Raw genomic sequence first — 72,089 nt, 5'->3', positions numbered from 1 at the left:
TTTAAATCCTCCCGTGTGATACTAGCAAACCTCCCGGCCAGAATATTTGTGCCCCTCCAGTTTAGATGCAACCCGTCCTTCTTGTACAGGTCCCACGTGCCCCGGAAGAGACCCCAATGGTCCAGATATCCAAAACCCTCCCTCCTACACCAGCTGTTTAGCCACGTGTTGAGCTGCACTATCTGCCTATTCCTAGCCTCACTAGCACGTGGCACAGGGAGTAATCCTGAAATTACAACCCTAGAAATTACAACCCTAGGCGGTACGGTAGCACAGTGGTTAGCACTGCTGCTTCACAGCTCCAGGGTCCTGGGTTCGATTCCTGGCTCGGGTCACTGTCTGTGTGGAGTTTGCACATTCTCCTCGTGTCTGTGTGGGTTTCCTCCGGGTGCTCCGGTTTCCTCCCACAGTCCAAAAATGTGTAGGTTAGGTTGATTGGCCAGGTTAAAAATTGCCCCTTAGAGTCCTGAGATGCATAGGTTAGAGGGATTAGTGGGTAAATATGTGGGGTAGGGCCTGGGTGGGATTGTGGTCGGTGCAGACTCGATGGGCCGAATGGCCTCCTTCTGCACTGTAGGGTTTCTATGATTCTATGAAGTCCTGCTTTTTAACTTTCTACCTAACTCCCTAAACTATTGCTGCAGGACCTCATCACTCTTCCTGCCTATGGCGTTAGTACCAATATGCGCTACGACCTCTGGCTGTTCACCCTCTCCCTTCAGAATGCTTTCTGTCCGTTCAGAGACATCCTGGACCCTGGCACCAGGGAGGCAACAGACTATCCTGGAGTCTCTTTCACGTCCACAGAAACGCCTATTTGTACCCCTAACTATAGAGAACCCTATATGTAACCCCTTGCTGACAACTATATGCTCTGACCAGCTGAGTTATGTAAAGCTGTACCTGGGATGTGCTTGATGTTATAAGGGGCTACTATGTAAATGTTCAATTAACAGGACCCTGAGTTCTTAGCGGTTGGTGTTGAGCTCGGCTAAATTTCCTATTTACCAATAAATGTCAGTACAGGCATGAATGAAAAGGATTAGTGTATGCAGTTCCAATCTGGAGTAATAACCTATTAATAATAGCGCAGTGCCTCCTAAAATGGTAAGTATGTAAACCTTATAATAAGAAAAGGTTCAGGACAACCCTGCAAAAGGAATAACAAAAATATTTTTTTTCCATTGTTGCGTCTCATAAAACAGGTAAAGAGTCCCAAACTAAAGATTTTTCAATTAAACAGTTTCAACCCTGAGAAATGTTCAAAATATTACCAGCGCTTGGATTTATAAACGTTGGGGCCCATACGTTGGTGCACATATGGAGAAAACACGCCCTCAACAACACACTGCTGATACCGCTCAGTGTCTGATAGTACCGTCTCCAGTTACTCACGCAACCACGACACACACAGTCCAGAAGGGTCTGCGAGCGGGAAGATGATGCAGCAGGAAAACAAAATGCAGCAAGCTGTCTGTGTAGTGACACAGGTCCAGTGCGCTGAAGTCTGTCCTCCTCGGCAGTGCTACTTAGCAAGTTAGCTTCAGCTAATCCTCGTTCTCTCCGTCTTCTCAGTGAAAACTACGCCCGGCGTTTATAGTTGACTGTCCCTCACCGGCAGTTTCTAGCAGAAACGTCCACGCTTGAGAGTACAAGACGATGCGCTTTACACTTTTTCTCGACAGTAATGAAAATAACAAACAGGACTAAACCTTGCTGCCTTTCACTTCAAACTGGAAAAAATGAATTACTAAACTGCGACAAACACGAGCTTTAACTGCACAGTAATATTTGTGCCCATACTGTGAAGTATGTTAGTCTACAAATATTATTTGCCTCGAGGCTAAAACTGTGTTTTTACCGCATGGAAACAGCTCCTCTTCCCCACGTGTCTCCCCACTGCAGCTTCCTCTGCCTCCCGCCGTTTTTTTTTCCCTCCCCTAAGTAATCTGATTGGCTTAAAGTGCAGCTCTCCAGAAAACGGATTGGCTGAGCTTACATCACTCAAACAAACAGTATCTGTTCACGGTATTGGGCCCAGTAAACAGGATATTGAAACTCACAAGAAAACAAAGAACAATAGGAAATGTCTTTTTCATTAAATTTACCCATATTTCAAGAAAACACACTCTTTTTTCATTTTTCTTTCATTTATCCTTTTTTTTTCAGGCCCCTACATATAACTATTGCTCTAGTCCTCTTTGTCCCTCTCTGCTTAACAACAGAGCTAGCCGTGATACCACTGCTTTGGCTGCTGCTGCTGGTATCCCCTGATAGCCCATCTCCCCCAACAGTATCCAAAATGGTATAATTGTTAGAGAGAGGGAGGACCACAGGGGATTCCTGCACTGACTGCCTCCCCCTTCTAGCAGTCACCCATCTATCTGCCTGCACTTTCGGTGCACTCATGAACTCATAGACACATGAACCCAAGATCCTAGTTGAGGATGTCTCAAGATCTTACTGTGCTTACCCCAGTCCAATGCCTGCATCTCTACATTGTCTGCCACAGGGGACAGTGGACCACCTCTGCCACATACTGCATGAGTTGGCACCCCAGGGGACTAGAGAACACCCAATGCCTGTGGCCTTTCAAGTCTAAACCACACTTAACTATTTTGTCTGTGCCTCAACTGGGATCTTAGGTTCATGTCACAGTATCTGTAACCCCCAGGACTTGCCTGGGCTTGCAAAATCTCACTAACTGTCCTGGCTGGAGACAATACACATATCTCTTTCACCTGTGCTTAACCCTCTCTCCACTCACATTGCCTGGACCTTTAAGACTTGATTACTTGTAAAGACTCGCATTCCAATCATTAAATTGAGTTTGTGTCTACAGATGCCCTGTTTGTGAACACAACTCCTCACTCACCTGGTGAAGGAGCCTGAGACTCCGAAAGCTTGTGCTGCCAAATAAACCTGTTGGACTTTAACCTGGTGTTGTGAGACTTCTTACTGTGCTTACTCCAGTCCAACGCTGGCATCCCCACATCATGCGTATCAGATAGACAACGTTGGCCAAGTCGCAAGAGTATGTACTGTGTACCTGGTGGATGGTGTTCTCACGTAGATGATGGCATCCGTGTCGATGATCCGGCACGTCTTGCAGAGGTTGCTGTGGCAGGGTTGTGTGGTGTCGTGGTCACTGTTCTCTGAAGGCTGGGTAGTTTGCTGTCAACCATGGTCTGTTTGAGGTTGTGCGGTTGTTTGAAGGCAAGTAGTGGGGGTGTGGGGATGGCCTTGGCGAGATGTTAGTCTTCATCAATGACATGTTGAAGGCTCCGGAGAAGATGCCGTAGCTTCTTCGCTCCGGGGAAGTACTGGACGACGAAGGGTACTCTGTCCGCTGTGTCCCCTGTTTGTCTTCTGAGGAAGTCGGTGCGGTTTTCCGCTGTGGTGCATCGGAACTGTCGATCGATGAGTTGAGCGCCATATCCTGTTCTTATGAAGTCTGATAATGAGTATGAGAACAATCACTGAAACAACTATATGATGACGTCAACAAGTTCCATCCCACCATCAGACTCACCATGGACTACTCTCCAGAATTGGTTGCATTCTTGGACACACACATCTCCAAGGACGGTCACCTCAGCACCTCACTATACCACAAGCCCACGGATAACCTCATGATGCTCCACTTCTCCAGCTTCCACCCTAAACACGTTAAAGAAACCATCCCCTACGGACAAGCCCTCCGTATACACAGGATCTGCTCGGATGAGGAGGACTGCAACAGACGCTGAAAGACACCCTCATAAGAACAGGATATGGCGCTCAAACTCATCAATCGACAGTTCCAATGCACCACAGTGAAAAACCGCACCAACCTCTTCAGAAGACAAACATGAGACACGGCGGACAGAGCACCCTTCATCGTCCAGTACTTCCCCAGAGTGCAGAGGTTACAGCATCTTCTCTGGAACCTCCAACATGTCATTGATGAAGACGAACATCTCGCCAAGGCCATCCCCACACCCCCACTTCTTGCCTTCAAACAACCTCAAACAGACCATTGTCTGCAGCAAACTACCCAGCCTTCAGGAGAACAGTGACCACGACACCACAGTATCCTCTTCAAGACGTGCCAGACCATCGACACGGATACCATCATCTTATGTGAGAACACCATCCACCAGGTACATGGTACATACTCCTGCGACTTGGCCAATATTGCCTACCTGCAGGAAAGGATGTCCCGAGGCATGGTACATTGGGGAGATCATGCAGACGCTATGACAATGGATGAATGGACACCGCTCGACAATCACCAGGCAGGAGTGTTCTCTTCCTGTTGGGGAACACTTCAGCTGTCACGGGCATTCAGCCTCTGATCTTCGGGTAAGCGTACTCCAAGGCACCCTTCACGACACACGACAACACAGAATTGCTGAGCAGAAACTGATAGCCAAGTTCCGCACAGATGAGGACGGCCTCAACTGGGATCTTGGGTTCATGTCACACCATCTGTAATCCCCATGACTTGCCTGGGCTTGCAAAATCTCACTAAGCGTCCTGGCTGGAGACAATACATACCTCCTTTAACCTGTGCTTAACCCTCTCTCCACTCACATTGTCTGTACCTTTTAAGAGTTGATTACCTATAAAGACTTGCATTCCAACCATTATCTTGTAAATTGAGTTTGTGTCTATATATGCCCTGTTTGTGAATATAACTCCTCACTCACTTGAAGAAGGTGCGACACTCCGAAAGCTTGTGCGACCAAATAAACCTGTTGGACTTTAATCTGGTGTTGTGAGACTTCTCCCTGTGACAGATGCAGCCTTCTCCAGCACTGAGGCTCGGACATCTGAGGGAATGAGCACCTTCTCCGGAAGATTCTTGGTCGGTACTGTCTCCGAGGTTGATCCTGTCCTCCTGGTCACTGGACAGTTTCAGGCCTCTGGTCCTGGGTATGTACAGCAGCATGTCTTTGTCTCTGCTGCCGGTCAATGGCGATTAGCAGAAAGGCCAACTCCACAGGCTTCAGGATTCTCCTCACCATCCCGGCAGGCAGCACCGTTCCTGATATTGTCTGGGGTATTTCTGATATCCTGCTCAACCAGCACAGTGTATATTGGCACACAATCCAATAGTAAATAACCAATTCACAGCTTTATTCCAACCAGTAAAAGACTTGAGGTTTACAGCTTTACCACTAAGCCTCCATTTTCTCATGGCAACTGACCCACCCCAGGCCCTGAGCTGTACTTTTCCGCATCGCCAGCATTCTTCCTGGTGTCCCCTGAGTGTTTTATGGGCTGAGGAGAAATGGCTGCCTGAGTGCTCACCTCCAATAGTCTCCTCGGAGGTTTATGTTGTAAATTACGTTGGCGCTGGCTGAATATTCGGTGTGGGCTCAATATCCGATGCGAGTGCTCAATGATGGACTAATACATTGAAATGAGATTCCCAACATTCATGGCATATTCCCCATCACTCCACTGGCAGCCCGGCTGCTAAGTTGCAAAACACCATTTCACCGGCAAGAATCACGCTTTCCAAAATTCTCCAATTTTGAGTGCGTGCCCACCATTCCCACACACGGAGAGTCCGGCCTCAAGATTCTGCCTAATGTGTCATGCAGACAGGATGTTCCTGGACCAGGATGTGTGGAGCTAGCCTGGAATCAGCTCCTGCCACAGCTCCACACCGAAAGGTGCCAAGAGGAGGGAATGGTCAGCTTGCCGGAAGTGTCATGTTCTGGAGAGGAGGGAGTGGGGGGGTGGTGGTTTGGATGGGATTAGGATTTGTGGTTGGAATAGGATAGGGCAGTTTGGACTGTGGTGGGATTGGGGGAGGGGCTTGGAGTGTGATTGATGGATTTCAAGAATAGTTTTGGAAAATGATTGGCTGGGAGGAGGGTGGACATTGCGGTTTCAGAGCTGTGAGTGGTGCACTGTCTGTGTCCCTGCTTGGATGACGTGGAGATGCCGGCATTGGACTGGGGTAAACACAGTAAGAAGTTTAAACTTCTTCCCTGCTTGGAAACAGAGGGTTGTTAGACAGTGTACAAGAACCCTCATCAACATGATAGCAGTGGCTCTGACTGAACAAAGGTCAACATCACACTCACTTTACAACAAAAAGGACAGCATCAGGCATAACGCTGCCCTCTTCTTTATAAAACCCTGTGTGCTTCTTTTGCTTTCTCTGTGAGACAAGGCCCTTGCTAAATCCTTACTGCTGTGTAAAGCTACTTTGGAAAGAAGTTCAGTGTTGTCTCTCCTCGCTTTGCAGAGCTGATGTTGCCTGTAGACTGCAGTCTGTCATAGGTGGAACAATACTGTTCATTGAGGTGGGGCAGCTTTGTCATCTGTGCAGCCACACTGAATAGAATAATAGCTCGTTCTTGAAGCCCGTCTTTCCTTGTTCTTTAATGTGTCCAGTAAAGAGAAGTTTGCGCTGTGTGAACTACAATCATTGATTCAGTCAGTGCCAGTTCCCCTGCTGCTTCATTGCCAGAATTTTGTGTGGGCATCATTGATGGGATGAGTGTTTGAAGTCAAGTAATTTTACACCAATCCAGTTGATTGCAGTTTAACAAGGCTTTAAAAAGAAAACAGAAATGTCTGCTGAGACTGTGCAGCATGTGCATTACCCTCGCTCACTCCAAGGAACAATTTGCTGCAGCCAGCACTGAGTAAGGAGCTGCCTACAAACAGTTCACTCAGAAAACCCAATTGCAAACGCATCTCTCTTTATCACATCACATTTATTGCTAACTCACTCGTTCTTTCTATTTGCATTTGTTATTTTTCTAATGTTGCTTCTGCCTGTCCTTGAGGATTTCTTTATTGCTTTTCCTTCTTCACCATCCAATGGGGAGGCTGATAACCTTCTCCAGAATTGAGTTCATGCGACTCTCTCAGCAGGTGTCTTTACAGTTCCATTTATTGTTACAGATGCTTGCCTCCACTGGCATTATAGTTTAATACAGAATTCATCAGGATAATGCACTGTTAACAATGGAGCTCTGAAAATTTTACATTTCCTATTATGATTTGATTTATTATTGTCACATGTATTAACATACAGTGAAAATATTGTTTCTTGTGCGTTATACAGACAAAACATACTGTTCATAGAGAAGGAAACGAGAGAGTGCAGAATGTAGTGTTACAGTCATAGCTACAGTGTAGAGAAAGATCAACTTAATGCAAGATAAGTCCATTCAAAAGTCTGACAGCAGCAGAGAAGAAGCTATTCTCGAGTCGGTTGATATGTGACCTCAGACTTTTGTATCTTTTTCCCGATGGAAAAAGATGGAAGAGAGAGTGTCCGGCGTGCGTGGAGCCCTTAATTATGCTGGCTGCTTTGCCGAGGCAGCGGGAAGTGTAGACAGAGTCAATGGATGGGAGGCTGGTTTGCATGATGGATTGGGCTATATTCACGACCTTTTGTAATTTCTTGCTTGGGCAGAGCAGGAGCCACACCAAGCTGTGATACAACCAGAAAGAATGCTTTGTATGGTGCATCTGTAAAAGTTGGTGGCTGACATGCCAAATTTTCTTAGTCTTCTGAGAAAGTAGAGGCATTGGTGGGCTTTCTTAACTGTAGTGTTGGCATGGGGGGGGACCAGGACAGCTTGTTGGTGATCTGGATGCCTAAAAACTCGAAGCTCTCGACCCTTTCTACTTTGTCCCCATTGATGTAGACAGGGGATGTTCTCAAACTTGGGTTACTTGTCACCTGCATAGGAGATATGCGTACACAACTGGGGTAATCATGAATTGGATTAATAGGATGCAACAAGTGCGAATGAATCAGTATCTCATTGTAAATTTCTTCTGAACGGATTCAATGGAAATAAAACCTGGAAAAGATGTAAAATGGATCACTAATTCACTAGCACCCCCTCTGCTAGTAAGTCAAAATTACCCCAGTCACTCTTCCCCAAGTAATAGGAAATAATGTTAAAAATATTCAGCTTAAATGTGGCTCACCCTGCTCTCTGGCTGTGGGATGACAGTTCATGCCAGGCCTGCACCAGCTATGTTGGAGGTGGGCAGCATGTAAATTTGGTGCTGCCATCTCACTTCCAGGATTCTAATGTAGGGCTGAGCATCTGCAGTGCTGCCTCGATACTCGGCGGAACGATGAGCATTATGCTAATATCAAATAGTGCAGCGAGTCTTCTACTCTCAAAGGCAGCCCTTTTGAAAGGAAGCTGCACTGAATATCTCCAATTTGAAACATGTCAAATGGAACACTGACGCAAAGTGAGCATTCCAGGGCGATGGATGTGGAATTAGAGCCATTAGTCATGGAGTTAAATGCAAGGAAAGACACCATGGTTCCATGGATGGCACAGGGACCTGGGTTCGATTCCTGGCTTGGGTCAGAGTCTGTGTGGAGTCTGCAAGTACTCTCCCTGTCTGCATGGGTTTCCTCCGTGTGCTCCGATTTCCTCCCACAGTCTGAAAGACGAGCTGGTTAGGGTGTATTGGCCGTGCTAAATTCTCCCTCCATGTGTACCCGAACAGGCGCCAGAGTGTGGCGACTAGGGGGTTTTCACAGTAACTTCATTGCAGTGTTAATGTACGCCTACTATGACAAATAAATAAAATAAACAATGAATTACATTTGGCCTTCTCTCTTTTCGGTGTTTGACAATAGAAAAGGTCACAGCAGGACGGTGGAATGTCTGCATCTCCTGAACCCAATGGAGGACAGTATAAAGGTTGAACATCGGAAACATACATGATGCTGATGTAATGATGATATAAGATCATGTGACAGAAAAGTTAGAGAGGTCGGAGATTTCACTCTTCCTGATATGTGTCAATACTCGCTGTAAATAAAGAATCATGGCTTTGAGAATCGACAGCTTTGAGCAGTATACTTTGGGACATTGGCAATCCCCAAAACCTGACTACACAACGGAGCATCAGAATATATCACGAGATGCCACAAGTCCAGGGGTTTTCCCTGTCTTTAGAGAGTAAAACGCCCAACCCTATTGGACACTGGGTTCAGTTAGAAACCACAGATCAATTTATTAAAAATAACACATTGATACTCAGAAAATTAACACCCTTGGAAATGGAATTTTAACGTACATGTTGTCATAGAATCCTGACAGTGCAGAAGGAGGCCATTTGGCCCATCGAATCTGTACCGACCACAATCCCACCCAGGCTCTATTCCCGTAACCCCATATACTTATCCTGCTAATCCCCCTGACACTAGGGTCAATTTAGCATGGCCAATCAACCTAACCCGCCCATCTTTGGACTGTGGGAGGAAACCAGCGCATCCAAAACTGACACAGACAAGAGGAGAACATGCAAGCTCCACACAGACAGTCACCCAAGGCCGGAATTGAACCCAGGTCCCTGGCACTGTGAGGCTCTGTGCCACCATGCCGCAAGTGTGTACAAGTATTTTAAAAGTTGTTAAACTTCATTAAATCCTGAGCTCATGGAGTTAAAAACAAATAATTGACCTGGTTAGGAAACTGGTGAAGCAGCAGGAGAATGGGGATAGTGGATAGGTACTCGAGGGGGAGGCAGTGGCCTAGTGGTATTGTCACTGGACTATTAATCCAGAAACTCAGCTAATGTTCTGGGAACCCAGGTTCGAATCCTGCAGATGGTGGAATTTGAATTTCATTTAAAAAAAATCTGGAATTAAGAATCTACTGATGACCATGAAACCTTTGTCGGAAAAACCCATCTGGTTCACTAATGTCCTTTAGGGAAGGAAATCTGCCGTCCTTACCTGGTCTGGCCTACATGTGACTCCAGAGCCACAGCAATGTGGTTGACTCTCAACTGCCCTCCAGGAGCAACTAGGAATGGGCAATAAATGCTGACCAGCCAGCGATACCCGTGTCCACGAAATAATTTTTTAAAATGGCAGCGTGTGATTAGTGGTATTCCACGTGATCTATGTTGGGAGCTCAATTACCTGTCACATTTCTGAATGACTTAGTTGATGGGTTAGAAAACTATATATTCCGATTTGCAGATGACGCAAAGATGGGCAGCATTGTTACATGAAGTTAGCCAACAGCTGGTCCATTATCTCATTGAAGCAGGAAGAGATTGAAGGAGGCTAAATAGTCAACCCATGTCCCTATGGTCCCAATTCTCAAAAGAATTCTGATCCTGGTCCAGTGTCAGTAAGTCAAATGGATTTCTTTCAGAGCAAAGCGATCAGACTTTCTAAAGTGGTTTCTCTTTTCCTCACAATCAACACACACTTTGTGCCTCAATACTGGTCTCTGAAGTGACATTTTGCTTTTCACACAGTGTGCATTCTCTTCATCATAAGCAATTGAGAGATCTCACCAAGCATGCAGTAACCACATTTCAAATGACCAGTTACATCTCATCAATGTAATACAATATTCAGATTTTGACATAGATTTTGAATTTTGACAATCTTTATTCATCAAAAATAATTTACAATTCATTACATATCACCCAACGGGAGATGAGTCATTCTACACATTGTTGAAATCCATGATGATTATTTTCTTCAAGATTTTTCCCAACAGTGGATGTTCATGGATTTTATGATTCTCTGCAATGTAGAAAGAGGTCTACACTCAGTGACCCGAGGCCAGAATTGAACCCAGGTCCCTGGTGCTGTGAGACAACAGTACCAACCACTGTGCCACCATGCTGCCCAGTTGAGAAAAATAATTTCCAAACTCATGCCAGCTCCTTGAATATCAGTATAATCTTTGGCATCCTTCATTCCTGGGGGATTCCTCCACTCTCCCACATTTCTACATTTGGCATCAACCTTACATTTCTATTGTTCTTTCAGCTGTGCTGAACTGAAAGTGATTCTGCCATCTGCCCATTAGTTGAGGTATTAATAGAAGACTAATTCTATCTGCTTATAGTGGAGTGGGAGGGGAAGGGAGAGGGGGTGGGGGGTGGGGTGCGGTGGTTCACCTGTCTAGGTTGCACCCACCAATGACCATAGGTTTGAATACATAGCAGTGTTACCTGTCGGTTTTTGTGTTTCTAATTCCCACTGCAGCATAGTATCTAAAGGAAAAAATGTGGATGGTACTGATCCCTGTGCAGCTATAACGCACTGTCTCTCTCCAATGGAGAGTGGTGCCTCATCCTTTGTGGAAAATGGTTAATTACTTACATTCCGTCCTTCAATTGTTGCAATATCGCAGTTCACTCATACAACATCTGGTAAAAGAGTTCCTCCATTAGTAATACAACAGTAATAAAGCATACAAAGTGGCAAGGATTAGTGAGAAGCCAGAGAGTTGGGAAGCCTTTAAAAGCGAGCAGAGGACAACTAAAAAAGCAATAAGAGGGGAGGTGAAATATGGGGATAAGCTAGCTAATGAATTAAAAGAAGATAGGAACTGTTTTTTTCAATATATAAAAGATAAGAGAGAGGCAAAAATAGCCATTGGACCACTGGAAAATGAGGCTGGAGAAGAAATAATAGGAAACAAAGCAATGGCAGAAGAACTGAATAGTTACTTTGCATCAGTCTTCACGGTGGAAGACACCAGTGGGAAGCCAGAGCTCCAGGAAAGTCAGGGGCACAGGTGAGTGTAGTGGCCATCACTAAGGAGAAGGTTCTGGAGAAACTGAAAGATCTGAAGGTGGATAAATCACCTGGACCGGATGAACTGCACCCCAGGGTTCTAAAAGAGATAGCTGAGGAAATTGTGGAGGCATTGGTGGTGATCTTTCAGGAATCACTGGAGGCAGGGAGGGTACCAGAGGACTGGAAAGTAGCAAATGTAACACCGCTGTTTATGAAGGGAGGGAGGCAGCAGACGGGAAATTATAGGCTGGTTAGCCTGACGTTGGTCATTGTTAAAGTCCAACAGGTTTATCTGGTAGCAAAATCCACTAGCTTCCGGAGTGCTGCTCCTTCATCAGGTAAGTGGGAGTTCCGTTCCGTATACACAGGATCTGCTCAGATGAAGAGGATCGCAACAGACACCTCGAGACATTGAAAGATGCCCTCATAAGAACAGGATATGGCGCTCAACTCATCAATCGACAGTTCCGATGCACCACAGCAAAAAACCGCACCAACCTCCTCAGAAGACAAACACAGGACACAGTGGACAGAGTACCCTTCGTCGTCCAGTACTTCCCTAGAGCGGAGAAGCTACGACATCTTCTCCGGAGCCTTCAACATGTCATTCATGAAGACGAACATCTCACCAAGGCCATCCCCACACCCCCACTTCTTGCCTTCAAACAACAGCACAACCTCAAACAGACCATTGTCCGCAGCAAACTACCCAGCCTTCAGGAGAACAGTGACCACGACGCCACACAACCCTGCCACAGCATCCTCTGCAAGATGTGCCGGATCATCGACATGGATGCCATCATCTCACGTGAGAACACCATCCACCAGGTACACGGTACATACTCTTGATGCTCGGTCAACGTTGTCTACCTGATACGCTGCAGGAAAGGATGTCCCGAAGCATGGTACATTGGGGAGACCATGCAGACGCTACAACAACAGATGAATGAACACCGTTCGACAATCACCAGGCAAGAGTGTTCTCTTCCTGTTGGGGAACACTTCAGAGGTCATGGGCATTCGGCCTCTGATCTTCGGGTAAGCGTTCTCCAAGGCGGCCTTCACGACACACGACAACACAGAGTCGCTGAGCAGAGACTGATAGCCAAGTTCCGCACACATGAGGACAGCCTCAACCGGGATCTTGGGTGCATGTCCCATTATCTGTAGCCCCCACGACTTGCCTGGGCTTGCAAAATCTCACGAACTGTTCTGTCTGGAGACAATACACATCACTTTAACCTGTGCTTAACGCTCTCTCCACTCACATTGTCTGTACCTTTAAGACTTGATTGTCTATAAATTTTCGCATTCCAACCATTATTTTGTAAATTGAGTTTGTGTCTTTATATGCCCTGTTTGTGAACAGAACTCCCACTTACCTGATGAAAGAGCAGCGCTCCGAAAGCTATCTGACGCAAATCTTTGTCTCTCTGATGCAAATCTTTGTCACTCTGACGCAAATCTTTGTCTCGTCACTGGACGCAGGTGACCTCTGACGCAAATTTTTGTCTCGTCACTGGACGCAGGTGAGATCCCAGAGGATTGGAGGATAGCTAATGTGGTCCCGTTATTTAAGAAGGGTAGGAAGGATAACCCGGGTAATTATAGGCCGGTGAGCTTGACGTCCGTGGTGGGGAAGTTGTTGGAGAAGATTCTTAGAGATAGGATGTATGCGCATTTAGAAAGGAATAAACTCATTAACGATAGTCAGCATGGTTTTGTGAGAGGGAGGTCATGCCTCACTAACCTGGTGGAGTTTTTTGAAGAAGTGACCAAAATGGTTGACGAGGGAAGGGCCGTGGATGTCGTCTATATGGACTTTAGTAAAGCGTTTGACAAAGTCCCTCATGGTAGGCTGGTGAAAAAGGTAGGCTGGTGAAAAAGGTTGGATCTCATGGGATAAAGGGGGAGGTGGCTAGATGGGTGGAGAACTGGCTTGGTCATAGAAGACAGAGGGTGGTAGTGGAAGGGTCTTTTTCCGGCTGGAGGCCTGTGACTAGTGGTGTTCTGCAGGGCTCTGTATTGGGACCTCTGCTGTTTGTGATTTATATAAACGATCTGGAAGAAGGTGTAACTGGGGTGATCAGTAAGTTTGCGGACGACACAAAATTGGCAGGACTTGCAGATAGTGAGGAGCATTGTCAGAAGCTACAGAAGGATATAGATAGGCAGGAAATTTGGGCAAAGAAATGGCAGATGGAGTTCAATCCTGATAAATGCGAAGTGATGCATTTTGGTAGAAATAATGTAGAGGGGAGCTATATGATAAATGGCAGAACCATAAAGGGTGTAGATACGCAGAGGGACCTGGGTGTGCAAGTCCACAGATCCTTGAAAGTGACGTCACAGGTGGAGAAGGTGGTGAAGAAGGCATATGGCATGCTTGCCTTTATAGGACGGGGCATAGAGTATAAAAGTTGGGGTCTGATGTTGCAGATGTATAGAACGTTGGTTCGGCCGCATCTGGAATACTGCGTCCAGTTCTGGTTGCCACACTAGCAGAAGGACGTGGAGGCTTTGGAGAGAGTACAGAGGAGGTTTACCAGGATGTTACCTGGTATGGAGGGGCTTAGTTATGAGGAGAGATTGGGTAAACTGGGGTTGTTCTCCCTGGAAAGACGCAGGATGAGGGGAAACTTAATAGAGGTGTATAAAATTATGAAAGGCATCGATAGGGTGAACGGTGGGAAGCTTTTCCCCAGGTCGGTGGTGACGTTCACGAGGGGTCATAGGTTCAAGGTGAAGGAGGGGAAGTTTAACACAGATATCAGAAGGACATATTTTACACAGAGGGTGGTGGGGGCCTGGAATGCGCTGCCAGGCAAGGTGGTGGAGGCGGACACACTGGGAACGTTTAAGACTTATCTAGACAGCCATATGAACGGAGTGGGAATGGAGGGATACAAAAGAATGGTCTCGTTTGGACCAGGGAGGGGCGCGGGCTTGGAGGGCCGAAGGGCCTGTTCCTGTGCTGTATTGTTCTTTGTTCTTTGTTCTTTTGTTCTAGTGGATTTTGCTACCAAATAAACCTGTTGGACTTTAACCTGGTGTAGTGAGACTTCTTACTGTGTTTACCCCAGTCCAACGCCGGCATCTCCACATCTTGGAAGGGGTCCAGAGGAGGTTCACCAGAATGATCCCTGGAACGAAGAGCTTGTTGTATTAGGAACGGTTGAGGACTCTGGGTCTGTACTCTTTGGAGTTTAGAAGGACGAGAGGGGATCTTATTGAAACTTACAGGATACTGCGACGCCTGGATAGAGTGGACGTGGAGAGGATGTTTCCACTAGTAGGAAAAACTAGAACCAGAGGGCACAACCTCGGGCTAAAGGGATGGTCCTTTAAAACAGAGATGAGGAGGAATTTCTTCAGCCAGAGAGTAGTGAATCTGTGGAACTCTTTGCTGCAGAAGGCTGTGGGGGTCAGGTCATTGAGTGTCTTTAAGACAGAGATAGATAGATAGGTTCTTGATTAATAAGGAGATCAGGGGTTATGGGGAAAAGGCAGGAGAATGGAGCTGAGAAAAATATCAGCCATGATTGAATGGTGGAGCAGACTCGATGGGCCGAATGGCTAATTCTGCTCCTAAGTCTTATGGTCTTATAGTCTCTAATTCTGTGATGTGGCAGAGCAATGTACGCCTGGGTGGGTGAGAATGACAGCCCAATTTCACCCGTGCTTCCCCCTCCCTCTGCATTCTTCTCAAAGTGGGACTGGACATTAGAGGATGCAATGGAAAGAGGCTGAGCTGCTGAGACAACCGCTTCCACCCTCACTCTTCCCAGTACAATGGAGCAGCCACCTGACCTTAGTGAGAAAGGAGGCAGCATTATTCCAATGACTGGCTCCCCATTGCGAGTAGATCACAGCCTGATAGACACCGGAGCAATAGATGACAGAAAATGTGGCTACTGTTGTGCAAGGAGAAAGTATGAAATCACTTCCTTTCAGCAATAATTTGAAGCTCATGAGCAGAAACATTAATTCAGCAGCTTGTTTTGATTTAACTGTTGGTGCAAATTGACTGAAGAATTGGGTCAGAAATTCCTGATGATCGAACATCCAGAAAAACTGTGGAGTTATGAATATACAAATTAGGAACAGACCGTTTGGACCCTCGAGCCTGCGCTGCCACCATTCAATAAGATTGCAACCGACCTTATTTTAATCACAACTCCACATTCCTGCCTACTCCTCGTAACCTTTAGCCCCTCACTTTTCAAGAATCTGTCTTCTTCTGTCTTAAAAATATTCAAAGGCTTTGGGCGCAATCTAACAAAAAAGATTCTAAGTGCCAAATGAGCAAGACATCAGGAAAGAATGGCACTGTTTTTTTTACAGTGAGCTGAGAGTCGCAACCTTACGGCACTCAGCCTAATAAGAGAGCCTGGATGCGATTCTCACCAGAGAGGAGGAAGGGGGGGGGGGGGGGGGGCAGCCTAAACTTGTTGCTGAAGCTGAAGCATGGGTGGCACAGTGGTTAGCACTGCTGCCTCACAGCGTCAGGGACCCAGGTTTGATTCCCGGCTTGTTTGTGTGGAGTTTGCACGTTCTCCCCGTGTCTGCATGGATTTCCTCCGGGTGCTCCAGTTTCCTCCCACACTCCAAAGATGGGTTGGTTAGGTGGATTGGCCATGGTCAATGCATGGGGTTACGGGGCTAGGCCGGAGGGGAGGGCCAGTGTGAGTTGCTCTTTCGGAGAATTGGTGCAGACTCGATGGGTCAAATGGCCACTTTCTGCACTGTCGGGATCCTATGATTCTATGTTGAATGAGGTTTGCTATGTTAAGGCAATTTAGGTGGAAACATAAGAAATAGGAGTGGAGTAGAAATGACCCCTTGAGCCTGTTCCAGCATTCAATATGATCATGGCTGATCCCTGGCTTCAACTCCCCGGTGATAAATGGATCCACATGGTGAAGTATGTTTATTTACTGCATTACAGATCTCTGTCTCTGCACTCAGTGTTCCAGCTGGCTCGCTTTATAGTCTTTTGAGCATAAAACTAATGAAGTAATTTACTAAATTAAACTAAATAACCACCTCTTCGAGGTTCATATATTCATGTGTGTATCTATATGAGCTCTCAGTCATTGATGAAATATGACCCATCCCCTGTGTATCTTTAACAACATAATCAATCAACTATTAACTGACTTCCCTTTCTTTCTTTTCACAAAATCTTTCAAACATGGTTTAATAATTACAAAACTATTGAAGGAAAAATGTGTTTCAATATTTCTTCTTCAAGGACACCTGACAATTTCTTGAAGCAAGCTTTCCTCTTTCTAAACAGTCTAATTTTCTTTGTTCTTTAGAGGGATACGGTCCCCGGAAGCGTAGGGGGTTTTAGTTCAGTCGGGCAGCATGGTTGGTGCAGGTTTGGAGGGCCGAAGGGCCTGTTCCTGTGCTGTAATTTTCTTTGTTCTTTTGTTCTTTGTTAATAATTGATGAGCTCACCCCCCTCCCCACCTGCCACTATGCAGGAATCAGGAATGTTGCTGGTGCCCCCATCCTGCTCCCAGACCAGAATGATTTTATCCACAATCACAGTAGTGAGCAGGAATGGACAGGTGCGGTTACAATCAGATCAGCCATGATCTTATTGAATGGCAGAGCAGGTTTGAGGGGCCGAGTGGCCTACTCCTGATTTGTATGCTTGTATGTTATCTCACTCTTTTGTCTTCATGTAGACAGACTGAAGATTGTTGCCATGTCTCTAAAATGTGAAATAAAAATGTTTCTGTCCTTGTCCTATATCTATAGCTACTACTATAGCTACTTGCACGAATGGCAGATTTATATTAGGCCTCTAATACATTTTGTATATGTCACATTTCTCACTGATCTCTTCAATAAGCTTTGCATTCTCGTTATCAACCACCTCTTTGTTCTTTAGTAAGATTTTGAATTTGTAACAAACAAAATTATCAATATGACTTTAAGACAATTTGTTTTTCTTCTCTGAGAGTACAAAGAGAAGAAGGGCATGCTTAGTGACCTGCAACACATCATACCCTGCACATGAGATTGTGGGTCCAGTTCCTGCTTTCTGGACCTGGACCATAGTTTTCCCTTTCTTCTCCTCACTGATAAAGAAGTACAGAAAGTCTATAAGCAGCTCTTGGTTGATGACAGATCTCTTGTCTCAGATTTGGAGGGAATCGGGGCTCAGACCTGAATCCTATTCATAGAAGAAATCATAGAAACCCTACAGTGCAGAAGGAAGCCATTCGGCCCATCGAGTCTGCACCGACCACAATCCCACCCAGGCCCTCCCCCCACATATTTACCCGCTAATCCCTCTAACCTACGCATCCCAGGACTCTAAGGGGCAATTTTTAACCTGGCCAATCAACCTAGCCCGCACATCTTTGGACTGTGGGAGGAAACCGGAGCACCTGGAGAAAACCCACGCAGACACGAGGAGAATGTGCAAACTCCACACAGACAGTGACCCGAGCCAGGAATCGAACCTGGGACCCTGGAGCTGTGAAGCAGCAGTGCTAACCACTGTGCTACCGTGCCGCCCTGTTATGGTGTTATGGTGTTGTTATGGTGTTATGGTATTGTTATGGTGCTCTGTTCCCTCTGGGTCCAGCCAGTGAGGATGTGTGCAGAGTGTTGTGGGAGAGCTTGCTGTCAGTCAGTCGAGAGGGCACTGAGAAGCTTGATCCTCTTCAGCCAGGCGGTGATGACCGGTACCCTTCACAGCCTTGAGGAATAAGTCCCCGAGGTGGGCAGACTGACCATGGAGGACCTGAGGCCATTCTGGCAAGTCCTGGGGAATGACTATACATGGGTCCTGGAAGAAAGTTTAGCAACAAGATGTCCCTTTCAAGATGCCATTGCCTTGCTGCCTAAGAGGGGGATCTTCGCCTCCTTAAACACGGGTTAAATCTCTGCCAAGCCCACACCATCTCACTTTGATACGGTCCTGGACTACCACAACCATCCTGTACGGACCTGTGTCCCACTATTGATCCCACCATCTACTCTGGGACCTGATCAATCAATCCCAGATGCTGATCTGCTAACTGCGTTCCACTCTGTTGATTAGCAGGAGGTGTTTGCAGGGTGGATATCTGGGACTCTGCAAGCATTCGGGTGCGGGACACCCATCTGGCCAGTTAGATTCCATCTGGGTGGGCCGGATGTGAGGGTGGTCTTTTCGGCCAACACTGATGATGTGCTCCTCACATTCATAGTCCCAGCTGACCTGTGGAGGATGTGCGAGTGACAACAAATCTACTCTGTGGTGTTCCCCACTAGCAGCACACTGCCTGTGTGCCAGGGTCAGTGCCGTGGGGCTGGGGCCTGAGTGGGGCTGATGAAGGGGTGGAGCATAATGGGGGGGCTATGACAAGGGAACTATGAAGGTTGGGGGCTATGATGGGGGGGATATGACGGAAGCGATATGAAGGGGGACCATTTGGGAGGGTTCCAATGCCCTGATGCCAATGATCCATTGGAGGGGATGGGGAAACATCTGCCAATGGAGGGGGGATCCCGATGTCTGTGGGAGGAAGGAGGGAGCCTGCCAGTGCACCCTTTCAAAATGGCGCCTATTTGCAGCCGGGCACAGTGGAATGTTCCAGAACCAGCGCAAAACTCACTGCTTTCCCAAATATGGCTGATTGCGGGACAATTGCAGTCTGCTCCGCTGCAGACACACTGGTGTGGATCACTCTGGTGTTCTTGTCATGATGACACTTGGGAAAATTCTGCCCCTTGTTTCAGAATGTGATACAGATCACGGAAAGAAAACTGAGGCTGAAATGTTGTTTCATACATTCAGGCACGTCAAAGGACTGTGGGATTTATAAAACATGACACTTTGTTAGGGTTTGTGTTACTGTATTCTGAAGAAATTACTAGCAATTCTTCAGAAACTGTGAGGGTATATTTCAGCACTTGTCAGAAGATATTAAACTGGCTGAACAGGGCTTCAATTTGAAAGAGAATTCTAGTCAGCAACATTTATACAATCTGTATCAAACTTGTGGAACGTGTTTCTGACTGCTACTGCACTGATAACCAGATTAATACAGCTGAGGAAAGCCATTTGGCCCATCTTGTGGTGAACCATCATTGGTTCCCACTAGATAGTACTGAGCCAGGGTCTGGCCAGTACTACAAGTATGTATATATGTTGCTGTTGGGGTTAGGGATGGGTTGTTCTACTTGTTGCTGTTGGGGTTAGGGTTGGGCTGTTACACCTTGTATTATAGTTATTGTGGTACATCCCAGTCGGGCTCCGCCGCCTGGGAGAGGTATAAAGGTTTCTGCTCTGTCTGGGACCCCTCAGTCTGGGATCGTGTATATAATTAGTAGCTTCGTTGTTACAGCAAATAAAAGCCTTTATTTCCTGAGCATCTCAAGCCTCGTGTGTGATAACGCGCATCAATTTTATTTGCTGTAAATAAACTCTCGTCGGAAAAAAAACGATACAGAGAGTATGGAGCAGATACTGAAGCCTGAACGCCTTACACTGGATCCACGTGCGGCGGGCGCCTCTAACACCTTCGACCATTGGTTGAAATGTTTTGAGGACTACCTGGCAGCCTCCGCAGCGGTCACCACAGATGATGACAGACTCCGGGTCCTCCATGCGAGGGTAAGCGACACTGTCTACCTCGCGATCCGTGTGGCCACCGACGACACAAAGGCCCTCGAGCTTCTTAAGAAGCGTTATATTAAACCGCCCAACGAAATACACGCTCGTTACCTCTTAGCCACTCGACAATGGCAGTCCGGCGAAATGATGGAGGAATACGCGAACGAGCTCCTACAGCTAGCCAGGGGCTGTAACTGCAAAGCAGTGTCGGCAGAGCAGAATATGAACGACCTCGCTCGAGATGCGTTTGTGGCGGGAGTCGGATCATCTTACATCCGACTCAAACTACTGGAGAAAGGTAATCTTGACCTCACCCAGGCAATAGAACTAGCGGATATGTTGGAGACGGCCTCCAAAAGCCTAGTATTGTATCCTGAAGACCACGTGGAGACAACGTGGCAGGAGCAGTCGCTGATCCCTCCTCGTCCCTCGGGTTCGAAATGCTGCATGATGGCGTGCCCACACTCGGGCCAGACGACGGCAGCAGCTCCGAGCGGCCCGCGGTGTTACAGGTCAGCTAGGACTATGAATGTGAGGAGCACATCATCAGTGTTGGCCGAAAAGACCACCCTCACATCCGGCCCACCCAGGGGAGCGAAGCATACTCGGCAACGGTGTCCCGCTAAAGCTGTGTTGTGCTTCGCCTGTGGTAAGAAGGGGCACTATTCGAAAGTGTGCCGATCTAAATCTGCTTCTCGGAACAGCAGTGCGGCCTGCGATTCCTCGGAGCCCGGTTCTTCGTCGTCGGCATCGTCGAGGGTTTCGTCCACGTGCGAGGCCAGGACGACGCCATTACGGTCGACGGAGTCGGAGAGGTGTGACCACCAGGGGTCGCTGAGTTTGGTGCCATCACCCACGTGCGACCTATGGGAGCGGCCATGTTGGTCGGCACCGACTGCGAATGACCAGCAGGGGTCATCCTTGTCAATCTCAGCCACCTGCAGTGGCGCTCATGAACCAACGGTGGCGTCGATCATCCTGGACCAGGCCAAGCCTCATAGACTTGACAAGTCTATGATGGACATTCAGGTAAATGACCACTTGATTTATGTTCTGTTTGACAGCGGGAGCACTGAGAGTTTTATCCACCCAGACGCTGTGAAGCGGTGTGGACTCCGGATTCAACCTGTCAAACAGACAATTTCTATGGCATCAAGGTCCCAGTCTGTCACCGTGCTAGGGAGTTGCGTGGTAACTTTAACGGTGCAAGGCACAGTTTACAAGCGTTTCAAGCTCCTCGTGTTGCCGTATCTTTGCGCGCCAATACTTCTCAGACTAAACTTCATGGTCCACTTGAGGAGTGTTACCCTACAGTACGGTGGGCCACTCCCTTCGCTTTCAGTGAGAGAACAGCAGCCTCCAAATTGCCCAACGCCTGTAGCCTCTCGACGCTGAAGATTACCACACCCTCCCTGTTCCAGAATCTTGTGCCAGGCTGCAAGCCCATTGCGACTAAGAGTAGGCGTTACAGCACTGAGGATCGGATCTTCATTCGATCTGAAGTTCAGCGGCTTCTCAAGGAAAGGATCATACAACCTAGCGCTAGTCCGTGGAGAGCGCAGGTCGTGGTGGTCAAGAGTGGGAACAAACCCCGGATGGTCATTGACTACAGTCAGACCATTAATAGATACACGCAGCTGGATGCGTATCCCCTCCCGTGCATATCTGACATGGTCAATAAGATTGCGCAGTACCAGGTGTTCTCCACCATAGACCTCAAGTCTGCCTACCACCAACTCCCCATTCGCCCAGAGGACCGACAATACACGGCTTTTGAGGCAGATGGTCGCTTGTATCATTTTCTCAGGGTTCCCTTTGGTGTCACCAATGGGGTCTCGGTCTTCCAGCGTGCTATGGACCAAATGGTGGACCAGAACGGGCTGCGGGCTACCTTCCCGTACCTGGATAACGTCACCATCTGCGGCCATGACCAGCAGGACCACGACACAAATCTCCTGAATTTCCTATGCACTGCATCTCGCCTGAACCTGACCTACAACAGGGAGAAGTGTGTGTTTCGTACGCGCCGTTTAGCCATCTTCGGATACGTGGTGCAAAACGGGGTCATAGGCCCTGATCCAGACCATATGCGTCCCCTCTTTGAACTTCCCCTGCCCACTAGTGCAAAAGCACTGAGAAGATGCTTAGGCTTCTCTTATTATGCACAGTGGGTTCCCAATTACGCGGACAAAGCCCGTCCGCTCATCAAGTCCACTTCTTTTCCCTTAACACCAGAGGCCCGATTGGCCTTTGATAAATTAAAAGCCAACATCGCGAAAGCTACAATGCACGCTGTTGATGAGTCCATCCCCTTTCAGGTGGAGAGCGATGCATCTGATTTCGCCCTGACCGCCACACTTAACCAGGCGGGCAGGCCCTTCGCCTTTTTTTCCCGCACCCTCCAAGGCCCCGAAATTCGGCATTCAGCGGTGGAAAAAGAGGCCCAGGCCATTGTGGAGGCCATCAGGCACTGGCGCCATTACTTGGCGGGAAAACGGTTCACCCTGATCACGGACCAGCGGTCCGTGGCGTTCATGTTTAATAACACGCTGAGGGGCAAGATCAAGAACGCCAAGATCTTGCGGTGGAGAATTGAACTCTCCACCTATAACTATGACATCATGTATCGTCCAGGAAAACTCAATGAGCCCTCGGATGCCCTCTCACATGGAACATGCGCCAGTATACAGGAGGACCGTTTGCAGGCCCTCCATAATGACCTATGTCGTCCTGGCGTCACTCGGCTCTACCACTTTATAAAAGCCCGCAATCTGCCCTACTCGGTGGAGGATGTCAGGTCCATAACAAGAAGCTGTCGGGTATGCGCGGAATGCAAACCGCACTTTTACCGACCTGACCGGGCACAATTAGTCAAGGCCACTCGTCCCTTCGAAAGACTGAGTGTCGATTTTAAGGGCCCCCTTCCCTCAACAGATCGAAATGTGTACTTCCTCAACATCATTGATGAGTACTCGAGATTCCCTTTTGTTATTCCCTGCTCTGATACATCCGCTGCCACGGTTATCAAGGCATTCCGTGATCGTTTTAGCCTGTTCGGGTACCCCAGCTACATTCACAGCGACAGGGGCTCGTCGTTCATGAGCGATGACTTGAAGCAATACCTGCTCTCATACGGGATTGCCTCTAGTAGAACCACGAGCTACAACCCTAGGGGTAACGGACAGGTGGAATGTGAGAATGCTACAGTCTGGAAGGCTGTCTTACTGGCGTTGAAGTCAAAAAGCCTTCCAGTCTCCCGTTGGCAAGAGGTGCTCCCTGATGCGCTTCATTCCATACGCTCACTCCTGTGTACGGCAACCAACGCTACTCCCCATGAGAGGCTGTTTTCATTCCCTCGGAAGTCTTCCTCTGGGACCTCATTACCGTCTTGGTTGACGTACTCAGGACCTGTACTCCTGCAGCGACATGTAAGGGCCCGCAAGTCCGACCCGTTGGTCGAACAGGTCCATCTCCTCCACGCCAACCCTCAGTATGCCTATGTGGCATACCCTGACGGGCGAGAGGACACCGTCTCGATCCGAGACCTGGCGCCAGCAGGGGACGTAGAAACCCCTGTCGCTCCCATACCCCCTGTTACAAACCCCATAACTCTTGTTTCCCCTCCGGACACGGCGCGGGCAGCATCGGGACCATTACTTAACCCTTTTACTCCCGTGCACAGCTTGCCTGAATCCAGAGGATGGTCGCCACTTCAGGGCGTGTCGGAACTCCATGGATTACCATCACCTCCGGGTCAACCGGCCCGTGAGACTGTGGAGGAACAGTTGGACATCGCCTTGGGGAGAACGCCACCGCGAGTGCCTACTCCGGTGTCATCGCCGGTATTGAGGAGGTCACAACGACGGTGCGGTCCCCCTGACCGTCTGAACTTATAGACTGATGACAAATTATTCTGTTTTTTGTACCCCGCCAGCCTTTGTCTTCAAAGGAGGGGTGAATGTGGTGAACCATCGTTGGTTCCCACGAGATAGTACTGAGCCAGGGTCTGGCCAGCACTACAAGTATGTATATATATTGCTGTTGGGGTTAGGGATGGGTTGTTCTACTTGTTGCTGTTGGGGTTAGGGTTGGGCTGTTACACCTTGTATTATAGTTATTGTGGTACATCCCAGTCGGGCTCCGCCTCCTGGGAGAGGTATAAAGGTCACTGCTCTGTCTGGGACCCCTCAGTCTGGGATCGTGTATAGAATTAGTAGCTTCGTTGTTACAGCAAATAAAAGCCTTTATTTCCTGAGCCTCTCAAGCCTCGTGTGTGATAACGCGCATCACATCTACATCCACCTGATCCCTCTTCACTCTTCCAATGCCTGCAATGAATTATTTTTAATGTGTGGGGTGGGGGTGGGGGGGGGGGGCAGGGATGGTGTGTGTGTGGGGGAGGGGTGGGGATGGTGTGTGTGTGGGGGAGGGGTGGGGATGGTGTGTGTGTGGGGGAGGGGTGGGGATGGTGTGTGTGTGGGGGGGAGGGGTGGGGATGTTGTATGTGTCGGGGAGGGGTGGGGATGGTGTGTGTGTGGGGGAAGGGTGGGGATGGTGTGGGGGTGGGGATTGTGTGTGTGTGTGTGTAGGGGGGGTGGGGATAGTGTGTGTGTGTGGGGGGGGGACAGGGATATTGTGTGTGAGGGGGGTGGGGATGGTGTGTGTGTGGGGGAGGGGTGGGGATGGTGTGTGTGTGGGGGGGAGGGGTGGGGATGTTGTATGTGTCGGGGAGGGGTGGGGATGGTGTGTGTGTGGGGGTGGGGATTGTGTGTGTGGGGGGGGTGAGGATAGTGTGTGTGTGTGTGTGGGGGGGGGACAGGGATGGTGTGTGTGAGGGGGGTGGGGATAGTGTGTGTGTGGGGGAGGGGTGGGGATGGTGTGTGTGTGGGGGTGGGGATTGTGTGTGTGTGTGTGTGTAGGGGGGGTGGGGATAGTGTATGTGTGTGTGGGGGGGGACGGTGTGTGTGAGGGGGGTGGGGATGGTGTGTGTGTTGGGGGGTGTGGATGGTGTGTGTGGGGGGGAGGGGTGGGGAATGTGGTGTGTGTTGGGGTGGGGATTGTGTGTGTGTGTGTGTGTGTAGGGGGGGTGGGGATTGTGTATGTGTGTGTGGGGGGGGGATGGTGTGTGTGAGGGGGGTGGGGATGGTGTGTGTGTTGGGGGGTGGGGATGGTGTGTGTGTGGGGGGGTGTGGGATGGTGTGTGTGTGTGTTGGGGGGTGGGGATGGTGTGTGTGGGGGGGGGTGGGGATGGTGTGTGTAGGGGGGGACGGGGCTGGTGTGTGTGTGTGTTGGTGGGTGGGGATGGTGTGTGTGTGGGGGGGGTGTGGGGATGGTGTGTGTGTGGGGGGGACGGGGATGGTGTGTGTGGGGGGGGTGGGGATGGTGTGTGTGTGGGGAGGGACGGGTATTGTGTAGGGGGGTGGGAATGGTGGGGATGGTGTGGGTGAGTGGGTGGGGTATTGTGTGTGGGGGTGGGGTATTGTGTGTGGGGTGGGGTATTGTGTGGGGGTTGGTATTGCGTAGGGGGGTGGGGTATGGTATGTGGGGGTGGGGACGATGCGTGGGGGTGGGGATGATGTGTGGGGGTGGGGATGATGTGTGGGGGTGGGGATGATGTGTGGGGGTGGGGATGATGTGTGGGGGTGGGGATGATGTGTGGGGGGGTGGGGATGATGTGTGGGGGGGTGGGGATGATGTGTGGGGGTGGGGATGGTGTGTGGGGGTGGCGATGATGTGTGGGAGTGGGGATGATGTGTGGGGGTGGGGATGATGTGTGGGGGTGGGGATGGTGTGTGGGGGTGGGGATGATGTGTGGGAGTGGGGATGGTGTGTGGGAGTGGGGATGATGTGTGGGGGTGGGGATGATGTGTGGGGGTGGGGATGATGTGTGGGGGTGGGGATGATGTGTGGGGGGGTGGGGATGATGTGTGGGGGTGGGGATGGTGTGTGGGGGTGGGGATGATGTGTGGGGGTGGGGATGATGTGTGGGGGGGTGGGGATGATGTGTGGGGGTGGGGATGATGTGTGGGGGTGGGGATGATGTGTGGGGGTGGGGATGATGTGTGGGGGGGTGGGGATGATGTGTGGGGGTGGGGATGATGTGTGGGGGTGGGGATGATGTGTGGGGGTGGGGATGGTGTGTGGGGGTGGGGATGGTGTGTGGGAGTGGGATGGTGTGTGGGAGTGGGGATGGTGTGTGGGGGTTAAGGTGTTTTGGGGAATTTTGAAAGGTGCTTTTTCACAGTAACGTCATTGCAGTGTTAATGTAAGACTACTTGTGAATAATAAATAAACTTTAACTTTAAACTTTAGAATGTTGCCTGCTCGATTAGAATGTTTTATAGAATTACCGAGTGCTGGTTGAAGTTGTTATTGCCATTATCAAAACAAGTTCAAATCACCCCATTGAAATTCAACTCGACAATCTCAGACAGTTGGCTTTTTAAATGGGCATTCTCGAAAATAGATTTTTATGGTGATTGAACAGAAACATGCAAACACTTTGTGTATAAACAGTGAGGAAGGATTTCCATCACTTTTCCTGCAGTGTTGATCACACATCTGCTTTGTGAATGCTTCAGTTAGACTAAATTCAGCAAATCCTGTGGCTATCTCTGCTCTGGTTTGAGGGAAATAAGTTAACTGATTGGCTAATCTATTTTTCTTAATTATGATTAATTAGCCCAAACTGTAATGCTCCGACCATTGGAGGACTCAGTGCTTTTGTTATGTTGCAGCAATAATGCTCAGCAAATTCTCCATATAGCTAAGCAGAATCAGGGATTGCATAGACTCTCAGATTCCCAGCCTGTGGTTCCACTATTCATCCCTGAGGAACGAGGGAAGTGAATGTATTATTGCTAGATTTGTGGATGATCCAAAATAGGTGGGAAGGCAAGTGGTGAGGATGACACAAAGGACAAAATTTTCCCGTTCCCCCTCTCCCCAGGAATCGTACTGGGCGGGGGGGTGAGGGGCGGGCGGAGGGGGGCGGGGGGGGGGGGGGGGGGGGTGGCGGGGGCGCGGGTGCGGACCATGCAAAGGTTCATTGACCTTAGGTGGAATTTTCCAGTCTTGGGGCGAGTGTGGCTGGAAAACCCCACCCAAAGAGTCTGCAGAGGGATATAGACAGGTTAGTGAGTGGGCAAAAACTTAGCAGATGGAATATAATGTAGGAAAACGTGATGCTATGCACTTTGGTAGGAAGAATAAAGGAGCTTAGTATGATTTAAATGGAGAAACACTGCAGAAAATTGCAGCACAGAGGGATTTGGGGGTCTTCATGCAAAAATCACAAAAAGCTAGCATGCAAATTCAGCAGGTAATAGGGCGTTATATATTTAAATGGTTGCATGGTCTCTTTAAGAGCTGATCACATCATTTGAGATGATGTCATTGGAATGTTTCACAAGCCCCTGCTTTTCGTTTCAGTTTGTACTCTGTGCAGTGCAGAGAATATCTCTTTCAATAAACCTGGTGTACGTTAGTTTGAGTTTATAGTTAAGGCATTACTGAAAGAATATTGTTGGGATTTTGTTTCATTGAGAAAAGATCCTATGTAGAAGAAAAAAAATGTGGGCCCTCACACTTTGAATATTAGTAGGCTGGGGAGAAGGAACAACAGGACTATAGTGCCAGAGCCTGGAAGACCAAGTAAGAAAAACACTGTGGTTTTCAAAGAGGGTTTTTATTCCGATCAGAGAAGGGTGAGATTCTAGGCAGCATCTGGCATAATAGAGGTTTATAAAATGATGAAGGGGATAGATAGAGTGAACGTTCAAAGAATATTCCCTCGGGTGGATGGAGCTATTACAAGGGGGCATAACTATAGGGTTCATGGTGGGAGATATAGGAAGGATATCAGAGGTAGGTTCTTTACGCAGAGAGTGGTTGGGGTGTGGAATGGACTGCCTGCAGTGATAGTGGAGTCAGACACTTTAGGAACATTTAAGCGGTTATTGGATAGGCACAGGAGCACACCAGGATGATAGGGAGTGGGATAGCTTGATCGTGGTTTCAGATAAAGCTCGGCACAACATCGTGGGCCGAAGGGCCTGTTCCGTGCTGTACTATGTTCTATATTTGACAAGAGCGATGTTCTTCCGAATGGTTGGGACCTTTTGAGAAAAACAATACATCAAGTCAACAGTCTCCAGGGTAAAAAGGAGAATACTGGAAGAAGGTAAAATCTATATATATATTGAGCAGTATCGAGTCATTAGTACCTGCAAAAGAAACGGTGGGTCAATTAGGATCCATGGGGCCTTTCAATAAAGAAAATGAATCATGGAGTTTCAGAAGGAGGGAGAGGCGAATCTCTCATATAGATTCCTGCAGTTTAATGTATGTCTTCATAAAACTTACCATCTACAGTTGGAAAAATAGATCAACTTCTAACAAGTGCCTGGTTGTATATATATCCTTTTGAGAATGACTGGAATTTACAAGCCTTTGTTTCATTCGTGAGTCTTGTATTATCTGGACAGCATTCTATTGCGGAGTTTATTCCGTTTGTTAATTGGTTTAATAAGGTTGTCGCCAGTTTTAAAAATAAAGACCTGTTAATTGTTCATGATAGAGAATGTCCAATCCTGCTTTAATTTACCTAAATTAATAACTTCCTACTCCCTCACACACACTTATTTAAGATTACGAGGTGAGGTATATCCCTTGAGGTGGTTCCAAAATCGCGCAGAGGGAAACATCACCTCAGCATCATAACAGTAGTCTCAGGAATTAGATACAGCAGCATCAGTATCAACCTCCATCACAATGGGTTGTCCACTTAAATTTGGAATCACCCAGAACAGTTATCGTTTACAGAACATAAATGATGATTCTTCAAATGTTTAATTTTTTTAAAACTGGAGGCTATGCTGATCGTGAATCAGTTGTGTTTCAGAAATATTTAACTCAAAGGGAATTATTACGAGAAACTGAAAAGCCCTGTTAACATGGCTGCTTGGGTATGCTTAACATAGTCAAATGATGCTGTTGCCAAAATATAACACCTCACGTCGATTGCTGATTAAGTTAATTTGCTCAGTATGTATTCTGCAATTTTGGTCATACTGTCTTGTAATTTGCTGAAGTTCCCCTCGGGGTATTGACGGGTGGGGGGGGTGGGGGGGGGTGGCTGAAGAAAGAGAGGGGAGGGGGAGAGGAAGTCAGAAGGGGAAGTGATGGAAGAGGAGGGGAACCAAGGCTGTGGTGGGAGGGAGGGAAGAGAGAGGTTGGGTGGGAGGAAAAGTGACTCTACACATTGCATACAAAAGTAACTTGGACTTTGGAAGATTTTAGCTGCATATCGTCACATTTCATAATGATCACTGCAGGATGGCAATTGATGCCAATGATACCAGTTGATGACCATCATTTGACATCATAAGTATGGTTCTGAAAACAATAGCCAAATGATGAACAGAAACAGAAAATGCTGGAAAATTTCAGCAGGTCTGACCTTTTGAAATTTTCCAGAATTCTCTGTTTTTGTTTCAGATTCCAGCATCCACAATATTTTGTTTTTCGGTTAATGGTGAGTTCTGAGTGAAAATGAAACAGAATGATTGGCAGTCAGTGCAAGTGATATCAAATGGTGATAAAATGATCGCATTTAAGAACAACTGATGTCAAATGATTGCAAAATGATTACCATTGAGTGCAGTTGATGTCAATGAAAATGGTTGAATGCAAATGACATCAAATGATATGAAAAATATTGGGTAGGGAGGTGAAGCCTTGAAGGTGCAAGAATATAGTAGAAAAAAATATGCTAGGTTTCTCTGCGTTGGGCTTCACTGGGACATTGCAGCAGGCGAAGGATGGAGGTGTGGACATGGGAATGTCTGAACTTGGAAAAAATGATCGATTTTGCTTCCAATTTGCACCCCTCTCTCAACTTCACATGGTCCATCTCCAAGCATTCCTTCCTCTTCCTTGACACCTTTTTGTTTCCATTTCTGGTGATAGACTGTCTACCAATTTTCATTACAAACCCAATGACTCCCACAACTGTTACTGAGACAAGACTTAATCACATGACATGTCTATGATTCTATTCTATGATTCTATGCAATATTTCCCTACAGGTGCGGCATTAGGGCGGCACGGTAGCACAGTGGTTAGCACTGCTGCTTCACAGCTCCAGGGACCTGGGTTCGAATCCCGGCTCAGGTAGCTGTCTGTGTGGAGTTTGCACATTCTCCCCGTGTCTGCGTGGGTTTCCTCCCGGGTGCTCCGGTTTCCTCCCACAGTCCAAAGATGTGTGGGCTAGGTTGATTGGCCATTCTAAATTGCCCCTTAGTGTCCCGGGATGCATAGGTTAGAGGGGTTAGTGGGTAAATATGTAGGGATATGTGGATAGGGCCTGGGTGGGATTGTGGTTGGTGCAGACTCGATGGGCCGAATGGCCTTTTTCTGCACTGTAGGATTCTATGATTCTAGGTGACATACTGAGATATTTATTCATGTCCATAAAATATGTCACAACATCCAGAGGCTGCATGAATGATCTAAAAGGTCACCAGCCCAAGAATCCATTGGTCGATTTGAATGGCTGTTGAGGCGTCGATATAATCTTGGAAACACTTCAACCAATGGTCGAAAGTGTTCGACGCTCCAGCTGCACGCGGATCTAAGGTAAGCCGATCGGGTTTTAACATTTGCTCCATGGTTTTTTTTTTCAACCAAAAATTGTTACTAATAAAATTGATGCACGATTAAATCACTCGGGAGGCTGGATCGTACCCGGGAAATAAAGGCTTTTATTAGTAACAAGAATGGAGCATACTGCTTAACAATACAATCCCAGACTAAAGGGTCACTAGGCAGTGCAGTGACCTTTATACTCCTACAGGTAGGCGGAGCCAACCGGAGTGTACCACAGAACAATACCAACAGGTAGAACACCCCAACCCTAACCCCAACAGTAACAACAGTAACATATGTACAAGTACCCATAGTGATAACCATCTATGGTTCAGTACCCATAGTGGTAACCATCTATGGTTCACCACAAACACCCTTAATAAATGTTCATGTAATGTATCTAATACACCTTACTCTGGCTGTGCTGCCCATGACTTTGACGTCTGGGCCCTTCGTGGGCTGCCACCATCTTCTCCTGCAGGCTGTGTGAAAGTGAAGGCCCTGCCCTGTCACCCCTCACTGGGCAGTGCTATGGTGCTGAAGGCCCAGGGTTATGGGTCTCCACCTTTTGCCATTTCTCCTTTGCACCAGGGAGCTGTGCATTCTCCAAGCTGGTGGGAGAGGGAAGAATCCAGCAACGCATTCCCTCCCAAAGGAATGTTTTGCTTTGGTGCAGGAATGCCATTGTGACGCGTCAGAGGATTAAAATCTTTCGCTGGTTTGTTTTAATGAATTAAGGAAAAAATATTTCTCTCTCTCTGAGCCCATTTCAATGAACAAATGTTTCCTTCTTGGAAATGGTGAATCCTGAACTATATTGTGCTTTGCTGAAAGATCTCAGCCAGCAGATGGTGCAGGATAATATATTTAGTTTGAAGCACTAAGAGGATTTGACGACCATTTTATCAGCCTTTGTAAGTGCCTCAGCTGCTTGGAGTTCTGAAATCCCCTGTGAATTAAAGGCCGATTGTATTAAATTCCTTTGTTTGGTTCATTTTAGCAGGATTAAGTGTTGGGAGATTCAGACTGTGTTTGCAGTTGGAAGGAAACCAGACATCAGAAAGCCCTGCCACTGTAGGGGGTCTTTAACTGGCCGTCAAACAGAAGTTTAAGGTTACAGGTCATTCAAAACTGAAAAGTTACCCGCAGCGAAGGGAACTCATTGGGTGAGTGGACATTAAGGGGTTTCTCTTGTGAAACAAACCTCGAGCCGCCACAAATGGAATGTCCGACGGAAACTGTGCTTACAGACAGATCACCTTTCAATTCCCGCCGCTGGATACCAAAGATTGAGTGCTACATTTTAATACTGACAGGAATCTTATGAAAAGCATTCATTCAATCACCTACAAATTTGTTCCACAGCACCAATAGCTCAAAATAATAGTTGATATTGGTTATTAAGTTAATGGGGCATTCATTTGTTCTGTTCCATTGAGAACATTTTCCCAGCAACTAGTTATTAACACTGTCTAAACTGGTACTGAAACATTTTGTTTAATTAGGTTGATGAGGTGAGCAAGAATTTCATTGGCACCTGAACATCCTACTTAACTGGCTGAGGATTAGTTTCAGAGAACATAGAACATAGAACATTACAGCGCAGAACAGGCCCTTCGGCCCACGATGTTGCACCGACCAGTTAAGAAAAAAAAAACTGTGACCCTCCAACCTAAACCAATTTCTTTTCGTCCATGAACCTATCTACGGATCTCTTAAACGCCCCCAAACTAGGCGCATTTACAACTGATGCTGGCAGGGCATTCCAATCCCTCACCACCCTCTGGGTAAAGAACCTACCCCTGACATCGGTTCTATAACTACCCCCCCTCAATTTAAAGCCATGTCCCCTCGTGCTGGATTTCTCCATCAGAGGAAAAAGGCTATCACTATCCACCCTATCTAAACCTCTAATCATCTTATATGTTTCAATAAGATCCCCTCTTAGCCGCCGCCTTTCCAGCGAAAACAATCCCAAATCCCTCAGCCTCTCCTCATAGGATCTCCCCTCCATACCAGGCAACATCCTGGTAAACCTCCTCTGCACCCTCTCCAAAGCCTCCACATCCTTCCTGTAATGTGGGGACCAGAACTGCACACAGTACTCCAAGTGCGGCCGCACCAGAGTTGTGTACAGTTGCAACATAACGCTACGACTCCTAAATTCAATCCCCCTACCAATAAACGCCAAGACACCATATGCCTTCTTAACAACCTTATCTACTTGATTCCCAACTTTCAGGGATCTATGCACACATACACCTAGATCCCTCTGCTCCTCCACACTATTCAAAGTCCTCCCGTTAGCCCTATACTCAACACATCTGTTATTCCTACCAAAGTGAATTACCTCACACTTCTCCGCATTAAACTCCATCCGCCACCTCTCGGCCCAACTTTGCAACCTGTCTAAGTCTTCCTGCAAACTACGACACCCTTCCTCACTGTCTACCACACCACCGACTTTGGTGTCATCAGCAAATTTGCTAATCCACCCAACTATACCCTCATCCAGATCATTAATAAATATTACAAACAGCAGTGGCCCCAAAACAGATCCCTGAGGTACACCACTTGTAACCGCACTCCATGATGAATATTTACTATCAACCACCACCCTCTGTTTCCTATCCGCTAGCCAATTCCTGATCCAATTTCCTAGATCACCCCCAATCCCATACATCTGCATTTTCTGCAGAAGCCTACCATGGTGAACCTTATCAAACGCCTTACTAAAATCCATATATACCACGTCCACTGCCTTGCCCCCATCCACCTCCTTGGTCACTTTCTCAAAAAACTCAATAAGGTTAGTAAGGCACGACCTACCTGCCACAAAACCATGCTGACTATCACCTATCAATTCATTACTCTCCAAATAACTATAAATCCTATCCCTTATAATTTTTTCCAACATCTTGCCGACAACAGAAGTGAGACTCACCGGTCTATAATTCCCGGGGAAGTCTCTGTTCCCCTTCTTAAACAATGGGACAACATTCGCTAACCTCCAATCTTCTGGTACTATACCAGAGGCCAACGACGACCTGAAGATCAGAGCCAGAGGCTCTGCAATCACTTCTCTTGCCTCCCAGAGAATCCTTGGATAAATCCCATCCGGACCAGGGGATTTATCTATTTTCAGACCCTCCAGAATATCCTGCACATCCTCCTTATCAACTGTAATACTGTCTATTCTACTCCCCTGCAACCCAGTGTCCTCCTCAGCTATATTCATGTCCAACACCGAAGAGAAATATTGGTTCAATGCTTCACCAATCTCCTCCGGTTCCACACATAACTTCCCTCTGCCATCTATAACTGGCCCTAAACTTGCCCTAACCAACCTTCTGTTCTTGACATACCTATAGAACGCCTTAGGATTCTCTTTAACCCTATCCGCCAAAGTCTTCTCATGTCCCCTTTTAGCCCTTCTAAGCTCGCTCTTCAACTCCCTCTTAGCCAATCTAAAGCTTTCTAGTGCACTACCCGAGTGCTCACGTCTCATCCGAACATAAGCCTCCTTTTTCTTTTTAACCAACAAAGAAACTTTTTTGGTGCACCACGGTTCCCTAGCCCTACCAATTCCTCCTTGCCTGACAGGGACATACCTATCACAGACTCGCAGTAGCTGCTCCTTGAAAAAACTCCACATGTCGGACGTTCCCAGTCCCTGTAATCTCCTAGTCCAACCTATGTTTCCTAATTCTCTCCTAATAGCCTCATAATTACCCTTCCCCCAGCTAAGGCTGCATGTTCAGCCTATCAAACTCACCTTTCCACAGTCGTCCCTTCATACATAGAGGCAGAAAAGACCTTTTGGCCCATTGAGTCTGCGCCAACATAACCACCCAAAATCTACACTTGCCAGCACCTGGCCCATTTTTTTCTTTGGTGATCATTTGCTAACGAGTATGATTGTCCACCTAAGAAACTCCGTGTTACTGGTCATGGGTTCTGTGGGGCCTGGTGTGGCTGATGAGCCCAAGCCTGGAGCTGCATCTTTGACCTCGCACGTGGTAGGTGTTTCCAGGAGGAGGGTTTGGTCCTGGGACTGTAGATCGCTGGGATTCCTTTTCCAGGTCTCCTCTTGCCCATAGCCTCGAATGTTGTGGCACTTCAAGGTTGTGAAGTTTCCAGCCTCGATTACTCTCCCAGGCAGCGCATTCCAAACTCCCACCACCCTCTGAGTGAAAACGATTTTCATCATATATCTCCTAAAACTTCTGCATCTCACGTTAAAATTATGCCTGCTCATTATTGGCACCTCAACAAAGGGGAACACCTGCTTCTTATTTACCCTGTCCATACCCCTCATAATCTTATATACCTCATTCGTGTCTCCCTCAGCCTTCTCTGCTCTAAAGAAAACAATCCAAGCTATCTAGTCTCTCCTTGTAGCTCAAACACTCCATCCCAGGCAACATCCTGGTGAATCTCCTCTGTAACCCCTCTAGTGTTATCACATCCTTCCTATAGCGACATGACCAGAACTGCGCGCAGTACTCCAGCTCTGGCCTAACCAATGTTCTGTACAGCTCCAACATTACTTCTTCGCTCTTATACTCTATGCCAAGACTGATGAAGGTAAATGCCCCATATGCCTTCTTAACTATTCTATTAATCCGTCCTGCCACCTTTGAGGATCTGTGGACAAGCACTTCAAGATCCCTCTGTTCCTTAGAGCTTCCTAAAGTCCTGCCATTCATTAAATACTCCTTTGTCTTGTTAATTCTTCCAAAGTGCATCACCTCGCACTTATCAGGGTTAAATTCCATCCGCCACTAATCTGTCCACCTGACCAACCCATCCATATCTTCCTGCGACCTAAAACCTCCTTCCTCACTATTAACACTGGCATCTATCCAACAATGTGGAAAATTGCCCAGGCATGTCCTGTACATAAAATGATGTGGAGATGCCAGCATTGGACTGGGGTAAACACAGGAAGAGTTTTAACAACACCAGGTTAAAGTTCAACAGGTTTATTTGGTGGCTCAACTAATGGCATTTGCTACCAAATAAACCTGTTGGACTTTTACCTGGTGTTGTTAAAACTCTTACTGTACATAAAAAGCAGGACAAATCCAACCCGGCCAATTACCGCCCAATCAGTCTACTCTCGATCATCAGTAAAGTGATGGAAGGGGTCGACAGTGTTAACAAGCAGCACCTGCTCAGCAATAACCTGCTCAGTGACGCCCAGTTTGGGTTTTGCCAAGGTCACTCAGCTCCTGACATCATTACAGCCTTGGTTCAAACATGGACGAAAGAGCTGAATTCCAGAGGTGAGGTGAGACTGACAGCCCTTAACATCAAGGCCGCATTTGACCGAGTGTGGCATCAAGGAGCTCTCGCGAAACTGGAATCAATGGGTATCAGGGAGCAAACTCTCTGCTGGTTGGTGTCATACCTGGTACATAGGAAGATGGTTGTGGAGGGTCAGTCATCTCAGCTCCACGACATCTCTGCAGGAGTCCCTCAGGGTAGTGTCCCAATGATCTTCAGCTGCTTCATCAATTACCTTCCTTCTGTCATAAGGTCAGAAGTGGGAATGTTCGCCGATGATTGCACAATGTTCAGCACCATTCGCTACTCCTCAGATTCTGAAGCAGTCCATGTTCAAATGCAACAAGATCTGGACAAAATGCAGGCTTGGGCTTCCAACCACTAAGTCAGTGTCCCATGTGCATTTATCTAATTTATAAGTCTCCCATGTGGGAAATTGTCAAAGGCTTTGCTGAAATCCAAATAAACTACATCAACTGCACTACCCTTATCTACACATCTGCTCACCTCCTCAAAAAATTCAATCAAATTTACATGATCTCCCTCTGACGAAGAGGCTAGGGAGGAAATTGCGGGTCCCCTAGCCGAGATATTTGAATCATCGATAGTCACGGGTGAGGTGCCTGAAGATTGGAGAGTGGCAAATGTTGTGCCTTTGTTTAAAAAGGGCTGCAGGGAAAAGCCTGGAACTACAGGCCAGTGAGCCTCACATCTGTGGTGGGTAAATTGTTGGAAGGTATTTTGCCCCAATTTAGAATATTACCTTTTGGGACAGACCTATCATCCTCCATAGCTATCTTAAAACTAATAGAATTATGGTCACTGGTCCCAAAGTGATCCCTCACTAACACTTCTGTCACCTGCCCTTCCTTATTTCCCAAGAGGAGGTTAAGTTTTGCCCCCTCTCTAGTCGGGCCATCCACATACTGAATGAGAAATTCCTCCTGAATACACGCAACAAATTTCTCTCCATCCAACCCTCTAATACTATGGCTGTCTCAGTCAAAGTTGGGAAAATTAAAATCTCCGACTATTACCACCCTATTTTTCTTGGAGCTATCTGTAATCTCCTTACATATTTGCTCCTCAATTTCCCACTGACTATTTGGGGGCCTATAGTACAACCCTATCAAAGTGATTTCCCCCTTCTTATTTCTCAGTTCTACCCATATAGACCCAGTGGCCGAACCCTCGGATATCTGGATCACTGGAACTGAAGGAATCAGTACACAGCATTCTTATGCTGGACATCAGATTTTTGGCATCCACACACTCACAGAAAAACATGGAAACTCCAATTCTCTCCAGATTTTTTGCGTGCATCACCAGTCTCTCTGGCAAGTGAACATTGGCCAAAAATTTGTCCAAACATGTCTTTTGTTCGGAGTCATGCCTCAAAATGTTTTTATAATTTAGAGGCGTGCTATGACATAAAACGTTGGGAACCACGGGGCTGGTCTGCAATTCCCTGTTTTATCTCTACCACCCTTCTTCGAATCATAGAATCCCTATGCAGAAGGAGGCCATTTGGCCCACCGAGCCTGCACTGACAACAATTCCACCCAGACCCCATTCCCATAATTCAACATATTTTCCCTGCTAAACCCTCGACACTAAGGATCAATTTAGCATGGCCAATCAACCTATCCTGCACATTTTTGGAATGTGGGAGGAAACTGGAGCACCCGGAGAAACCCAAGCAGACACGGGGAGAACGTGCAAACTCCACACAGGCAGTCACCGAAGGCTGGAATCGAGCCTGGGTCTCTGGTGCCATGAGGCAGCAGTGCTAACCACTGTGCCACCGTGCCATCCCAATAAATAGTGAAACCACTTTAGTCATCCTCCAATCCTCTGGCACCTCCCCCATGATAATAAACCTGTTGGACTTTAACCTGGTCTTGTTAAACTTCTTACTGTGTGTATCTCCCCCGTGGCAGGGAAGTTGTTGGAGAGGATTCTTAGAGACAGGATGTATGTGCATTTAGAACGGAACAATCTCATTAGTGACAGACAGCATGGTTTTGTAAGAGGGAGGTCGTGCCTTACAAATTTGGTGGAGTTTTTTGAGGAAGTGACAAAAACGGTTGATGAAGGAAGGGCCGTGGATGTCGTCTATATGGATTTCAGTAAGGCATTTGACAAAGTCCCACATGGCAGGTTGGTTAAGAAGGTTAAGGCTCATGGGATACAAGGAGAGGTGGCTAGATGGGTAGAGAACTGGCTTGGCCATAGGAGACAGAGGGTAACAGTCAAAGGGTCTTTTTCCGGCTGGAGGTCTGTGACCAGTGGTCTTCCGCAGGGCTCTGTACTGGGACCTCTGCTATTTGTGATATATATAAATGATTTGGAAGAAGGTGTAACTGGTGTAATCAGCAAGTTTGCGGTTGACACGAAGATGGCTGGAATTGCGGATAGCGAAGAGCATTGTCGGGCAATACAGCAGGATATAAATAGGCTGGAAAATTGGGCGGAGAGGTGGTAGATGGAGTTTAATCCGGATAAATGCGAAGTGATGCATTTTGGAAGAAATAATGTAGGGAGGAGTTATACAATAAATGGCAGAGTCATCAGGAGTATAGAAACACAGAGGGACCTAGATGTGCAAGTCCACAAATCCTTGAAGGTGGCAACACAGGTGGAGAAGGTGGTGAAGAAGGCATATGGTATGCTTGCCTTTATAGGACGGGGTATAGAGTATAAAAGCTGGAGTCTGATGATGCAGCTGTATAGAACGCTGGTTAGGCCACATTTGGAGTACTGCGTCCAGTTCTGGTCACCGCACTACCAGAAGGACGTGGAGGCGTTAGAGAGAGTGCAGAGAAGGTTTACCAGGATGTTGCCTGGTATGGAGGGTCTTAGCTATGAGGAGAGATTGGGTAGACTGGGGTGTTCTCCTTGGAAAGACGGAGAATGAGGGGAGATCTAACAGAGGTGTACAAGATTATGAAGGGTATAGATAGGGTGAACAGTGGGAAGCTTTTTCCCAGGTCGGAGGTGACGATCACGAGGGGTCACGGGCTCAAGCTGAGAGGGGCGAAGTATAACTCAGATATCAGAGGGACGTTTTTTACACAGAGGGTGGTGGGGGCCTGGAATGCGCTGCCAAGTAGGGTGGTGGAGGCAGGCACGCTGACATCGTTTAAGACTTACCTGGATAGTCACATGAGCAGCCTGGGAATGGAGGGATACAAATGATTGGTCTGGTTGGACCAAGCAGCGGCACAGGCTTGGAGGGCCAAAGGGCCTGTTTCCTGTGCTGTACTGTTCTTTCTTTCTTTCTTTCTTTGGCCAGAGAGGAATTAAAAATTTGGGTTAGAGCCCCTGTAATCTCCTCCCCTGCCTCCCACAGCAGCCTGGGACACAATTCATCTGGACCTGGAGATTTGTCCACTTTAAGCCTGCCAAGACGTCTAATACCTCCTCGCCCCATGTGTCAAACTGTTCAAAAACCTCCTAGGTCCTCTTCACAAATTCTGTACCTACATCATCCTCCTCCCGAGTGAAGTATTCGTTTAACACCCTACCAATGTCCTCTGGCTCTATGCAGAGTTGCCCACTTGCTCCCTCATGGCCCCTACTCTTTCAGTGGTTATCTTCTTCTCCTTAATACACTTGGAGAATATCTTGAGATTCTCCCTAATCATTTTATTACACTAATGACGTTGGATAATTATAAGTTATTGCTTTTACTTAAAGCCAGGTCTGCCCTTTCTGTTGATTGTCCCCATAGTCTCTGATCTGACAATGACTCTGCAATGTGATACTGCATCAAGGGTCATTTGAAAATCCACAAGATCCTTGTCTTCTCCTCCTGCAATTTATACAGTACAGTTAGAGAATTAAAATGCACAAAGTGCTTCACTGCCTTGACATCCAAAAAACACAGCCAAAACAGCGTGTTTTGAGGAGGTTTTTATCAGAGAATTTTGGTAGGAGGTTGCGATTTTGCAGATAAGATTAACCAGAGTGGAATGAGGGATATGGCATTTGACTAATGTGGAGAGAGTGGAGAGGCTGAAATTGCGCTGATTGGAACCGAGAATGTGAAGGAGAGAATGATTGGAGGTGTTTAACATCATGAAAATGAGAAGAAACTATCAGTAAAGGGTCAGTACAGAAAGGCCACAGATGGAATTTTCAGCTGTCCATGCCACCGGGATTCTCTGATCCTGCTGCAGTGAACGGAGGTTTGGCTGAGCATCAAATTCTCCACCCTCGCTTGCAGCGGCGGCCGAGTGGGAAAGGCCGGAATTTTCCGGCACACATATTTCCGGTGATTGGTGAATTGATCAGATTTTTTTAATGCAATGGATTGTTGTGATCTAGAATGCGCTGTGTTGTTGGTGGTGGGAGAAGATTAAATAATGACTTTCCAAAGGGTATTGAACAATTGCTAGGGGTGAGATTTTTTAAAGCTGTGTGGAAAAGGTATGGTGGTGGATTAGCTTTCTCAGAGTCCTGGTGCAGGTATGATGAAGCCTGTGGCCTCTATCTGTGCTGTAAGAATCTATAACTCCGATATTAATGTGAAACATGTTGGGAATATGTCCAAACTTTTGTCAACAGTATTTTAAGTCAGATGGCTCATTATCATTTCACGTCTAGATTGGATGTTGAGTCTGACAGTAGGCCAGATGAGGACCAGGGTGATACAATCTCAATTCCAATATTTCAGTGACCAGTCCAAAGATGGAATTTGATGGAGTTTGTATTTGGAAACAGATGTGAGAATGGAGTCAGGATGCTTAAAGGCTTCTTCAGCATCACCTCCCTCCATTGCTGAACCACTGGAGACTGAAAAATCACTGACTATGGAGTTGTTATGGCGTAGAAGGAAGCCATTTGGCCCATCATGTTTGCACTAGCTCTCCAAATGAGCATTAAACCAAAGAGAGCTAATTTGATTTGATTTATTATTGTCACATGTATTAGCATACAGTGAAAAGTATTGTTTCCTGCGCGCTATACAGCCAAAACATACCATTCATAGAGAAGGAAACGAGAGAGTGCAGAATGTAGTGTTACAGTCATAGCTAGGGTGTAGAGAAAGATCACCTTAATGCAAGGTAAGTCCATTCAAAAGTCTGACAGCAGCAGGGAAGAAGATGTTCTTGAGTCGGTTGGTACGTGACCTCAGACTTCTGTATCTTTTTCCCGACGGAAGAAGGTGGAAGAGAGAATGTTTGGGGTGTGGAGGGTCCTTAATTATGCTGGCTGCTTTGCTGAAGCAGCGGGAAGTATAGACAGAGTCAATGGATGGGAGGCTGGTTTGCGTGATGGATTGGGCTACATTCACGACCTTTGGTAGTTCCTTGCGGTCTTGGGCAGTGCAGGAGCCATACCAAGCTGTGATACAAACAGAAAGAATGCTTTCTATGGTGCATCTGTAAAAGTTGGTGAGAGTCGTAGCTGACATGCAAAATTTCTTTAGTCTTCTGAGAAAGTAGAGGTGTTGGTGGGCTTTCTTAACTATAGTGTCGGCATGGGGGGACCAGGACAGGTTGTTGGTGATCTGGACACCTAAAAGTTTGAAGCTCTCGACCCTTTATACTTCGTCCCCGTTGATGTAGAAAGGGGCATGTTCTCCTTTTACGCTTCCTGAAGCCTAATATTTAACAGGATTTGGAGGAAGACCTTCTGCTGCTGACTGTGTGGCTGGAAGTGTGGCAGGGGCTCATTAACAAAAGTGTGGTGCCTTGTTCCTGGATTCAGTGCAGGAAGTGTTTTAATGGCCTTGCCAGTTCAGGAAAGCGAATATAATTATATATCCACCTACATTCTGCACTGGCACATCAAGCCTCTTGCTCACTGGGTTCCAGGCCCATCCTTCCCTCTGTTTAGTCACTTCCTCACGTCACCATCTGTCCATCCAGCGTTGACACATTCATCCTTATGCAATTCCCATCTCCCTCTCACCATCACACTCACTAAATGCATTTTATTCATCAAGTGAACCCACTGCTAATACCGACTGTTCTTTCCCCCATTGCAGGAGATGGGAACACAGGTTATATGGGAGAGGGAGCAAGCCAGAGTTAATCCTGCACATATTCCTCAGCATCAGGGAATTGGAGATAGTGAGTCGGGGTCCTCCCATCTACCTGGAGCAGAATTAAATATCAGTGACCCACATGCACTCCAGCACTCATTCACATTGATTTAATTTCAACAGCAAGTGAAATATAATTATCTTCATTATCTCACCTGCAAAGATTCATCTCCATTCTCTCTGCCAGGGCCTTTGTGAGAATCAGCTGTCAATGGATTCACAGATGATGAGTTGTCAGAGGAAGAGAGGTGCAGCACAGTGGTTAGCACTGCTGCCTCACAGCGCCAGGGACCCGGGTTCGATTCCTGGCTTGGGTCACTGTCTGTGCGGAGTTTGCACATCCTCCTTGTGTCTGCATGGGTTTCCTCTGGGTGCTCTGGTTTCCTCCCACAGTCTGAAAGATGTGCGGGTTAGGTTGATTGGCCATGCTAAATTGACCCTAATGTCAGGGGATTAGGGGGGTAAATATGTGGGGTTATGGGAATAGGGAGTGGGTGGGATTGTGGTTGGTGCTGACTCGATGGGCCAACTGGTCTCCTGCACTGTAGGGATTCTAAGATTGTGAATGTGAGCTGTCACAACTGAGATACTCTTACTTTTGTGGGTTCAGTTAGATTGTTGGACTTTTACCTGTTGACCCTCATGTCATAGGAGAGATGGTGGGTATGAATGAGGACTGTTGTGGAAAGTCTGATAGAGTGTGCTGCCCTTTCCAAGTTCTGCTCGGCCGGGTGTTCACACTGTATTGAAGGGTCATTATGAAAAAGAAAAACAATCGTACAGCAAGAGAGAAAGTGCAAGCTACAGACAGGACTTGAAACAGAGAATGGAAAAGTTAATTTTAAGCATGAATGGTTTAATACTACAGGGCATTGCAAGAATGTAACTAGTGGTGTAGAACATCAAACCCAGCTAGCAAATGCACACACACACACCTTGACCATGATCACACTTAGTCTGGATGCCAACATGTCTATCACCAGAAATAGCTTGAAAAATACCTGAGCTGTGACCTGACTGTGCTGTACTGATCTATACAAGAGCCCTCCAGAGTGTGTCTGGACCTTGAGAATGAGGAAGGCAACAGCTGTTATGCACATAGGAACTCCACTCAAAATGCTTCCACTTCTCAAATGTTGCCCCCCCTCCCTCAGTCAGTGTCCCACATTTTGCCTCCTGGTCCAGTGAGCGAGTCTGCCCCTGCACAAGAGCAGGTGGAGTCATCTTTGGTTGGCCCTTTTGGGCTCCAGAACTCAGGCATTAGTCTAGAGTATCTGAGAAGTCAGAGAGATCAGGATAGCCGGGCTTAACCTTTGATGTAACCACAGGGATGGCAGCCCTTGGGAGAGGTAGAAAAGGGAACAGTGGAGCTTTGATGTTATAAAAGGGTTTATGAGAAAATGTTGGCCAGAATTCTCCAGCCGTTCACGCCGGTGGGATTCTCCGGTCCCGCCAGCAGCGTACCTCTGCCCATGTGTTTCCTGCCGGCATGGGGTGACATCAATGGGAGCAGCAGGGCCAGACAATCCCGTCACTAGTGAACAATGCGCCACCTTCCGCTGCCAGGAAACAGCGGAAGGTGGCACATTGTTCATTGGGAGGCCAGAGAATCTCACCCATAGTGTTCTCAGGTTTTCCATCCTTTAAGAGAATTATGTGAGTTTCCTTCAAAATTTTCATCCCCATTTTATCCATTCTTGCTTGTTCGATTGGCAAACAACCTTTGAAATTTTTTCTTGATGAATGGGAAGACAGGTTGTGGGAGGGTGCAGTGGGAGAATGTGGAAGAAGTGGTTGTTTGTTTGCAGGACTGCTTTGGGTTACTGCCATCGGGATATTGGGAGTGTGTTTGGGGAGGCAGGTGTTGGGACAGGAGGAGACCACTCTGCCCATCATGTCTGTAGCACCCAGTCTAATCCCACTTTCCAACATTTGGTCTGTAGCCCTGCAGGTTACAACACTTGAGGTGCATATCCACGCAGCTTTTAAATGGATTGAGCTCTTTCTGACTCCACCATTCTTTCAGGCAGTGAGTTCCAGACCTCCACAACCCTTTGGGGGAATTTTCCTTTTCCTCATCTTCCCTCTACTCCTTTCCCAATCAATTTAAATCTGTGCCCCCTAGTCACTGACCTCTTTGCTAAGGGAGATAGCTCCTTCCCATCCATTCTATCCAGGCCCCTCACAATTTTGTACATTTCAGTCAAATCTCCTCTCAGCTCAACAGACTGATCAAGACCTTTGATCCAGACCTTCAGAGCACCCTCCGTGCTCTCATCCCAAGCACTCCTCGCGTTGGAGATTTCTATTGCCGAAGATACACAAGGCCAACACACCCGGCCATCCCATCGTATCAGGCAATGGGACCCTGTGTGAGAACCTCACTGGCTACGTCGAGGGCATCCTGAAACGCATTGTACAAAGAACTTCCAGCTTCTGTCGCGACACTACGGACTTCCTACAGAAACTCAGCACACATGGAGCAGTTGAACCAGGAACACTACTCGTCACAATGGATGTCTCGGCACTCTACACCAGCATCCCCCACAACGACGGCATTGCTGCAACTGCCTCAGTACTCAATGCCGACAACTGCCAATCTCTAGATGCAATCCTATAACTCATTTGCTTCATCCTGGACCACAATGTCTTCACCTTCAACAACCAGTTCTTAATCCAGACACATGGAACAGCCCTGGGGACCAAATTCGCACCTCAATATGCCAATATCTTCATGCACAGGTTCGAACAAGACTTCTTCACCGCACAGGGCCTTCAACCGATGCTATACACTAGATACATCGATGACATTTTCTTCCTTTGGAGTCATGGTGAACAATCACTGAAACAACTATATGATGACATCATCAAGTTCCATCCCACCATCAGACTCACCATGGACTACTCTCCAGAATCGGTTGTATTCTTGGACACACGCACCTCCATCGAGGACGGTCACCTCAGCACACGGTTCATCCACTTCTCCAGCTTCCACCTTAAACACGTTAAAAAAGCCATCCCTTATTGACAAGCCTTCTGTACACACAGGATCTGCTCAGATGAGGAGGAATGCAACAGACGCCTACAGACACTGAAAGACGCTCTCGTAAGAACAGGATATGGCGCTCAAACTCACCGATCAACAGTTCCGATGCGCCACAGTGAAAAATCGCACAGACCTCCTCAGAAGACAAACACGGGACATGGCGGACAGAGTATCCTTCGTCGTCCAGTACTTCCCCGGAGCGGAGAAGCTATGACATCTTCTTCGGAGCCTTCAACATGTCATTGATGAAGATGAACATCTCGCCAAGGCCATCCCCACACCCCCACTACTTGCCTTCAAACAACCGCACAACCTCAAACAGACCATTGTCCGCAGCAAACTACCCAGCCTTCAGGAGAACAGTGACCACGACACCACACAACCCTGCCACAGCAACCTCTGCAAGATGTGCCGGATCATTGACACGGATGCCATCATCTCACGTGAGAACACCATCTACCAGGTACACGGTACATACTCTTGCAACTCGGCCAACATTGTCTACCTGATACGCTGCAGGAAAGGATGTCCCGAGGCATGGTACATTGGGGAGACCATGCAGACCCTGCGACAACAGATGAATGGACGTCGCTCAACAATCTCCAGGCAGGAGTGTTCCCTTTCTGTCAGGGAACACTTCAGCAGTCAAGGGCATTCAGCCTCTGATCTTCGGGTAAGCGTTCTCCAAGGCAGCCTTCGCGACACACAACAATGCAGAATCGCTGAGCAGAAACTGATAGCCAATTTCCGCACACATGAGGATGGCCTCAACCGGGATCTTGGGTTCATGTCACACTACCTTAACCTCCATGCCTTGCCCGGGCTTGCAAAATCTCACTTACTGTCCTGGCTTGAGACAATCCACACCACTTTAACCTGTGCTTAACTCTCTCTCCACTCACATTGTCTGCATTGTAAAGACTTGAGTACCTGTTAAGACTCAAATTCCAATCATTATCTTGTAATTGAGTTTGTGTCTATATATGCCCTGTTTGTGAAACAAATCCTGCACTCACCTGATGAAGGAGTGGCACTCCGAAAACTTGTGCTACCAAATAAACCTGTTGGACCTTAATCTGGTGTTGTGAGACTACTTACTGTTCCAGGGAGAACAATCTCAACCTATCCAATTTTCCCTCAGAGCTGCAATTTTCCAGTCCTGGCAACATCTTTGTTTGGGGCGGCACGGTAGCACAGTGGTTAACACTGCTGCTTCACAGCTCCAGGGTCCCGGGTTCGATTCCCGGCTCGGGACACTGTCTGTGTGGAGTTTGCACATTCTCCTCGTGTCTGCGTGGGTTTCCTCCGGGTGCTCCGGTTTCCTCCCACAGTCCAAAGATGTGCGGGTTAGGTTGATTGGCCAGGTTAAAAATTGCCCCTTAGAGTCCTGAGATGCGTAGGTTAGAGGGATTAGCGGGTAAATATGTGGGGGTAGGGCCTGGGTGGGATTGTGGTCGGTGCAGACTCGATGGGCCGAATGGCCTCTTTCTGCACTGTAGGGTTTCTATGATTCTATGAATCTTCCCTGCACCTTCTCTATTGCAATGACATCCTTTCTGTAATGACGTGACCAGAACTGCACACAATACTCGAGCTGTGGTCTAACTAGTGTTTTACACAAACCAGTGTTTTACATCCGCAAAATACTGTGGATGCTGGAATCTGAAACAAAATCAGAAAATGCTGGAAAATCTCAGCAGGTTTAACAGCATCTGTGGGGAGAGAATAGAGCTAACATGTTTTAAAGCAATAGAGGCACAGTGTTTTACATCGCTCTTTGTTGTTATATTTATGCCTGGGCTAATAATGGAAAGCATTCCATCTGTCTTTGTATGTACTAGTGGTTCCGTGGAGACGACAGCTGCTGTTTGCTCTCAGGATGACAGCATTCCTGCTTTCTCCGTTGGCACTCTGTACTGTCTGTCAGTCAATGAACCCAGACTGCTGCAGGCAAGACTAAAAGTGCAGTTTGAAGGCAGGCTCACTTGGCCCAGAGCTTCAGGAAGTCGTCCTTGAAAGGCCATTTGCAGAGTCTCCACTGAAAGTCGTCAGGCAATGCTGTAGCCCCTACAAGTGGAGCAGGTGTGCTTGGACTCTGTGTTTTGTAACTTGAGCAACAGCTGGTGTCACTGGGCTGAGTTCAATGTGGAGAACACATTTCGGAATGTGGACACTCAGCAGCTTAGGGTTGTGAAGGGAGAGAGGGAATAGGTGACCGGATGTCTGTCAAGAGGGACCAGATGTGGAGATGCCGGCGTTGGACTGGGGTAAACACAGTAAGAGTTTTAACAACACCAGGTTAAAGTCCAACAGGTTTATTTGGTAACAAATGCCATTAGCTTTCGGAGCGCTGCTCCTTCGTCAGATGGAGTGGAAATCTGCTCTCAAACAGGGCACAGAGACACAAAATCAAGTTACAGAATACTGATTAGAATGCGAATCTCTACAGCCAACCAGGTCTTAAAGATGCAGACAATGTGAGTGGAGGGATAAGCACAGGTTAAAGAGATGTGTATTGTCTCCAGACAGGACAGCCAGTGAGATCCTGCAAGAGGGGCCAGGCCAGTGCTGCAGGAGCTCCTTGAGTGCATCTTACTCTCCGACTGGGATTCAGACACTCAGGAGCCACTATCTAGTTCACCCTGTGGTTTGAAATACAGTTGTCACAGCAGATTGCAACTGAATGAAAGAATCGCAAATGCTGCTGGAACATCAAGCTTTGATCTGCTGTCTGCAGTCACATTGAGTGAACGGATTCCTTCTCAGTTCTGGTCTGTGGCAGACCTGCCATGGCAGTGCCTGCAAACTGGTGTGTGTGTCAGCACTGCACCGTGTATGCCAAAGCCTGCAATCTTTGCAAACCTCTGTCACCTCCTCTCTGATTAAAGAGAATGAGGTGAAGTTGCCTCTCTGTATATAGAGAATTTCAGGAACCCTCCGAATGTAGCAATTGAGATATTGCTTTCATCTCCAGCAGCAATCTGGAGGGACCAAGCCTCACAGCCACAATCACCTTGACAACCACTATCCTATCCATGTCGTGTTCTGAGGTTACTGTTGTGAATGCAGCAGCAGACAGAGTTTAGTGATGAAACACTGAAACCTCAAATATTGATTGTGGCTGAGTTTCAGGTAAGCAATTTACTTGCCAAACACTCATTGCAGGCAATCTCCAGCTCAGAATCCTTCTCCCGCTCCTCCTGCTCTCTCTTCGATCAGCTTGTCCTACTCTGTGTGGCCTCTCTTCACTCTGTCAGTCAACTAAATGCCAAAAAGAATGTTTACTATTCCACCCATATCTGGGATTAACTGCCCTATGCAAAAGTTTGTCATTTAGCAAGCAAGTACTGTTGCACCTGCTACATCACACCTTGTGCACAATTGGAATGTTAGCTTACAATTCAATATAAACAAAAACATGTAGAATTAGATTTTATTTTATTATTGTCACATGTATTAGTATACAGTGAAAGGTATGGGTTCTTGTGCGTTGCGCAGACAACGCATACCATAATAGAGGAGGAAAGGAGAGAGTGCCACAAACAGAAGCAATAAACTAGCACCTAACCTGTAAATAGATGCTGATCCTTTGAAAGAACTTGTTCACACTGTTTAGTTTTTCATCAAGAGTATAGAAACACAGAGGGACTTAGGTGTGCAAGTCCACAAATCCTTGAAGGTGGCAACACAGGTGGAGAAGGTGGTGACGAAGGCATATGGTATGCTTGCCTTTATAGGATGGGGTATAGAGTATAAAAGCTGGAGTCTGATGATGCAGCTGTATAGAACGCTGGTTAGCCCACATATGGAGTACTGTGTCCAGTTCTGGTCGTCGCACTACCAGAAGGACGTGGAGGCGTTAGAGAGGGTGCAGAGAAGGTTTACCAGGATGTTGCCTGGTATGGAGGGTCTTAGCTATGAGGAGAGATTGGGTAAACTGGGGTTGTTCTCCCTGGAAAGACAGAGAATGAGGGGAGACCTAATAGAGGTGTATAAAATTATGAAGGGGATAGATAGGGTGAACGGTGGGAAGCTTTTTCCCAGATCAGAAGTGATGATCACGCGGGGTCACGGGCTCAAGGTGAGAGGGGCGAAGTATAACTCAGATATTAGAGGGATGTTTTTTACACAGAGGGTGGTGGGAGCCTGGAATGCGCTGCCAAGTAGGGTGGTGGAGGCAGACATGCTGACATCGTTTAAGACTTACCTGGATAGTCACATGAGCAGCTTGGGAATGGAGGGATACAAACGATTGGTCTAGTTGGACCAAGGAACGGCACAGGCTTGGAGGGCCGAAGGGCCTGTTTCCTGTGCTGTACTGTTCTTTGTTCTTTGTATAGCTGTGAGAGGCTGAGGGAATCTCAGCTGCGTGGAGATGGTACCATTGTCAGCAGGTCAGTGTTGTACATTAATTAACGTCATCATCTGCTTACTCTGTACAATGTGATCGGACTGTCCGATGTCTGACACACTTCCCATTGAAAGTGCGTGTAACGTTTTTGAAAATTATTGAGCCTTTTTCGGCCCAAGTAAGGCCTTAGAGAGCCCAATTTCACCTCCACTAGATTGACATTGAGAATAAGAGGGCTAGATTATGAGGTGTGATTGCATAGACTAGGTTTATTTTCAATTGAGTTTAGAAGATTAAGGCTTGAACAAATTACAATTTTTTATATTATTTAAAGGATTTCACAGGCTGACAGAGGGGAATTATTTCCTCTGGTGTCACAGACCAGAAAAACACCCTAAAATGAGAGGCAAGCTTTTCAGGGGGATGTTACAAAGGAAAATGAAGCTCTGAACACATGCCTGCTCTATCACTAACAATGCCTGCTCCCATCTTCCTAAATCTCTGCCCTTCCCTCAGATCATCTGCTGCTGAAACACTCACCCATGTCTTTGTTATCTTTTAACTTCAGGATTCCAGCACTATCCTGACCAGTACACATCCAAAACTCCACTGTCAGTGTTGTAATTTGTGCCAAGTCCTGTTCCTTTATCGTCCCTGTGCCCACAAACATACCTGGCCCAGCAATGTCTCCATTTAAAAATTCTATTACTTGTTTCCAAATCCCTCCAGAGCCTTCCCTATTTCAATAACATCCTCCAGCTCTACAATCTTCCAGATCAAATTCTGGCCTCTGGTGTATCCCTGACTTTAAATGCTCCACCATTAGCAGCCATACCTTCAGATCCCAAGCCCACTTTATAGTCTTGAATTCCTTTGTCTTTCCTTTCTGACTTTCTCTGTCTCTCTCCTCCTTTAAGACAGTACTTCAATCCCAAGCTTTCCATCATTGGTCCTAACATGCCCTTATGTGCATCATTTAGTCATATAACAGTCCAGCATTTATCCATGTTCTCCAGTGCATTAATATTCTTTTGCAGACCAGAACTACACACAATACTGTAAGCATGATCCAAGTAAGCTTCTTTCAATTCTCGATAGTTAGAGGGACAGATAGGAGGTTCTGTGGCAGTGAAAGAGACTCACGGATGGTATGTTGCCTCCTGGGTGCCAGGGTCCGTGACGTCTCGGATCGTGTTTTCAGGATCCTTTAAGGGGGAGGGGGAACAGCCACAAGTCGTGGTACACATCGGTACCAACGACATAGGTAAAAGAAGGGACGGGGATTTAAAACAGGAATTTAGGGAGCTAGGGTGGAAGCTGAGAGCCAAGACAAACCATGTTGTCATCTCTGGTTTGTTGCCGGTGCCACGTGCTAGCGAGTTGAGGAACAGGGAGACGGTGCAGATAAACACGTGGCTGCAGGGATGGTGTAGGAGGGAGGGTTTCAGTTTCATGGATAATTGGAGCACATTCTGGGGAAGGTGGGACCTGTACAAACAGGACGGTTTCCACCTGAATCAGAGGGGCACCAATATCCTGGGAGGGAAATTTGCTACGGCTCTTTGGGGGGGGTTTAAACTAATTTGTCAAGGGGATGGGAAAACGAGCTGTAGTCCAGAAGGCAGTGTTGAGTGTAGTGAGGTACTGAGGAGGGTATCAAGGTCGCAGGAGTGTACTGGCAGACAGGAAGGTGGATTGAAGTGTGTCTACTTCAATGCAAGGAGCATCTGGAATAAGGTAGGTGAACTTGGAGCGTGGATTGGTACTTGGGACTACGATGTTGTGGCCATTACGGAGACATGGTTAGAACAGGGACAGGAATGGTTGTTGGAAGTTCCGGGGTATAGATGTTTCAGTAAGAGTAGGGAAGGTGATAAAAGAGGTGGAGGAGTAGCATTGTTAATCAAGGATAGTTTAACGGCTGCTGAAAGGCAGTTCAAGGGGGATCTGCCAACTGAGGTAATATGGGCTGAAGTTAGAAATAGGAAAGGAGTGGCCACATTGTTGGGGGTTTTCTATAGGCCCCCAAATAGTAATAGAGATGTGGAGGAAGAAATTGCAAAGCAGATTATAGATAGTTGTGGAGGTCACAGGGTAGTTGTCATGGGTGACTTTAACTTTCCAAACATTGATTGGAACTTTTATAGGTCGAATAGTTCGGATGGGGCAGTTTTTGTGCAGTGTGTGCAGGAGGGTTTCCTGACACAATATGTGGATAGGCTGACGAGAGGTGGGGCCACATTGGACTTGATACTGGGAAATGAACCGGGCCAAGTGTTAGATTTGGTTGTGGGAGAGCACTTTGGAGATAGTGGCCACAAATCGGTGTCTTTCATTATTGCAATGGAGAGGGATAGGGCCGTACGGCAGGGCAAGGTTTATAATTGGGGGAGGGGTAATTATGATGCGATTAGGCAAGAATTAGGGAGCATAAGATGGGAACAGAAACTGTCAGGGAAAGGCACAAATGAAAAGTGGAACTTGTTAAAGGAACAAATACTGAGTGTCCTTGATAGGTATGTCCCTGTCAGGCAGGGAGGAAATGGCCGAGTGAGGGAACCATGGTTCACAAAAGAGTTTGAATGTCTTGTCAAGAGGAAAAAGGAAGCGTATGTAAGGATGAGAAAACAAGGTTCAGTTGGGTCGCTTGAGGGTTATAAGGTAGCAAGGAATGAGCTAAAAAAAGGGCTCAGGAGAACTAGGAGGGGGCATGAGAAGTCCTTGGTGGGTCGGATCAAGGAAAACCCCAAGGCTTTTTACTCTTATGTGAGAAATAAAAGAATGATCAGGGTGAGGTTCGGTCCGGTCAAGGATAGTAGTGGGAACTTGTGCATGGAGTCAGAAGAGATAGGCGAGGTGATGAATGAATACTTTTCTTCAGTGTTCACCAAGGAGAGGGACCATGTATTTGAGGATGAGAATGGGATATAGGCTGAAGGAGGTAGATATTCTGAGGGAAGGTGTATTAGCAATTTTGAAAAACCCGAGGGTCGATAAGTCCCCTGGGCCAGATGGGATATATCCTAGGATTCTTTGGGAGGCAAGGGATGAGATTGCAGAGCCTTTGGCTTTGATCTTTGGGTCCTCACTGTCCACGGGGATAGTACCAGAGGACCGGAGAGTGGCGAAGGTTGTTCCTCTGTTCAAGAAAGGAAATAGGAATGACTCTGGTAATTATAGGCTGGTTAGTCTTACTTCGGTAGTCGGTAAGTTAATGGAAAATGTCCTGAGGGATAGGATTTATGACCATTTGGAAAGATGCAGCTTAATCCGTGATAGTCAGCATGGATTTGTGAAGGGTAAGTCTTGCCTCACAAATTTGATTGAATTCTTTGAGGAGGTAACTAAGTGTGTAGATGAAGGTAGAGCAGTTGATGTCGTATACATGGATTTTAGTAAGGCGTTTGATAAGGTTCCCCATGGTAGGCTCATGAAGAAAGTAAGGAGGTGTGGGACAGAGGGAAATTTGGCCAATTCGATAAGTAACTGGCTATCTCATAGAAGTGGAGATGCCGGCGTTGGACTGGGGTAAACACAATAAGAAGTTTAACAACACCAGGTTAAAGTCCAACAGGTTTATTTGGTAGCAAAAGCCACACAAACTTTCGGAGCTCCAAGCCCCTTCTTCAGGTGAGTGGGAATTCTGTTCACAAACAGGGCATATAAAGACACAGACTCAATTTACATGAATAATGGTTGGAATGCGAATACTTACAACTAATCAAGTCTTTAAGATACAAACAACGTGAGTGGAGAGAGCATCAAGACAGGCTAAAAAGATGTGTATTGTCTCCAGACAAGACAGCCAGTGAAACTCTGCAGGTCCATGCAAGCTGTGGGGGTTACAAATAGTGTGACATGAACCCAATATCCCGGTTGAGGCCGTCCTCGTGTGTGCGGAACTTGGCTATCAGTTTCTGCTCAGCGACTCTGCGCCGTTGTGTGTCGTGAAGGCCGCCTTGGAGAACGCTTACCCGAATATCAGAGGCCGAATGCCCATGACCGCTGAAGTGGTCCCCAACAGGAAGAGAACAGTCTTGTCTGGTGATTGTTGAGCGGTGTTCATTCATCCGTTGTCGCAGCATCTGCATAGTTTCCCCAATGTACCATGCCTCGGGACATCCTTCCCTGCAGCGTATCAGGTAGACAACATTGGCCGAGTTGCAAGAGTATGTACCGTGTACCTGGTGGATGGTGTTCTCACGTGAAATGATGGCATCTGTGTCGATGATCCGGCACGTCTTGCAGAGGTTGCTGTGGCAGGGTTGTGTGGTGTCGTGGTCACTGTTCTCCTGAAGGCTGGGTAGTTTGCTGTGGACAATGGTCTGTTTGAGGTTGTGCGGTTGTTTGAAGGCAAGAAGTGGGGGTGTGGGGATGGCCTTGGCGAGATGTTCGTCTTCATCAATGACATGTTGAAGGCTCCGGTGGAGATGCCGTAGCTTCTCTGCTCCGGGGAAGTACTGGACAACGAAGGGTACTCTGTCAACTGTGGCCCGTGTTTGTCTTCTGAGGAGGTCGGTGCGGTTTTTCGCTGTGGTGCGTTGGAACTGTTGATCAATGAGTCGAGCGCTATATCCTATTCTTATGCGGGCATCTTTCAGCATCTGGAGTTGTCTGTTGCGATCCTCCTCATCTGAGCAGATCCTGTGTATACGGAGGGCTTGTCCGTAGGGGATGGCTTCTTTAATATGTTTAGGGTGGAAGCTGGAGAAGTGGCGCATCGTGAGGTTATCCGTGGGCTTGTGGTACAGTGAGTTGCTGAGGTGACCGTCCTTAATGGAGATGCGTGTGTCGAAGAATGCAACCGATTCCGGAGAGTATCCATGGTGAGTCTGATGGTGGGATGGAACTTGTTGATGTCATCATATAGTTGTTTCAGTGATTGTTCACCATGAGTCCAAAGGAAGAAAATGTCATTGATGTATCTAGTGTACAGCCTCGGTTGAAGGTCCTGTGCGGTGAAGAGGTCTTGTTCGAACCTGTGCAGAAAGATGTTGGCATATTGAGGTGCGAATTTGGTCCCCATGGCTGTTCCGTGTGTCTGGATGAAGAACTGGTTGTTGAAGGTGAAGACATTGTGGTCCAGGATGAAGCAGATGAGTTGTAAAATTGCATCTGGAGACTGGCAGTTGTCGGCATTGAGTACTGAGGCTGTTGCAGCAATGCCATCGTCATGGGGGATGCTGGTGTAGAGTGCCGAGACATCCATTGTGACAAGGAGTGCTCCTGGTTCAACTGCTCCATGTGTGCCGAGTTTCTGTAGGAAGTCCGGCGTGTCGTGACCAAAGCTGGGGGTTCTTTGTACAATGGGTTTCAGGATGCCCTCGACGTAGCCAGAGAGGTTCTTGCACAGGGTCCCATTGCCTGACACGATGGGACGGTCGGGTGTGTTTGACTTGTGTATCTTCGGGAGGCAGTAGAGATCTCCAACGCGGGGAGTACGTGGGATGAGATTACGGAGGGTACTCTGAAGGTCCAGATCAAAGGTCTTGATCAGAGTGTTGAGTTGACGGGTGTGTTCTTTGGTCGGATCTGTGGGTAACTGCAGTGTTCCTCATTATTTAGTTGTCAGTACACTTCTTTGCAGTAATCCGTTCTGTTCAATATGACGATGGCCGCTCCTTTGTCTGATGGTTTGATGACAATGATGCGGTTGGTCTTGAGAGCGTGGATGGTGTTGCGTTGTGCTTGGGTGATGTTCGGGGCTGTCTTGTGAGTGCGGCTGATGAATTTGGTGTTGACGCACCTCCTGACGGCTTGGGCAAACATGTCAAGTTGATGGCAGCGGCCTTCCGGAGGAGTCCAATTTGACTCTTTCCTCTTCGGATGCACTGCGGATCTCTCTGTCGGCTGTTCCGGTTCATTGGCTGTCTCATTGTGTTCGCTGTTGGCCTCTTGGGGTTTGTGGAAGAACTCCCACAGCCTCATTCGCCTGATGAATTCCTCTGTGTCTGCTGATAGACTGATGGGGTCTATTTTGGTGGTGGGGCAAAAATTAAGCCCTCGGCTGAGAACTTCGATTTCATCTGGTTGAAGTGTGTAGTCGGACAAGTTGACAATGGACTTCCCTGCAGTGGTACTGTTTTCTACTGTGGTAGAAGACAAACCTCAGAAGACAAACACGGGACACAGTGGACAGAGTACCCTTCGTCGTCCAGTACTTCCCCGGAGCGGAGAAACTACGGCATCTCCTCCGGAGCCTTCAACATGTCATTGATGAAGACGAACATCTCGCCAAGGCCATCCCCACACCCCCACTTCTTGCCGTCAAACAACCGCACAACCTCAAACAGACCATTGTCCGCAGCAAACTACCCAGCCTTCAGGAGAACAGTGACCACGACACCACACAACCCTGCCACAGCAACCTCTGCAAGACGTGCCGGATCATCGACACAGATGCCATCATCTCACGTGAGAACAACATCCACCAGGTACACGGTACCTACTCTTGCAACTCGGCCAACGTTGTCTACCTGATAGGGGAAGGGGATATTAGGCAGGGATTTATGGAGTTGGGGTGGAAACTAAAGGCCAAGACTGACAGAGTGGTTATCTCTGGACTCTTGCCTGTACCACGGGATAGTTTAGAGAGGAATAGGGAGAGGGAAGGTTTGAATTCATGGCTGAGGGGATGGTGCAGGAGGGAGGGGTTCAGGTACTTAAGCAATTGGGGCTCGTACTGGGGAAGGTGTGACCTCTATGAGAAGGATGGTCTACACCTTAATCAGAAGGGGACCAATATCCTGGGGGGTAAATTTGCTAAGGCCATGCAGGGAGGTTTAAACTGATTCGGGGGGGGGGAGGGATCCTGAGTAGTGGGGCTGAAAGTGAGGGATGCATGGATGGGGACTGCAATGCACGGCATTGCAGAGGTGGGGTGGAGCAGGGTTTGAAATGTGTATACTTCAATGCCAGGAGTATTCGCAATAAAGTGGGTGAACTTGCAGCGTGGATCAGTACCTGGGACTTCGATGTTGTGGCTATTTCAGAGACATGGATAGAGCAGGGGCAGGAATGGATGCTGCAGGTCCCGGGGTTCAAATGTTTTAGTCGAAGTAGGGAAGGAGGTAGAAGAGGGGGAGGGGTAGCATTATTGGTCAGAGATTGTATCACAGTGTCAGAGAGGAGGTTTGATGAGGACTTATCTGTTGAGGTAGTATGGGCGGAGATTAGAAATAGGAGAGGAGAGGTCACCCTGTTGGGAGTCTTTTATAGACCTCCTAAAAGTTCTAGAGAGGTTGAGGAAAGGATTGCGGAGTCAATCCTGCTTAGGAGTGAAAGTAATAGGGCAATTGTTATGGGGGATTTTAACTTGACTAATATTGACTGGAATTGTTATAGCTCTAGCTCGTTAGAGGGGTCAGTTTTTGTTCAAAGCGTGCAGGAAGGTTTTTTGACTCAGTATGTAGACAGGCCAACTAGAGGTGAGGCTATATTGGATCTGGTGCTGGGAAATGAGCCAGACCAGGTGCTAGACTTGGAAGTTGGTGTGCATTTTGGTGATAGTGACCACAATTCGGTTACGTTCACCTTAGTGATGGAAAGGGATAGGCATGAACCTCGGGCCAGTGGTTTTAGCTGGGGGAAGGGTAATTATGAGGCTATTAGGAGAGAATTAGGAAACATAGGTTGGACTAGGAGATTACAGGGACTGGGAACGTCCGACATGTGGAGTTTTTTCAAGGAGCAGCTACTGCGAGTCTGTGATAGGTATGTCCCTGTCAGGCAAGGAGGAATTGGTAGGGCTAGGGAACCGTGGTGCACCAAAAAAGTTTCTTTGTTGGTTAAAAAGAAAAAGGAGGCTTATGTTCGGATGAGACGTGAGCACTCGGGTAGTGCACTAGAAAGCTTTAGATTGGCTAAGAGGGAGTTGAAGAGCGAGCTTAGAAGGGCTAAAAGGGGACATGAGAAGACTTTGGCGGATAGGGTTAAAGAGAATCCTAAGGCGTTCTATAGGTATGTCAAGAACAGAAGGTTGGTTAGGGCAAGTTTAGGGCCAGTTATAGATGGCAGAGGGAAGTTATGTGTGGAACCGGAGGAGATTGGTGAAGCATTGAACCAATATTTCTCTTCGGTGTTCACGCAAGGGGACATGAATATAGCTGAGGAGGACACTGGGTTGCAAGGGAGTAGAATAGACAGTATTACAGTTGATAAGGAGGATGTGCAGGATATTCTGGAGGGTCTGAAAATAGATAAATCCCCTGGTCCGGATGGGATTTATCCAAGGATTCTCTGGGAGGCAAGAGAAGTGATTGCAGAGCCTCTGGCTCTGATCTTCAGGTCGTCGTTGGCCTCTGGTATAGTACCAGAAGATTGGAGGTTAGCGAATGTTGTCCCATTGTTTAAGAAGGGGAACAGAGACTTCCCCGGGAATTATAGACCGGTGAGTCTCACTTCTGTTGTCGGCAAGATGTTGGAAAAAATTATAAGGGATAGGATTTATAGTTATTTGGAGAGTAATGAATTGATAGGTGATAGTCAGCATGGTTTTGTGGCAGGTAGGTCGTGCCTTACTAACCTTATTGAGTTTTTTGAGAAAGTGACCAAGGAGGTGGATGGGGGCAAGGCAGTGGACGTGGTATATATGGATTTTAGTAAGGCGTTTGATAAGGTTCACCATGGTAGGCTTCTGCAGAAAATGCAGATGTATGGGATTGGGGGTGATCTAGGAAATTGGATCAGGAATTGGCTAGCGGATAGGAAACAGAGGGTGGTGGTTGATAGTAAATATTCATCATGGAGTGCGGTTACAAGTGGTGTACCTCAGGGATCTGTTTTGGGGCCACTGCTGTTTGTAATATTTATTAATGATCTGGATGAGGGTATAGTTGGGTGGATTAGCAAATTTGCTGATGACACCAAAGTCGGTGGTGTGGTAGACAGTGAGGAAGGGTGTCGTAGTTTGCAGGAAGACTTAGACAGGTTGCAAAGTTGGGCCGAGAGGTGGCGGATGGAGTTTAATGCGGAGAAGTGTGAGGTAATTCACTTTGGTAGGAATAACAGATGTGTTGAGTATAGGGCTAACGGGAGGACTTTGAATAGTGTGGAGGAGCAGAGGGATCTAGGTGTATGTGTGCATAGATCCCTGAAAGTTGGGAATCAAGTAGATAAGGTTGTTAAGAAGGCATATGGTGTCTTGGCGTTTATTGGTAGGGGGATTGAATTTAGGAGTCGTAGCGTTATGTTGCAACTGTACACAACTCTGGTGCGGCCGCACTTGGAGTACTGTGTGCAGTTCTGGTCCCCACATTACAGGAAGGATGTGGAGGCTTTGGAGAGGGTGCAGAGGAGGTTTACCAGGATGTTGCCTGGTATGGAGGGGAGATCCTATGAGGAGAGGCTGAGGGATTTGGGATTGTTTTCGCTGGAAAGGCGGCGGCTAAGAGGGGATCTTATTGAAACATATAAGATGATTAGAGGTTTAGATAGGGTGGATAGTGATAGCCTTTTTCCTCTGATGGAGAAATCCAGCACGAGGGGGCATGGCTTTAAATTGAGGGGGGGTAGTTATAGAACCGATGTCAGGGGTAGGTTCTTTACCCAGAGGGTGGTGAGGGATTGGAATGCCCTGCCAGCATCAGTAGTAAATGCGCCTAGTTTGGGGGCGTTTAAGAGATCCGTAGATAGGTTCATGGACGAAAAGAAATTGGTTTAGGTTGGAGGGTCACAGTTTTTTTTTTTTTACTGGTCGGTGCAACATCGTGGGCCGAAGGGCCTGTTCTGCGCTGTAATGTTCTATGTTCTATGTTCTATGATACGCTGCAGGAAAGGATGTCCCGAGGCATGGTACATTGGGGAAACCATGCAGACGCTGCGACAACGGATGAATGAACACCGCTCGACAATCACCAGGCAAGACTGTTCTCTTCCTGTTGGGGAGCACTTCAGCGGTCACGGGCATTCGGCCTCTGATATTCGGGTAAGTGTTCTCCAAGGCGGCCTTCACGACACACGACGGCGCAGAGTCGCTGAGCAGAAACTGATAGCCAAGTTCCGCACATATGAGGACGGCCTAAACCGGGATGTTGGATTTATGTCACACTATTTGTAACCCCCACAGTTTTCCTGGACCTGCAGAGTTTCACTGGCTGTCTTGGCTGGAGACAATACACATCTTTTTAGCCTGTCTTGATGCTCTCTCCACTCACGTTGTTTGTATCTTAAATACTTGATTAGCTGTAAGTATTCGCATTCCAACCATTATTCATGTAAATTGAGTCTGTGTCTTTATATGTGTGGTGGACCATAGTTGGTTACCACTATGAGTGCTGAGCCAGGGATGGTCAGCACTATGGGGTTTGTAGATATGTTACTGTTGGTGTTAGGGTTGGGCTGTTCTCCCTGTTGATATTGTTCTGTGGTACACTCCAGTTGGCTCCGCCTACCAGGGGAAGTATAAAGGTCACTGCACTGCCTGGAGACCCTTTAGTCTGGGATTGTATTGTATATAGTGTGCTCCATTCTTGTCAGTAATAAAAGCCTTTATTTCCTGCGTACAATCTAGCCTCCCGAGTGATTTAATCGCGCATCAATATGCCCTGTTTGTGAACAGAATTTCCACTCACCTGAAGAAGGGGCTTGGTGCTCCGAAAGCTTGTGTGGCTTTTGCTACCAAATAAACCTGTTAGAATTTAACCTGGTGTTGTTAAACTTCTTACTGTATCTCATAGAAGACAGAGGGTGGTGGTGGATGGAAAATGTTCAGACTGGGGACCAGTTACCAGCGGCGTACCACAGGGATCAGTGCTGGGTCCTCTGCTATTTGTGATTTTTATCAATGACTTGGAGGAGGGGGCTGAAGGGTGGGTCAGTAAATTTGCTGATGACACCAAGATTGGTGGAGTTGTGGATGAGGTGGAGGGCTGTTGTCGGCTGCAAAGAGATATTGATAGGCTGCAGAGCTGGGCCGAAAAATGGCAGATGGAGTTTAATCCTGATAAGTGCGAGGTGATTCATTTTGGTAGGACAAATTTGAATGCGGATTACAGGGTCAACGGCAGGGTTCTGAGGAATGTGGAGGAACAGAGAGGTCTTGGGGTTCATATCCACAGATCTCTGAAGGTTGCCACTCAAGTGGATAGAGCCATGAAGAAGGCCTATAGTGTGTTAGCGTTTATTAACAGGGGGTTTGAGTTTAAGAGCTGTGGGGTTATGCTACAACTGTACAGGATCTTGGTGAGACCACATTTGAAATATTGTGTGCAGTTCTGGTCACCTCACTATAAGAAGGATGTGGAAGCATTGGAGAGAGTGCAGAGGAAATTTACCGGGATGCTGCCTGGTTTGGAGGGTAGGTCTTATGAGGAAAGGTTGAGGGAGCTCGGGCTTTTCTCTTTAGAGCGGAGGAGGATGAGAGGTGACTTAATAGAGGTTTATAAGATGATGAGGGGGATAGATAGAGTGGACGTTCAAAGACTATTTCCTCGGGTGAATGTAGCTGTTACTAGGGGGCATAACTATAAGGTTCATGGTGGGAGATATAGGAGGGATGTCCGAGGTAGGTTCTTTACTCAGAGAGTGGTTGGGGCGTGGAATGGACTGCCTGCTGTGATAGTGGAGTCGGACGTTTTCGGAACTTTCAAGCGGTTATTGGAAAGGCACATGGAGCACACCAGAATGACCGGGAGTGGGATAGCTTGATCTTGGTTTTGGACAAAGCTCGGCACAACATCGAGGGCCGAAGGGACCGTACTGTGCTGTACTGTTCTATGTTAATTCAGCACAACCTCCCTGCTTTGCTTTGACCTCCTGTCACATTTGGTATGATTGGTTTGGAAACCTCGCTCTATCTGTCTCGTGTTGGAGAAATTTGTGAGAACTTGTAATCCATAGTTCAAGAACAAACTGAAAACACACAGATGATTGGAGGAATCTCTTCCTGATTGTGTGGTCTATCGAGATTGTCACAGTATCAAATAAATCCGAACAACTTGCTTTCCACTTTTTGAATGAATAGAGGTTTGTGAGTGCTGATCTACAGGATAATTCAGCGCATCAGTAATAAACATTGGATATTGTGGACAATACATGGGTCCTGTTTTAATTCAGTAAGCAAATTTCTTCCTGTTTCAACTCTCAGTTCCTGAGGAGTTTTTTGAATGGACCCACTGAGCCCAGAGGTTCAACAAGCACAGCAGGAGAGGATCCTAGTGAATTTCTGGATAACTTATTGAGATGCAGAGTTTAACAACTGTGTAGAAATCAAGCGCTGATTTCAGCCAGTGGATAGAATGTGTGTTTCTGGGTTACAACTGATCTGCTGGAGTTCATATACAGCTCAGGGCACCGTAATAGAATGAGTCTATTCGTACAGAAGGAAATGTAGATTGATATTGGAGATTAAAGTTTATTTATTCGTCACAAGCAGGCTTACATTCACACTGCAATTAAGTTACTGTGAAACTTCCCTAGTTGCCACACTCCGGTGACTTGGGAGAACTGAGGGAGAATTTAGCATGGCCAATGCACCTAACCAGCACATCTTTTGGACTGTGGAAGGAAACTGGAGCACCCGGAGGAAACCCACACAGACCCAGGGAGAATGCGCAAACTCCACACAGTCAGTGACCCAAACCGGGAGTCGAACCTGGGTCCCTGGCGCCATGAGGCAGCAGTGCTAACCACGGGTGCCACCGTGCTACCCAGATTAGACACTTGAGGTGATAGAAGGGTCTAAAGCAACATTGGAATCACTGAATAAAACAAATTGAGGTTCCTCTTCTACTACATTGGGGAGGTGATGGTGTAGTGGTATTGTCACTGGACTAGTAATCTAGAGACCCAGGGTAATGCTCTGAGAACTGGGGTTCGAATCCATCCATGACAAAGAGTGAGATGTAAATCCAATAATAATCTGGAATTAAAAGTCTAATGATGATCATGAATCGATTGTCGTAAAAACCCAATTGATTCACTCATGTCCTTTAGAGAAGGAAATCTGATGTCCTTACCTGGTCTGACCTACATTGACTCCAGAGCCACAGCAATGTTGCAATGTTCTTGATTCTTAATTGTTTTCTGGAATGGTCATTCTGTTCAAGGGCAATTAGGGATGGGCAATAAATGCTGGCCCAGCCAGCGACGCTCACGTCCAATGGATGAAACAGTTACTTGAAACAATGATACAGACTCAGACACAATGGACAAAGTAGGATCATAGAGCTTTACAGCACAGGAAGAAGCCCTTTGGTCCACTGGGTCTGTGCCGGCCATCAAGCACCTATCCACTTTCCGATGCTTGGTCTGTAGCCTTGTATGCAATAGTGTTTCAAGTGCTCATTTAAATCCTTCTTAAATGTTGTGAGGGTTCCCGCCTCTACCACCCTTTCAGGCAGTGAGTTCCAGATTCCCACCACCCTCTGGGTGAAATTTTCTTTCCTCAAATTCCCTCCAAATCTCCTGCCCCTTACCTTCAATCTGGTTATTGATCCGTGTACTAAGGGAAAATGTTCCTTCCTATCTTCCCTCTGTCACTCATAGTCTTGTACACCTCGATCAGGCCCCCCTTCAGTATATCCTTATTTGAGAAAGGGTATACTGGCACTGGAGTGGGTACACTGGCACTGGAGGGGGAGATTCACTAGGTTGATTCCGGAGTTGAGAGTGTTGGCTTATGAGGAGAGACTGCGTAGACTGGGGCTATACTCATTGGAATTCAGAAGAATGAAGGGAGATCTTATAGAAACAAATAAGATTATGAAGGGAATAGATAAGATAGAAGCAGGGAAGTTGTTTCCACTGGCGGGTGAAACTAGAACTAGGGGGCATAGCCTCAAAATAAGGGGAAGCAGATTTAGGACTGAGTTGAGGAGGAATTTCTTCACACAAAGGGTTGTGAATCTGTGGAATTCCCTGCCCAGTGAAGCAGTTGAGGCTACCTCATTGAATGTTTTTAAGGCAAGGATAGATAAATTTTTGAACAGTAAAGGAATTAAGGGTTATGGTGAGCGGGCGGGTAAGTGGAGCTGAGTCCACAAAAATATCAGCCATGATCTTATTGAATGGCGGGGCAGGCTCGAGGGACCAGATGGCCTACTCCTGCTCCTAGTTCTTACGTTCAGCCTTCTCTGCTCCAAGGAAAACAAACCCAGCCTATCCAGACTCTCTTCATCGGTAAAGTACTCCATCCCAGGCAACATCCTGGTGAATTGCCTCTGACCCTTTCTCGTGCAATCACATTCTTTGAAAATCATTTGAAAAGTTTCAGGAGGTGGGATTATTTCCAGTAATACAGCAATCTTACGACTGGTGATCAGTTGAAAGTTCACCTTCACACTCACTGTTCAATGAAGGAGAGTGAGTGAGTTCTCGAGATGGAAGGTCCAATCAGAAGGCCTAATGCTCTGAATGGCTGTCGGTGGTGGCTTCTGCTAAGGGAGGTAGACACCTGTGAGGGTGCCTCAAAACTGAGGCACTTTCATAACAGTTCAGCAAAGTTAAAAATAAAGATTGACCACAGCTGTCAGGCCAGAGTGGAGGAAAGCTTCTTCAAAGACTGTGAGACTGTGGCCCTCCACTCCTCTGCTCTGTGGCTCTGGAATTGGAGGATTAAAGAAAGTACCAATGGCCCCTCAGCCTCCAGCCAAAGCCAGAAGGACCAATCAGCTTCAGGGAAGATTCTAGTGACTACACTGATTTTTCCCCAAGTGGAAAATTAATTGCCCAATGGGTACTCGCCATTGCTGGGTGGGTAGCCAGTGCCAGTTTGATCCTGCCTTTGGTCAGAGGTGGAACAAACTGAACAGGTCGCCTGATGCAAGATCTTCTCACTTTGCTCCCCGATCCGTGTCTTACAGACAGCGAAGACTCTGCCTTGTGTGAGGGAACCATCCTCTCCCACCAGATCCTGTGGAGAGTGCTTTGGGAAGCACTGATCTATGACTGGATGTTATGCCTCAGATTACTCAGAAATTGCATTACAAAATGTTACTTTCGCAACGATATTGATGGAATTTAATCAATTCTGACTGCTTCTATTGTGTTCCTGGGAAAGCTGTTACACTGCAGACATCGGCAGGAACCAGGAGCTTTGAATGATCCACTTCAAACACTTCACACAGAGTGGATAGAGTTTAAGGCACCGACATTCCAGACAGATAGTGCTGGCAGTGAGTACAACTCTGAGCATGAAGATTCTTGTCCTGAATAATAGATGCTTAAAGAAGATTTATGTGACAGAGCAATGAGTTAAAAGGTTATATTAATATGCTATTAAGGTATGCACTCCAAGATCGATTGTAATCCTGGGACCTTTGTCCTATTCCACTGACCATAAACCTTAAGATCGCTGCTTGATTTCTACACACTCTGCGTCTCAATGAGTTATCCAGAATCCTCTCCTGCCGTGCTTGCTCAACCTCCAGGCTCAGGGGGTCCATTCAAAAATTCCTCAGGAACTGAGAGAGGAAACAGGAAGAACCTTGCTTATCTATCACAGACTTAAAGCTGGACAAGTTTATTGTCGACAATACCAAACATTTGCTTGTGATGCACTGAATTATTTATCTCGAATGAGAGTCACAATCTGCTGAGTTAAAGACTTTCTTTGCAGTGATATTGTTGACATTCAACACCAATCGGAAGAACTTTAATCCAGGCCCCTGGAATGGGCAGCCTGGGAGTAGCAGGGAGATGTCCAATTTCATCCTGTCCAAGCAGCAGTCTATTGGCTGGCAGTTAGAGATCAGTGGCCCGGAAACCAGCAAGCAGGAAGTTCTGGTCATAGAATCGTACAGCACAGAAAAAGCCCTTCGGCCCATTGAGTCTGCACCGACAATAACTACCACAAAAGGCACGCCAATCCCATTTTCCAGCACTTGTCTCATATCCTTGGTAATATTCTTGAATATTATGATATTTCAAGTGCTCATCCAAATATTTTTTAAAGGTTGTAAGATTTCCAGCCTCCGCTTACTTCCCAGGCAGCACATTCCACATTCCCACCACCCCTGAGTGATTTTTTTTCTCAAACCCCCTTTGCATCTCTTCCCCCTCACACTAAAACTCTGCCTTCTCACGATTGACCCCTCAACCAAGGGGAACAGCTGCTCCCTACTCACCCTGTCCATACCCCTCATAATCTTATACACCTCAATCATGTCTCCCCCTCAGCCTCCTCTGCTCTAAAGAAAACAATCCAAGCCTAACCCATCTCTCCTTATAGCTCAAATTCTCCATCTCAGGCAAAAACCTGCTGAACCTCCTCTGGAACCCCTTTAATACAATCCCATCCTTCCTATAGTGAGATCACCAGAACTGCACACACTACTCCAGCTGTGGCCTAACCAATGCTCTGTACAACTCCAACATTACCTCCTCGCTCTTGTACTTTATGCCATGACTGATGAAAGCAAGTGTCCCATATGCCTTATTAACTATCCTATTAACCTGCTCTGCCGCCTTCAGGAATCTGTGAATAAGTACCCCAAGATCCATCTGTTTCTCTGAGCTTTCTGGTGTCCTGCCATTGATTAAATACTCCCTTGTCTTACTTCTTTCAAAATGTATCACCTTGCACTTCATAGAATCCCTACAGTGCAGAAGGAGGCCATTCAGCCCATTAAGTCTGCACCGACCACAATCCCACCCAGGCCCTATTCCCGTAACCCCACATATTTACCCTGCTATTCCCCTGACACTAGTGTCAATTTAACCTGGCCAATCAACCTAATCAGCGCATCCTTGAACCTGTGGGAGGAAACCGGAGCACCTGGAGGAAACCCACGGAGACACGGGGAGAATGTGCAGACTCCGCACAGACAGTGACCCAAGGCCGGAATTGAACTTGGGTCCCTGGTACTGTGAGGCAGCAGTGCTAACCACTGCGCCACCGTGCTAAATTCCATCTGCCACTGCCCATCTGACCAACCTATCTATATCTTCCTGAAACCTACAACCATCTTCTTTATTAACCCCCAACCAATCTTGGTGTCATCTTCAATCTTGCTTATCATTCTCCCCGCATTATCATCTATATCATTCTGGTGGTGAGGGTTAGGTCAGGGTGTCACAAGGTAAATGCCAGAGACCTTGTGTGTCTTGAAGCAGTTTATTACTTCGCTTGTAGAGTCTCCTGATCATAAGAACCTAAGAACTAGGAGCAGGAGTCAGCAATTCAGCCCCTTGAGCCAGTTCTGCCATTCAATATGATCATGGCTGATCTCATCTCAGCCTTGTCATCACCATCCTGCCCGCTCCCCATAACCCTTCATCCCTCGACTATTAAAAACCTATCTATCTCCTCAAATGTGTTTAGTGTTCCGGCATCTACTGCACTCTGGAGTAGAGAATTCCAGATTCACAACCCTTTGAGTGATGTAATTCCTCCTCATTTCTGTTTTAAATTTGGCACCCATTAGCCTAAAACTATGGCCTCTCATTCTAGAATGTCCAACAAGGGGTAACATCTACTCAGTCAGTCTCTTTAGTATCTTAGATACCTCTCCTCTCATTCTTTGAAACTTCAATGAGTAAAGGCCTAAGCTGCTCAATCACTCTTCGCAAACAGTTCCAGTTTCATTATTTGGAGTTGCCAACTCAAGGTGCGGCTATTCCCCGAGGTTTGATCATGGGACATTTAATCACATTGAATTTCATCATGTGACAACCTGGTCATGTGATGTCTACCCGCAAGTTGCATCCCTTACAATGGGGTGTTTGATTTGCAGTGGTGAGCCCACATCTGTTGTGTGAGAATTGTTGAGCACTAAGAGCTGAAGATAGTACATCGCTTCAGATCACACCACAGAACTGAGAAGGTCAGATGCAAGCCTTTCCCCTAGATCAGGAGCAGGTAATGTCTAAAGGAAATTATGTCTAAATGTGTAGGATTATGAGGAGAAGGCAGGGGAATTTCACAGTAACTTCATTGCAGTGTTAATGTAAGCCTTACTTGTGACTGATAAATAAACTTTTTTAAAAAATCCTGCATCTCTTTCAGTCAATGGTCATAATGCTTTTGGGGTGTCACACACAACATCACACTGTGATTTAATACCACGGTATGTGACTCCCATTGCTTTAGGAGTTTATCAACTTCCTGAAAGAATAACAGCCTCTCACTGCAGAGTGGAAATGGATTCTATCCTGTTCCACAGTAACTTCTACCTTCCTCAAAGTTAAAATTTCTCCTTGTACGCTGTGATGCATGGTACATTGGGGAAACCATGCAGACGCTACGACAACGGATGAATGAACACCGCTTGACAATCACCAGGCAAGACTGTTCTCTTCCTGTGGGGGAGCACTTCAGCAGTCACGGGCATTCAGCTTTGGATCTTCAGGTAAGCGTTCTCCAAGGCGGCCTTCACGACACACGACAGCGCAGAGTCGCTGAGCAGAAACTGATAGCCAAGTTCCGCACACATGAGGACGGCCTAAACCGGGATGTTGGATTTATGTCACATTATCAGTAACCCCCACAGCTCGCCCCTGGTCTTGCATAATCTCACCAGCTGTTCTGTCTGGAGACAATACACATCTCTTTAACCTGTGTTTAATGTTCCCTCCAACCACATTATCTGTACCTTTTAAGACCTGGCTGGCTGTAGAGATTTGCATTCTAATTAGTATTCTGCAACTTGATTTCTGTGTCTGTGCACTGTTTGAGAGCAGAGACCACTCCATCTGACGAAGGAGCAGCAAGCTCCGAAAGCTTATGGTATTTGCTACCAAATAAACCTGTTGGACTTTAACCTGGTGTTGTGAGACTTCTTACTGTGCTTACCCCAGTCCAACGCCGGCATCTCCACATCTTGTAATACTCAGAGAACAGCTCAAATCCCCGCTCCTTGTGCTGGTAACGGTTAGGGTAGATAGTCGCAAACAGAATTCCAAGTCCTGTGTACCACACTCAAAGCAGATATATTCATCACTCAGTCAACCCCAGATATTATCAAGCAATCAGTCACCTCAATTCGCACCTCAACACATTCCCAGTGAGCATCACAGTAAGGAACATTCTGAGAAAGCTGAAAGCCAATCACCAGTCTATCCCGTCAATTTGAAGATTGTGAATCCCTCAGGAAAACAGCAATACCAGAGTCACTTTTAAACAGCAGCAGGGGCAATACTTGCCGGTGCACTGACATGGGAACTCATTTGTACGCTAGGATACTCAAACACAATTCAACTGGACAAAACCCAAGATGTAGCCAGGCGAGGCTGGAGCGGAATCAGGCAAGCACTCAGCCACTGAGTGAAGGTGTCACAGACACTAATTAAGCCCATCCAGCCCATCAAACACCTTCTTCACATCAATGGACAGAACTGTCACTAAAGCTACCTCTCTCTCTCTGTGACAATTAGATTAAAGAATGTCCTCTTTTTAAAAGAAATCCATTTCCAAATAAGCCAGTCTCCCGAATATATGAATTCTGCAAAAAATCCATGCTACGTCTTGTCAAATGCAATATTACATACGGCTGATTGTGTTCTAATTTGATTATTTGGCATAATGATTTAATGAGGCTGGTTCCCTGGGTCGTGACATTTATACACATCTGGAAGAAGAATTGTTCACAACATAATCTTTCTGAATCAGTGTACAATGTTCCTTCACTAAATTCCAAACTACTTCTCTTCCAATGTCAAAGGCAGAAGTCAAAATGTAAAATAAATCAAAGCATCAAATAGTGAATTAAATAACCAGACATAACGTTCACTTTACTGCTAAAAGTCAGTGGGTTGGGATGTTCCAAATGATAATGAACCTGATTCAAACATATTCAAATCCCTCAACATATTTTTCAAATAGGCCGCATAACAGATGACCTGTTTGAAATTGTGATTAAAAAGGTGTTTTTGGCTTTGTTGAATTTTTAACTTGCATTTTTTAATTTTAAAAACAGCTGGGAACAAACCAATGGGAAGGACTGAAAGTTGCTTTTTCCAACAAGGAATAAGAAAGTGATTTCTATTACAGCTCAGCATGAGGGGGAAGAACTTGATCCTGATTGTCTCTGAGAATTAGACTCAATCTGGAGCAAGAAGACCAATCCCCTGGCAAAATGGCCCAGGATCGATCTGCCCAGTGCTGCCAAATGGGCAACATCAAAACCAAAGTATAACAATGCCTGTCCAGGGCAGTTAGAGATGGGCAATAAATGCTGGCCCAGATAACAACACCCTATTTTTACAACAATTATTTTGTGGTCATCATTAGAGTTGTAATTCCAGACAATTCAAATCAAATTCGACATCTGCTGTGGTGGGATTTAAACCCCAGATCTTGCCTTGGGCCTTTGGATTACTAGTCCAGTGACAATACCACTATGCCACGGCCTCCCCCAAGGGGAATTTGTCAGTGCAGACTGAGTTAGATCCAGCCTTGCTTCACTCAGGCCTCAAAGGCTTACAATGGCCTAAGCAGTGTCTGGCTACACACAGGGACAGTTATTGAAATGTAATGTTACAATCTTATCGAGGTAGGGACAGGATGTTCCCAGCCACACCTCTCAGACAGAACATTCTAGATCCTAACCATTCGCTGTGTGAAAATGTGTTTCCTGATGCTTGAAATCTGTGCTGTGTGGATCTCGATTTTTCTGCCAATGGAAACATTTTCTCCCTCTCGACCCTGTCCAGCCTCCTACATAGAAACTGTTTCTCCCTTTGCGGCTCTGTCTAGACCCTTCACGACCTCAAACACCTCGATCTAATCTCCTTTCAACTTTCTCTAAGGGGAATAACCCCATGGATTTGGAGAGGGGAATCTGATGAGAAATCCACAGAAGTTGTATTGAGTAGCATGTCTCTTGATTTCAGAGTGTGGTGTGTCTGACCATATTTCACCTTTTGGTTTACATGGACTGTGTACTTACTGTGCCCATTAGAGGATAAAATAGATTCTGTAACTTGGGTAATAGATCTGTGAGGGTGTAGCTGAGGTGAAGGATTGGTGTATTATAGTTAATCTTTTCTTGTTTAATAAATGCTTTATCATTTTGTTAAAAGTTATTTGAGAGTCCTGTAACTCTGTTCATCCATTTCTCCAAACAAAAATAAACATTTGGATTATTGAGCTGGGTTTTCATTCTGGGACCTGACTGTCCAGTGGTAACATCAGCTGGGATTGTAAAAGAGAATGTACATTTATCCGAAGCTCAATATTTTTTCTTGTCTCTGTGGTAATCTGATAGAGCTTGTCCAACCAGAATGCTCCTGTGCCTCCATTTAATTAGGTTTTGATTAATAAGGAGGAATCTGGGTGTCCAAGTGCATGAAAAACAAAAGGCTCATATGCAGATAAAGCAAGTAATTATGAAAGCTAATAAAATGTTTTTATTATGAGGGCAATTGAATACAAGAGTGGGGGGGGGGTTCTGCTTTAGTTGTACAGGACACTTGTGAGACGACATCTGGACTACTGTGTACAGTATTGGTCACTTTATTTAAGGAAAGATGTGATTGGAAACAGTTCAGAGAAGGTTTACCAGACTAATACCTGGAATGGGTGGGTTGTCTTACGAGGAGAGGTTGGACAAGTTAGGCTTGTATCCACTAGAGTTCTGAAGAGTGAGAGGAGACGAGACCTGAGGGGTCTAGACAAGGTGGATGTGGAGAGAAGTTTGTGGGAGAATCACTGTAAAAATAAGGGGTCGTCCATTCAAAACACAGATGAGGTCAAATGTTTTCACTTGGAGGGTAATGATTCTTTGGAACTTTCTTCCTGAAAAGATGGTGGAAGCAGAGCATTTGAATATTTTAAGGCAGAGGTAGATAGATTCTTGGTGAAATAGGAGGTGATAGGTTATCGGGGTCGGTGGGATGCAGATTTGAGTTTACTATCAGATCAGCCATGATGGTATTGAATGGGGGAGCAGGCTCAAGGGGCTGAATGGCCTACTCCAGCTCCAAGTTTGGCTACCACTTACCAACATACAATCAGCTGCCTATTAAAAAGGCTACTGATCTGAATTAAAGGGTTATATAGGAGGGAGGATGTTCAATAGGAAGGTGTCTCAGATGAACTTATCCTCTCCGACAGAACATTCTAGATCCTAACCATTCGCTGTGTGAAAATGTGTTTCCTGATGCTTGAAATCTGTGCTGTGTGGATCTCGATTTTTCTGCCAATGGAAACATTTTCTCCCTCTCAACCCTGTCCAGCCTCCTACATAGAAACTGTTTCTCCCTTTGCGGCTCTGTCTAGACCCTTCACGACCTCAAACACCTCGATCTAATCTCCTTTCAACCTTCTCTAAGGGGAATAACCCCAGTTTCTTCAATCTGTCCCCGTGACTGGAGTCTCTCAATCCCAGAACCATTCACGCAAACCTTTCCTGCACTCACTCCCCAAGCTCAGGCTGATCCTTTAGAATTGTGTCCTTTCTTTTATATTGTCTGTCCTCATTGTTCCCTGTCAACTGAATTGCTCTGTGCTTCTCTGACCTAAATTTGACCTACACTTGCCAGCACATTCCATCAGCATGTTCACGCCATTTGATAAGGTGCCACATCAAAGGTTAGATAAGATAAGAGAAGATGGTATGCGGGGATGGGGGTGGGTGTGGCTGGGGGAACATGTTTCTTTTTGTTTTA

The sequence above is a fragment of the Mustelus asterias genome, chromosome 22 (assembly GCF_964213995.1).
Source record: "Mustelus asterias chromosome 22, sMusAst1.hap1.1, whole genome shotgun sequence".
Taxonomy (NCBI): domain Eukaryota; kingdom Metazoa; phylum Chordata; class Chondrichthyes; order Carcharhiniformes; family Triakidae; genus Mustelus; species Mustelus asterias.
Note: the sequence above shows the minus strand (reverse complement) of the source record.